General features: G+C 32.6%; 8 protein-coding genes and 1 long non-coding RNA gene across 10 annotated transcripts in view; 5 read left to right on the forward strand and 4 right to left on the reverse strand.

The window, feature by feature from the left end:
* Positions 1-9,424: 9,424 nt before the first annotated feature.
* On the reverse strand, positions 9,425-16,191 carry LOC128158733 (complex I assembly factor TIMMDC1, mitochondrial-like). The gene is made up of 8 exons (XM_052821682.1): positions 16,017-16,191; positions 14,341-14,601; positions 13,758-13,935; positions 12,586-12,674; positions 11,639-11,706; positions 11,328-11,406; positions 10,911-11,010; positions 9,425-9,705 (listed from the first exon to the last, which is right to left on the reverse strand). Exons 2-8 carry the CDS (start codon positions 14,589-14,591, stop codon positions 9,643-9,645), a joined length of 828 nt encoding a protein of 275 aa, XP_052677642.1. The 5' UTR covers positions 14,592-14,601; positions 16,017-16,191; the 3' UTR covers positions 9,425-9,642.
* A 1,420-nt stretch (positions 16,192-17,611) lies between these two features.
* LOC128158738 (uncharacterized) lies at positions 17,612-21,345 on the forward strand. 2 transcript variants are annotated; one of them, XM_052821688.1, is made up of 4 exons: positions 17,612-17,686; positions 19,026-19,090; positions 19,352-19,570; positions 20,893-21,345. In XM_052821688.1, the coding sequence occupies exons 1-4, from the start codon at positions 17,682-17,684 to the stop codon at positions 21,075-21,077; spliced, it is 474 nt and encodes a 157-aa protein (XP_052677648.1). In that variant the 5' UTR covers positions 17,612-17,681; the 3' UTR covers positions 21,078-21,345. The 2 variants fall into 2 exon arrangements, with proteins under 2 accessions (XP_052677648.1, XP_052677647.1); XM_052821687.1 differs by lacking the exon at positions 17,612-17,686 and having other exon boundaries at positions 18,951-19,090.
* Positions 21,346-24,619: 3,274 nt separating this feature from the next.
* On the forward strand, positions 24,620-27,599 carry LOC128158737 (uncharacterized). The gene is made up of 3 exons (XM_052821686.1): positions 24,620-24,792; positions 26,509-26,736; positions 26,843-27,599. The coding sequence occupies exons 1-3, from the start codon at positions 24,705-24,707 to the stop codon at positions 27,076-27,078; spliced, it is 552 nt and encodes a 183-aa protein (XP_052677646.1). The 5' UTR covers positions 24,620-24,704; the 3' UTR covers positions 27,079-27,599.
* Positions 27,600-27,732: 133 nt separating this feature from the next.
* On the reverse strand, positions 27,733-30,501 carry LOC128158731 (uncharacterized). The gene is made up of 3 exons (XM_052821679.1): positions 30,221-30,501; positions 29,881-30,003; positions 27,733-29,619 (listed from the first exon to the last, which is right to left on the reverse strand). The coding sequence occupies exons 1-3, from the start codon at positions 30,247-30,249 to the stop codon at positions 28,860-28,862; spliced, it is 912 nt and encodes a 303-aa protein (XP_052677639.1). The 5' UTR covers positions 30,250-30,501; the 3' UTR covers positions 27,733-28,859.
* Positions 30,502-33,202: 2,701 nt separating this feature from the next.
* On the reverse strand, positions 33,203-36,334 carry LOC128158735 (fibrinogen C domain-containing protein 1-A-like). The gene is made up of 5 exons (XM_052821684.1): positions 36,189-36,334; positions 35,676-35,812; positions 35,423-35,519; positions 34,987-35,151; positions 33,203-33,527 (listed from the first exon to the last, which is right to left on the reverse strand). Exons 1-5 carry the CDS (start codon positions 36,280-36,282, stop codon positions 33,286-33,288), a joined length of 735 nt encoding a protein of 244 aa, XP_052677644.1. The 5' UTR covers positions 36,283-36,334; the 3' UTR covers positions 33,203-33,285.
* A 2,247-nt stretch (positions 36,335-38,581) lies between these two features.
* Positions 38,582-42,039, reverse strand: LOC128158736 (fibrinogen C domain-containing protein 1-B-like). Its single transcript, XM_052821685.1, has 5 exons — positions 41,904-42,039; positions 40,865-41,001; positions 40,138-40,234; positions 39,430-39,594; positions 38,582-38,963 (listed from the first exon to the last, which is right to left on the reverse strand). Exons 1-5 carry the CDS (start codon positions 41,995-41,997, stop codon positions 38,725-38,727), a joined length of 732 nt encoding a protein of 243 aa, XP_052677645.1. The 5' UTR covers positions 41,998-42,039; the 3' UTR covers positions 38,582-38,724.
* LOC128158739 (uncharacterized) lies at positions 41,226-42,217 on the forward strand. The gene is made up of 3 exons (XR_008240037.1): positions 41,226-41,483; positions 41,756-41,971; positions 42,075-42,217. It is a non-coding gene; the product is annotated as an uncharacterized LOC128158739 (long non-coding RNA).
* Positions 42,218-53,810: 11,593 nt separating this feature from the next.
* LOC128158734 (uncharacterized) lies at positions 53,811-57,330 on the forward strand. Its single transcript, XM_052821683.1, has 2 exons — positions 53,811-54,161; positions 56,591-57,330. The coding sequence occupies exons 1-2, from the start codon at positions 53,888-53,890 to the stop codon at positions 57,061-57,063; spliced, it is 747 nt and encodes a 248-aa protein (XP_052677643.1). The 5' UTR covers positions 53,811-53,887; the 3' UTR covers positions 57,064-57,330.
* Positions 57,331-68,874: 11,544 nt separating this feature from the next.
* The window catches only part of LOC128158726 (tripartite motif-containing protein 2-like), a 7,240-nt gene continuing 4,025 nt past the window's right edge, over positions 68,875-72,089 (forward strand). The window contains exon 1 of the mRNA XM_052821673.1: positions 68,875-69,008. The gene's annotated coding sequence lies outside the window, so the exon portion shown is untranslated. The remainder of the gene's footprint in view (positions 69,009-72,089) is intronic.

The raw sequence follows: 72,089 nt of genomic DNA on the forward strand, positions 1-72,089 counted from the left end.
ATGATATTCAATAAAAACGCATATATATTCATTATTTTTTTAAACGCATCCAAAAAAAAAATGACAATGATTAAAGTGATTCAGACTTTTGTTGAAGTTTAATTCCCTTTTACAAGTTTACACCTACGTTTTATGTGCAATAGAAACCTGTGTCAGTGTATTGATGTGGAGCTTCCAATATTGTTTGGAATCTAAATTGAAATATTTTTTTCATGTGCATAACCATCATTTAAATGCATGATGAAACCATGAAAAATGTATTATCAGCTACATATGGAAGTTGTAAATACATTTTGTACTCTATATATATATATATTTATAGTTATATGTCCTGTATACTTTTTTTTCTATTGCGCACCTCCTCATTTTTAACAAAAAACACGTAACTTTTGTGCCAATTACCGAACAGACACGGAACTCTCGAGAACAATTGAGACTGGGTGTCACTAATTTTTTTTTAATTCACTTCTCAATTTTAGAAACTTATAACAAGTACAGAAGTAATAAACTTTTAAAACGTTTTTAAGGACAAATTTAAAGAAGGAAAATAAGTGAATTAAAGTCAACATAAGAGCATGCGTTGAAAAGCGTATTGTTAATTAAACAAATTCACGTTCTCTTATAATTTCGATTTTGTATATCACATAACAGGGGAAATCAGAAATTACAAATGATTTTGTGATTAAAAAAACAACATACAGTTCTAAACACTTTAGGTATACTTGTATACTAGCTATTTATGTTTGTTGTTCAACATCCTTATCGAGAACATTCTACTTTTATTGCGCAAGACGTCTAATGCTTCAACATTGTTACCATTTTGCCTTACTCTCAGCAACACATGATTTATTCTTGAAGCTATAAGTATGAATTTAAGATTTGCATGTAAACCGTCAGCACATTTTCTTAGAATTGTGACAATCTATGGACGGCAATCAAAGAATCGCAATATCGCTGGACTTTTTCGATAACATACGAACTAATTTTTTTTACCGAAATCTCTCTGAACAATGATTTTAGATATACACGTGTATGGAATTGCTGCGAATGAATGTATAAACTTATATATATACAAGTTCTTGATATGGTGTACTTAATATATTTAGATATCACTACAGCAAATCCAACATCCAAAAAAATAAAAAAATAAATACAAAATAAACCAACGGAAGGCAACTGTTGTATTATCCTCAAATATAGATCAAATGATTTTCTACTTTAAAAAAAAAGCAATCAGACCACCCATTATATAACTACACAGCAAAAATCATTCTAAAGTACAACTAAAAAAAGGGCAATCATAAAATAGCAAATGGTAATCAAAACCCATCAAATACGCAACCAAAATTAAGCAATTAGAAGGAACTAAACAACTCCTTGCAATCAAAACAACTACATTGAAACAATAAACAATACACACAACTAACAACACATCCTGACAACCTACTCAGTCTGACGTTTGGATGACAAAACCGACAACACAACCGGCCGGGTAATCGATCAAACAATAAAAATGTAACACAACTAAACAGGACCCCCGGACAACCCATTAACCATGAACCACAGCATCGACAACACAACCGGCCGGGTAATCGATCAACCCATAAAAACGTAACACAACCAAACAGGACCACCGGACAACCCATTAACCATGAACCACAACATCGACAACACAACCGGCCGGGTAATCGATCAACCCATAAAAACGTAACACAATCAAACAGGACCACCGGACAACCCATTAACCATGAACCACAAAATCGACAACATAACACATGCAGGTTATCAATATACTGGTGCTTCCTACAAACCTATCCAATGAACAACACAACCACCGATACAACAGAAAACCCGTTCAATCTGTATTACAGAATCACAACATGTCAATAACGCTACCACAAAACTAGATAACTAACTATAATTTTAAAACCAATATCAAACAAACAAAACTAAGATCAACAAAATCGACCAGTTGGACAACCGACTGCAAGTTCACTCAAAACACTACAAATCAGCAATGCAACCAGACAACCATTCATACCAGCAACCCCGCAACAAGATAACCATCGCGGCACACGACATATTTGGCTATGAACAATGATACAGAATCGTGCGCTGAGAGCATCTCTGTACGAGAAATATTTAATTTCTTCGGTGGACAGCTGTTCCATCATTGACTAAACCTTGGAGTAGGTTTGGGTACTTTTGCCTGTCGGTGACTCAGGGGGTATACTTTGATTTGCAATATGTGTACAAGGACGGACCGTGCAATATAACTGCTTCAAACCAAGGTGTTAAATACTCGAAAGAGAAGTGGAAAGGAAAAGCAAATAGAAAAAACACGGCTTTCTCTGCACAGGAAATTAAAATCGGCCATTAAACAGGAGCAGAATGTCAATTGGCTCTTTTATTTCTTTTTATTCTTTCAATTCTGTGGATTTTGAAAGGCTGTATGATTCTTATATTAGAAAAACTTAACACCCTTTTGGCATAATCCACAATCATAAATTGCGTCTGATATGAGTATGACTAAAAGCATTAAGATATATGCATTTGAAACTGGATTTGCACTGAAACAACACCTTAAAAATATAAAAAAAAAAAAACAAAAAAAACTTGAATTATGAAGAATATAAATCAAACAATCTAATATCTGAACAACTTTCTTTCCAAATATGAACACACAGAACTTTGCCAGTTCATAATAAATCTCCGACAATAGCTTTTAGTCTAATGAAATACTGAAAAACATTGTTAACACATGCGAAATTATGACATTATCACTCGTTTATTTCAAATTTCACTCAGTTTTTGTGAGTGTCATATTTAAGAAGCCGTATTTTTATTGTATTTTCCCTTTTGTTTGTAGGGAAAGTAAGACATCTAAAAATATTTATCCAAAAACTGGAATGCAGGTTACTTTGTATTTTGTGAAATAGAAGATGTTAATTATTCGACTGCATTACTTTATTTGCAAATTACCATTTTTAAGCACTGGGCCAAGTGTTGTGTTTCTTAGCAAATGACATAGGAAGAAGATTTATGGAGTGGTGCAGGGGATGATATTTAGTACATCTTTATTCTGATGTAACCGAAGATTCGGCAGAACATCGGCCATTGACAAGATACAAACAAGCAGTCAGAAGTGATTTATACTCAGACAGTCCATAAATTTAATTTCATACTACAAGTGGTAGATTTTCTTTCATTTTCACTTCAACAACCAATTACCGAATGATATAACTTATTTCACAGTTCGCCATAAGGTCGGACTACCTTAACTAGAAGTTCATCAAATGTTGAAAGTATTGTGATATCAACCCAGGTGCACGGAACTCTTTAATAACCGTATCCTCGTTGAGATGTTAAATATTTCACACACATTGATTTAAGGCGCACCCCTACCAAGGATTAAATAACCTGCCCAAATTCATCTCTCCCTCGTGGATTTAGTAACGAGGGTGTTGTGCTTTGCATCATCAAAATAGCTAGACACAACTTAAATGCACGTACATTTATGTGCAATTTTAAATAAATATTTCATATTAATGTTGAAAAATAATTAAGACATGATCCTCTATCAGTTTGACTAAATTATAAATTAAGTTCTATGCACTAATTGGTTCTATCAAGTTCCTATAATACTTTTTTGCGATGACACTGTAGAAACCGAGATTTTATTTCCGCGATGTTTTAACTTAATTTCCTCTTTGGCGGCAAACATGAAAGTCTCCCAGTATGTTTTAGCATGTATATATATAAGTATTCAGGATAATAACCGGGAAATTCAACTTAAAACACTTCCTTTATGCGATCAGTACCAAACATATACTGATATGAAAGTTCTTTTACATACCAAAATATACCGTTTTATTGTTAATATATTTTCAGCACGAAAATGTTGTGGATACATCGACTGGTTTACACGCGCGTCAGTTTATTTATCTTGGTGGGGTGTTGGTTATAGGGTATATAAATAGGTGTTTAATTTTATCTAGTTAATTGTGAGATATCGAATTAACAACAATTTACACTATCATAATTAAAATTGATTTTAATTTTCCCCTAAACGTTATGACAAGAGGGACGATACACCAGAAAACAAGCGCCAAACCACTAGGCTATTTTTTTTTTTTACCAAATCATTACTGAATTAATCATATCATACAGCATACAACTATTTTTCACATAAACGGATTGCTTACAAAAAAATATGACACAAAGCGACTTCATCTTGGGAATTAATTGATCCCAGTTTTAATTGGCTCACAGAAAACAGGCCTGGTCGCCCATCTTCTCAAAGGTCTTTGTGTCTTTCTTATGGTTAAACCTCTCCAATTAAAAATTTCCCTAGATCTCTGTATTTATCAACCACTTAACGAAGAGCTAGCTCGATCGGGTTTTGTAATATTACGCACATACTCATACCGTCTTCTTCGGCGATACCTATAGTCAACTTTCAAAAGCTTTGAATCGCAGACGTTCGAAAAACGATTTTTTTTTTGAAATTGATGAACAGAGAAACAAATTTAAAGTAAATATTGAGAAAATCGACAGCTAGTTGTGAATCACTTGCACTCTTTATACTCGGCATAAAGGCGTTTTCAGAGAGCAATTTTCACTTTAACTTGCACCTAATGGTACTAAACATTTGGTTTTGACGCTGGCGCTTTGAGTCAGTCACAAATATTGGTCAAATATTTCCCCGCCATTTCATCAATCACAGAAACGCTTGAGTCCGCGACATTTCAAAAAATTCTTAATCTAATGAATACTTGTTATACTATGTCATCTAGAAAATTCTACTGGATAAATAAAAACCCGATTAATTGAAAAAGTTTTGACCCGTCGGAAGGAGAATCTGTTTTTAAAAAGGTCATTCCGAATTCCGGTCGTGATGGGAGACATTAAGGAGCCCCATCGCGAGGGTCGGCGCGGTGCATGATGGGATGCGGGCCCAGACAAAACCGATCAGGACCCACTTACAATAACAAACGGTGCCTTCCTCTTCTGTGTATGTTAGAACACCTTGATTCAATTCTTGTGCAACTTAAAAATAATCAATTATACACTGGTGTTAATAATTGAAAATCTAATAAAGAAAACCCCCGCACACACTGAAAATACACTCCATTTTACGATTCCCTTTAGAAAAATAGAAAGGTCCAATACATAAAGGTTATACACACCATGAAATATGAATTACATTTTTAGTTTATGTACAATTTTTATTATCTATATATGACTTTAATTCTTCCCTTATACTACTGTATTTGATCATTTACATGTTGATCAGATATGCATCCAATACCTTTCAATCTAATCTATAGGAAATTTGGCTCGAGTTTTATCAAGATCTGATGAGATTTGGGCTTGTGTCAGGCTTAGCTGTTCTATAAGTACTCGTATCAACAAATATCCCCATATACCGTGTTCTTGATCCGAATTTGCTCCAAAATCCGCCACTTAGCGTACTCAAACATTTCACGCGGCGAAAAACAACAGTCAACCGGATTAGAATCGAAAAATCTTAATTGAAAAGTTGTAAATGAGAGCTCTTGAATCTAAATACCCCTTGCTTTTACTGAAAACATATGGAAATATACAGCTTCTCATACCAGGTGCGTTTATGTAATGGATTAGCGATCGAACACCCGGAACAAAAGCCAAGGAACGGGGTACTCCCAGTACAAACAGACGGGCAGGTCGGTACAAAGGCGGGTTCTTTGTGCCCTACTGGGCGGTAAATACGGATGTATTTTGGTTCACTTTCAGCAAATCAATATATACCTACAAAGATTTGAGTATACATATATATACGTATATCTATGTCCTACTTACAGAGCCAGCCAGCACCTCGCTATTGTCCGTGCTGTAGATATGTGTGTCAAAATTGTTACTCAGAGGCAGGGATTTGTTTGACTAGGTTATTAATCATCGCAACAATCCTTTATATATCACGTTAAGTATATTTTGAATAAAGAAAAAAATCAAGGAGGTTTATGCATTTTTTCTTCAAAATATGTATATACTAGTATTTGATCACGTTGATTTATTATCTATTTCTGTTTTAAGTGCGGTCCACTACCTATAACATATTAAACTGAATTCAACAGTCGTATATTTCACTTAAATTATACTATGCAGGAAAGTGTATGTTTAGTAAATACATAAAGTAGTCAATATAATTATTGTCTCAATTTTCACGTATATAGCTGGTACACATAGAATATTTAAAGTAATATCATTATTTTCAAAATTAAACAATTTTGATTCTTTGCGGGAAAAAAATCTGCACGAATCTTTATTTTTCATTTGAATCTGTATACTCAGTAAAATGGCAAAATTAAAAAAAAAATGATTAAAATCTTACTTAAGTTTTTGATAATTTTTAAAAAGTGTTTTGTGTTGATTTGATTGAAGGAAATGTCTCCCGAATATAGCAAATATTTTCTTTAAATATTTTTACGACGGAGCAACCTTGTAAAAATGTATTAGTAACATAGCAACAGGTTTACAATGCACAGAAGATTAATGTAATCCAAAAGAAGGAAATTGTTTAAACACCTTTCTACTACATACATATTCAGGCAGGGGAACACTTGAAATATTTGAGCACGGACATGCTACTTGAAATGTGAGAAAGTGTCCAATTGAGTCCACACAAGAGGTTGTACCCGGTGTGAAGTGATCACGTGGCAGTTCCGATCCCGACATAATTGAAAGGGACAAGGGTCATCGTTTTAAAATTTTTCTCAAGCAGGTTCATTTTGAACAAAAATTGAAAAATCGGTTTATGAAATAAGATTTAAAAAAAGGATATTGAATGATATTTTTTTTTATATGAAAGAGCGATTGATTTAACAACTGTGAATTTTTCAATTAAAATTTGCAATATAAAAAGCAAGTTTCAATTAACTTTGATATCCTTTTTAAATAAATGAAAGAAGATGGGCTGGATTCAAGGAACAAACTTTTAATGTCCTTAAAACTGTTCGACTTTAAACACTTAAAAGTGTTGTTAAGTAGAAAACTAACAAATTAACTTATTGATACAGTAAGACCAAGGTTTTCTTTTTCTTTTTTATCTGTTTACAAGGCATATCAAATCTATAACTGACACCCCATTTTAATTACCTGCTATTTCTAGGATCAATATCAACGTAACACGGCATTTAATAAAAAATTAATCATCTACTTCAAAAATGATAAGAAGCTATCTATATGCTTTGAACAAAAAGTATGAAATGTTAATAAGAGGTAAACTTGAGAAACAAGAAAAGATTGGGGTAAATCAATCGCCGAGCGATCCAACATTGCTATCTGGCGGTCGTCCAGATAGAAGCCTATAGAAAAGACTTTAATCTCAATCCGTTCACGATTGGGCCAGAACATGGCGTCGTTTTCACACCTGGGTCGCACAATGTCAACAATTTGAGACTGAATTAATAAGACGTATTGTTCAAATGATTCAAACTTTTCAAAGATTTAACAGCTCCTAATTCAAATTCCCCGTATTGAAATCTCGTGTTGACACTAGGGATTCCTTTTGAGGATTGCAGAAAGAGATTTCTCTTTATTTCATTTTGCAGAGGGAAGATAAAAAAGGAAAGAAATTGAATTTGTTGAAAAAGCAATTAAACAGAATGTTGAGAATTTTTGGATGAGTCGCGTTGAGCAGATTACGGACACTGAAGCACTCCACCAAGACACTCTAACACGTGTTTAAGATGGGTCCAATTAGAGGCACACCAATTTCGTAATTTATCCATATGTACCTTTATATTATCAAGGACAGCTGTAACCCCACGCTGAATTTCCTCAGTATAGGAATGCATGCATGATGTTACTTAATTTATGAATCATAAACTGACTTTATATGAAATAAAAACCTCATTACGAAAGGTGTGTGAATGCAATACAAGAATACAGTAACCAAAAGTTACAAGTTAAACACGCGATCTAGAGAGAATTCTTTCGTGGACTGTGCACAAAGTTTGGTAGTGCTATACGTGTTTGACTTAAATTAATGATTGAAGCTGAATAGTGTATTGAATTCACATGACGTTGCCGTTTTCTGACCAACTGTAAGATGTGGATTGTGTATTTAATCGATATCATTCACCACCACCCCGAGTATCATTGTATAGGCGCGTGTAATATATGACATGCGCTGATCCAGAATTTTGTACAGGGGTTCGAGGGATGAATATTATGTCAGGGGAAAGTCCGAGGCTTTTTTGGTAATTCTACTAGTTTTAGATTTTCCGAGGGAGGATCCCGGCCTCCCCATCTATATCCGCGCACGCTGTCATTTAAAGCGTTGTCTATATCATCGTTGAACCCAAAGAAAGACAACTCCTAAAGGAATGACAATACCTGTATATCTTTAAACATAAATAAAGAAGAAAAAAAAAGAACATATTTTGTAAATTAAGTAAATAAAATCAATCCTGAGTAAATTTTATTTTCCTTAAGTTTCTAATAAACGGTCTTTAGTATTTGGCACACAAGTTAAATCCCCCGCCTCCAAGACCCGCAGTTAATGATAAAAAAAATTAAAATACGTATGTCTTTTTTGTCTTTTATCGCGACAATGTTTTGTGCAAGTTTCATCCTAGATCTACTATAGTATTGTGTCCCGACGTCAAAGCGGGACGAGGATCTCGAAATAATATATTTTTTTTTACTATAGAACTGCTGAAACGCTCACAGTTGTGTAAAAAAGGGACTAGGACTTAAGTTTATTATTACATGTATTTCTTTCTTTTTTTTTTTTTACTAATAAAAGCAAAGGAACCAGTACATAATATGTACTTATTATACACGACCAAACATCAACGGCTGACTATTTTTTTTATTTGAACATATTTACTGTAATAAATTGATACAAATGGATTGGGCACAAGTTATAAAAACTTAATCTGCCCTCTCCCTAGTCTAAAATCGGCACAGAAAGACTGCCAGAGACTTTTCAAGTTGCATTTGACTCTTAGGTTGCAATAACGCAAGTTTAGTTCACAAAAATATGAAGAATGGAGAAAATATGTAACTGTTTGCTTCCAGAATTGATAACAAAATATGTATGAGAAATAAAGAAATCATGTTTTTCGATGTTTAAAATGTTAAGCCTATATAATGGCACAAGAAAACCATTATAATGACGTTGCGATAAGTCTATGGGTGCCCTAGGTCAATGGACATACGCAATGTTGACAACTTACCAGGAATAATATAATGATGCCATTTTCTGATCTAGAATATGCATCATAAATACCATTTTTGTAAATTTTCAAGATATGATTTGTTCTTCTTGTTGAGAAAGAAAAAAGAGGACAGAACAATGTCTTTCAGACCAGCCCTGATGGTACATGTAGTACACAGAGAATTTTTAGTTAGTCATATGAGAAAAAAAAGGACCCTATTTTTTCGATGGTCTTTCACCCTTTCTTTATTTACATTATATGTCATTCAAACACAATCACTCTGAAATTCATACTGTGTACAATATTTTCTACAGTCACATTAAACCATACTGTAGTATCACATGATTCTATTGGTACTTTGTTTAGACAATGTCTGTATCGACTGTAATACATCAATAATTTTAAAAGACATCCACTTTTATTCTCTCTTCAGTCATCAGGAATCTTTCTTTGTTTTACTGTCATCTTTACTGGCATTTTCTTTCTCCAAAAGCTCATACTAGAAATGAAATGCACATTTAATTGAGGCCTAGGTATTCACTGATCAAATAAGACGTCCCTATGATATTTCTTTTAAGATAATTGATTTAAAAGAACAAGTGGTTCATGAACTTAACAATCATGTAAGTATAAAACAGTCAAGTGAAAATTTATAGAAATGCATTTGCAAATACATACAATACTGTTATGTGCATTATTAATGGACAGTAAATTGTAAGGTTTACAATTCTGAGTAATATTCTGCAACTTGTACAATTTCTAAAACATTGAGGAAGGGGGAACTAGTATTGTGATAACTTATAAAGGAACTGTCAGAGATATTATCAGATTAGTCATATTGCATGAATAAAATTGTGTATGTTTATGAGGGTGACTGATGAGTATTTAAGATATTTGAAATTTTCAAAAAGGTGGGTGTGGGGCTATTGTTGAAGATTGATAAAACAGATATGCCAAATATTTGGAATGTACTTCACTATAGTATTCTTTACTAGGAAACTAGAACAGAATACACAGAATAAACATTTTTTCTAAGGACGTGTTTTGTGAAGGGTTTGTTCAAACATAAATATATTAGGTCCATCTTTTCCAATTCAGACCAAATGGGTCATGAGTTTTCAAATTTGGTAAAGATTTCCTTGGTTATTCTAACATTTCCATTAGTTTGCCTCCTAGATTTCATCTTTTATTGAAATTAAAATTAGTTTAAAACTATAACAGATGACCCACAAACAAAATATAACAATTACCAAGAACAGTTATTCAGATGACAAAAAAAATAAGAATTCCAAAACTCTTACAGTGTCATATACAATGAAAGAAATACAGAGCAAGCCCACATACCCCATGCTCCCTCATTACTTGACAACTAAAAACGTAATGAATGGCAGGGTATGCATTAAACACACAAAATAATTCAACAAAGGGGCATAACTCCCCCCCCAAAAATCATCCCATCTTAACTTCAACCAAATGCCAGTTCTTTTCTAAATTGAAAGAGCCAAAATTCCTTGAAAAATAATGGAACTGGATTATTTCAAAAAATTCTGTGCAGTGGTTTAAGGGGAGTTTCCTTTCAAAAAACAGGACTGATGGACTGACTGATGATTGGGTCAAAAACATTATACCTCCTCAACAAATTGCCCAGGGTATAATTACAACAGATGTAGCTACAATTGAGAAGTGTCTGATGGATTTTCTCACCCCAATTTCCAGCCTCCTTCTGACATCCTCCCAATGGAAAATATCCTGTGTCATCCCATATTGTTTTAAAAATAAATAAAATGCTCCTCCATACACCAGCCTAGAACAAAGTTATGAAATCGATCAAAATTGATTATTGTATAAGTTCATCACTGTACATGTAACTTGAAATGAAAAACACACATTAAGACTGGAAGTTTTGATAAAACCTTTAAATTTCTATTAGAAAAATAGTATCATTCTTTTTTCTTAAAAATAGCAATGATATAATATCAATATAATTACTTTAAAGGTGTTTCTTTTTTTTAAAGAAAAAATAAGATGTAAAAAAAAACCTTTTTGTAACATTACTGGTGGTGAAAAGTTTCTTTTCAGAGAGAATAGGAAGCTTGATCAAAGATCGGGTAATCAGCTTACCCAATAAACCCGGCTACAGTTCCCCCTGCAATCATGGCCCTGGTACCATCTACAAACTTGTTCAGGGCACCTGCTACCGCTGCAAATAGATGCGTTATAAAACAGCCTCAAGATTATGATACTAGAAAATGAGGATTAAGATAAGCTAAAATGAATTTCAATGTATAGATAATTCAATAATGGATCCATAATATATTTTAAAACTTTTTACAGAAAAATCTCTGTCAATTGAGTCATTGTTTTGTTTTTATAACATTTTGTTGACAATTTCACTCTAATATATATATTCTTAACAAAGACACAAGACTTACCTCCCCCTGCTGCGTAATACAGTGGACTGGATTTATTGTGGTACGTTGCTAAACTCTGGTTTACCAACCTACAACAAAATTAATTCCTCGTGTCATAAAGTAACTGTGTATATAAGTATTGTTCATCAGCTTATTCAGTGCATCCAACTGAAATTAAACTCAGCATCCAAAATGCTGGAAGTATCTGACGAATTGATCCATAAATATATTCCTTTTCTCGGAATGATTTGAGACACGTTATATTTCATGAACACGTCAATGTGATGAAAATAAAATCTTTGATCTGCTTTGACAAATTTGATATCTGGTGACATTGAATTTGTCGGAGCGAATTGAAGATCTGACAATGTAGCTGCATTGAATTTGTCGGAGCAGATCAAAGATCGGATTTTAATCAGATTGATGTACATGTTCAATTTTTAGGAAAAACACATTTACATAAGATAAATTTAAATACAGCGTTTTGCATATGCATCAGCCATCTAATATTATTTTAAACAACCTTACATTCTGCACTTAGATATTGACTATTAATACATTTTCACAAGCAACATGTTGAAACAGAAAGCAAATTAAATATCCAAATATAATCCAATCTTTTTTTGATCAATCAAGTTGCATATTACAATTAAATGATAATCATTTCTATCAAAATCATTTGTTTTCCCTCGGACTGAAATGAATATACTGGGTTGATCAATCAGCTTCGCCTCGCCATCTTTGAGATTGATCAACCTTATATATTTCTGTAGTCAGTCTGTAACAAACTTCATAAGTAATAACATTATATAGCCAATTAAACATGAATATATAATATAAACAAACAATCTTTATATATGTCTAATTTAATTAGCTTTTAATTTGATTTCAATTAAGCTGAACATATGAATGATAAAATTTTTCCTTCTAATGAAATTAATGTAACATTGATTTCATTAAATACTTACAGAATACATGTAAAAAATCCACCAAATTTGAATCCAGCTTTAAATGCTGTTCTAAATAAGTCTAATAGGAGAATGTCATATTTATACATCTGAAAAATGAAAAATGTAATGTAATTAAGGTTCATGTATATATGCAATTTCAAAAAAATATTTTTTAAGTATAGTGATACATCTACCTTCATGCATAGGTTAATACATGTAAAAGCATATAGAAACCATCAGATAAAACACTATTTAATCCCAACAAAGTTCAACTTTCTAAATATATATATTGGTATTTTTTCTGCTTTTACATTAATTTGATCATGTAACAACCAAGTCCATATTGAGTAGAACTTTTTAACACTGCTATCTAATACTTATTCACTTACCTAAGAGAAAGACAAATCATTCAGAATCATTAACATAATTGTGTTTTTATGAATAGAATATTAAGGTAACTCCATACTCGTAAAATTCTCTGAGGAAAGTTGAAAAACTGAACTGATTTCAACTTAATAGACTTAAATGTCATTAATTGTTAGAAAAAATATACATGTCATCACACTTTTTGAGATGCCAGATAAACATAAACTAAAGCATATTTTAGCATCAGAAAACTGTATTTTTTTTGTTAAAAGTAAAATCTTGTAGGCAGAAATTTGTTTTTCTTGTTTAATTTTAATGTTAACTTTATCAGAAAACTAAAATTACAAAAATATTTTAAAATTAATCGTTGGAATAAGAAAAACTATAGGATTTAAACATACAACTACGAGAAAAGTCAGAAAAAGAGTTATTTCCCCTTTGCATGGATAAGATGTATAAAAATTTGGAAATTTAGGATAAAATAAAGTGCGAAAATATCTTGAACCTACCAATACTTCTAATTACATCTATGTGATTATATTCACATAAAATAAATAAAACTACCTTGCACAATTTTTAAAGAATTCAAAGTTTTACAAAAAAGTGTGACATCACAGAACACTGGATCTACTTTAAATGCAACGTTGAAAGAAAAGTGCATGCAGTTATCATTATAACTTCATTAAAAAGTTCACGCAAAATTGAACATTCTTGGTATTCTATAGGTTCATTAAAGAAAACATATTTGCAAATGTAAATATGTTTATGTATTAAGTACATGGATAAGCACATTGATAGATGTTTGGATATAGGTGATCACTTACTCTTGCCATTCTCAGATTCTTCCTTTGAAATTTCACTAGTCCTCTTTCTGGACTTTTCAAGAAGTCAAATTTAGCACTGGGGTATCTTAGACCCGCTATTATCATACCAGAGAAGAGTGTCACAGGTGCTGTCAAGCTGAGCACATTGTGCAAGTCTGCACTTATCACTGACATTGGTCTAAATAAGAATAAAATTGAAACAAATTACATATATGCAAAAATATACATGTAATATACACATTGCTATTTTCACATCATTGTTGTTTTTCTATATCTTTTTATTCATTTTTTTTCACAAATAAACCATTGATAGCATATGCTCTTAATGTGTACTTTGATTGGTCCATAAATTTGTTAATATAGAGGGAAATCTTAAATAAGCGTATATTCAATAAGCTAAATCCTAAATTATGGAATTTGTTAAAATTGACATCTGTTCAGTACACATCCTCAAAAATATATTTCAAATGTTAGACAAAGCATTCCACTGTAGAAAATCATGGCAAAACATCAGTCATTTTTCATTCAAAACCAAACAAATCCTAAAATAAGAACGTATGTACATGTTTATAGTATTACATACTGATATGAATACATGTGTTTTAGCCTGCCTAATCCAGTTTCTTTAGCTATAAATCTATCGACTTCCTCCTTAGATATTGGGGAATCTTGGCCTTTAGATATTGGCAAAAAAAGTGATAGGGTATCTGTATCATTTTCTTGTGGGGTTTTATTCCAAAATCCTCGAATGCTTGAAAATAAACCATTTTTTTCCACTGGTGCCTCATTGGAAGTGGTGGTGTTTTCCATTGTCTGCTTATCATCCGATGACATAACCTATAATCTACAAGGAAATCAAATACTGGTACTTGGTCTGTACAGTACTCACCAGAAAGCATGAAACTTCATACTGGGCACTTTTTTGTTGCCCTTATCCCCAGTCAACATTTGCTATCAAAAGCTTAGCTCTATGTATCAGGGTTGGTATAATAAATTGCATAATTTGAACTGCAGTAGATTGTGAAACAGGCTTTATTTATATTGTCTGCAAAATTAAATATCATCAACCTAATCTTTATACATATAAGTAATATAAAAAGTAGTGGAATAAATACAACAATCTTTTTCATTTCAAAATGTAATATCATGTGGATCTATTTTTGTGAAAAGGTGAAGCTAGCTGCAGAACTGTAGCTCTCCGGGAAAAAAAATATTGACAGACCGGAGAGCTACAGGGCCACCCATTGAAAAAATTGTATATTTATTGCGCAGAAAAAAGTGCGCTAGTTTTCGACTAATTTACCTTATTTATACGCAAATTCTGTGAAAACAATTAGTACCATTAAATTCTTCATGCAATATACTACTGATATCATCTCTTTATTTGCCACAGACTTTCTCCCAAACACGCTACCGACCTCGGAAAATCAAGTATGTTGAATTTACATCGAGATCGAGAGTCGCCATTTTTACATGTAAACAAAGTGCACCACATGAATTTACGGGACTGGTGATGGTGTTTAAAAGACTATCCGAGGCAAGTGAAGAGACGATATCAATAGTAAATTGCATGAAGAATTTAATGGTACTAATTGTTTTCACAGAATTTGCGTATAAATAAAGTAAATTAGTTGAAAACTAGCGCATGTTTTTCTGCGCAATAAATATACAATTTTTTCAATGGGTGGCCCTGTAGCTCTCCGGTCTGTCAATATTTTTTTCCCCGGAGAGCTACAGTTCTGCAGCTAAGGTGAAGCGAGCTATAATGGCCAGTGTGGAAGAAAAAAAAACAAGCTAAAGCTAAACATTTAAGAATTTTTTTTTTACTGTATTCAAAATTCTTTAACTCTCGCATAGTCCTATGGAATTCATGGTTCTGTAAAGTTTGTCAAATTACTTGTTTTGAGAATTGCATAAGCTTTAGTTAGAACCAATTACAACGCCTTTGTATATTATCAGAGACATAAATATTATGTTATTTATGTCTCTGATTTTATTGAGAAATGTAAACAAAGAAATTGTTTTATGTATAACATCACAGTGAACTTACGTGTGTAATATTTCCAGTGTTACATGTACAGGTTAACCAAGCATGTGTATTTAAGTTTTTGAGAATTTAAGAGAAGGCATTGGGGGTGGGGACACAATTGCGTATAGTGGAATCTAATTGACAAGGGGTGTTATCTGCAGTTCTTGCAGCGCTCGCACCAACAGTTACACCGAAAAACATATAACAAATATGCGTGTTCATGATCCTACCTGATTTAAGCCGTGCAATTATCATTCATACTGAGAGTGAAAGTTTATTACACTGCACCGTATGAGAAAATTGGTATTTCATTTCATTGGGTTTTAATTTCGTTATCACTGTATTACCCTAATGGGATTTAAAATCACATGTGAAAGTTTCGTTATTTGCAAGGACAAGACTCAATGTTGAATATACTTTTACCATTATAATCAAAAGTAAGCCAACAAAAAACGTTTAAGAAACTAAGATTCTCAAATTATAATTTTCGATCCAAATCACAAACATAACCCGGAATAATAATAAAAAAAAATCCAACTATCTATCAAGTAAAGTAATAAACAAAAGAGTCACACTTAAATATTTACATTATTATCATAGTCCAAAGTTAAACAGTCCTTTATTTTTCTTCCTTAAGGAAACAAAAGCGAAATTTTCTTTTATACATACTAAAATTTAGTTTGTACAGGGACGTATATACTAACGTTAGTATATACGTCCCTGGTTTGTACATGTACCGTTGATTTCTATGCCATAGGCGTCGGAACCGGGGGGGGGGGGGCTTAGTCCTCCACTTGTTTTTGCAAAGTTAGACCTAACCATTAGGCACATAGCATCATAGAGGGTTCAGCCCCCCCCCCCCCCCCACCTTCTCGCAGCAAAGATAATTGTTCCTAAATATATCTCGAAAGAGTGGGAAGTTGTAGTCATAGGTATACTAGCCTCCCCCCCCCCCCCCCCACGGATTAGGATTTTCATGATTTTGGGAATTAGTTTTTTTTCTCAATATTTCTAGGATTAGTCTAGCCCCCCCCCCCCCACTTTCAATTTGCTTCCGACGCCAGTGTATGGTAAGATCTATCGGATAAACCCAATATTTTCAACAAAATTCAAGGGGCGAGGGGATTGTGGGGGGAGCTATTTGACATGAAAATAAAAGAAAATATTTTGTGTCGCCCATGATACCATGTTATCCGTAAAATCACGATGTTACTAAATTACTGAAGTTTTTATATTCTCCCTCCTTCTCAAGATATAACCAACAAACCGACCAAAATAAATTCCTCTCAATAAACGAAGGTATAGAAAAAAGGGAAAGAATACATATTAACTAGTAAACCACAGAAAAATAAATATAAACATGTAGAGATCGTCTTTTTGTCATACATGCATGTATCTTAAAGATTTATTCAAACACAATCCAAGGATTCAGGTTTTGACAAAGAGATCAATTTGGAAATCTGAACTTTTTTTAGGCCGTAAAGTTGATTTACTTCTGTTACAGTTGTTTACTATATTATATTTTCATAATGTTCAAATAGTTCAAGTCATTTATCAAAAGTTTAACACAATTCAAATCAGATTTTGAACAGCCATTCATTTCTAAGAATACCAGTATTGACGAAGTGTGCTTTTTGTTCCATCTTGTGCACAATTATGAAACAAACAAAATGTTCAACACTTCATCAATTCATCTGATGTATTACACATAACGACAAAACTGGCTAAAAAACAAACGGTTGGCGACGCTTCGTTCGCCCCGGGCCTCCAGACACAAGGCGGGGAGTGTGAGCACCGATGTAACAGCTGATGATCACGTGACAAGAACAGACTGGGGCATCATCTGCTCGATATGATTATGACAACAATATATTGAGTTTCCCCAAGGCTGACAGATGAGGTAGGTTTGGCACGCTGCAGTGTTAAAGAATTTCAAATTTGTCAAAGCATGCAGACATTTTTTTTTATTCCGTACACCGCTATAACAACTTTTTTTTCCAGATGTTGTATGCGTTTTAGCAATTTTCAATCTTGGCTCATCTAAATTATAATTAATATTGGATATATTGAAACTCTATTATTCACAAACAACAGTTTTACGTTAGTGACAACAAACAATAACAACAATGGCGTAAATAACAAGCAAACAAACAACAATGACGTCAACAATCTTAATATTGAGATTTTTTTTCTCGATTTACGATCTAAATGTATATGTACATGTATATATGTCTATGTAAACACACGCTAATAGTTTTATTTGAAAAAACGTTAATTTCAATATCTTAATCAATTTAAAATACTTTGAAGCAGTTTCATGTTAGTTTGAAGTATATGAGTAAAGTGTTATAAATGTAATGTGTCCAATAATTCATAGATGACCGATTAAGAAAAATAAGAAAGTAGAATGCTTTAACACTGTATCTGTTTCTTTGAATCTATAAACAATTATTTTAACCAGGTTGTTGCTTATGACCCTTTCATACACATGTATAGAATATTTTCATTAAAAAATATACTGTCAACTGTTTATTGGTAGGTACAAAGCTCTCCATACGGTTTAAATGTATCAGTAAATGACGAATCCCCCCCCCCCGCCCCCTTCATTGATAGAAAACAATAGGCCTAAAATGTATTTTCAAGCTATTCTTTGTTTACATACACGTATGTACCTAAAATCATAGAGATTTTACGGATTTTCATCAGAATAAATCTGATTTAAAGATCTTAGAATATAGCATGACATCTGGAAAGAACAATACATGTATATACAATCTAAGAAAAATTGATAGTGTGTCGTTCACGGTATCTTATTTGGATGAGGGGGTGTTGTGGGGGGATGGGGGGTGTAAATATCTTATATTGAGTGCGTGATTGGTCCACTGTCATTTTGCCTTTTTGGGGAAAAATACTCAATAAAGGTTTCGAGGAATACACCAGAAATTTGTCAGATTCAGTCGCTTCAACAATTAATGACAGGTTTAATGAGATGCCGTGACATGACATTAAGGTCATCAGTAACAGCAGGTTATACAAGCGGCGAGGAAACATTATATGCTTATGTTGCCCTCTCTAAAATATAAAAAAAAATTACTTGTAAAAATCTCATTTATCAAATTCAAAATTAAGTGCAAAAATTCAAACACTATATAAATGGAGAAAAAATGAACTCTGAGCAAATTTTGCCTTGCAGAGATCAAGATATTTATGATGAGTAACATGGCTGTCTTTGATTTCAGATTTATCTGTGTATTACTCTTCTGTTTAGGAGATTGTATAGCATTCGGCATTTCCAGTATATCAGGTACAATCATAATAATTAATATTCATATTTACATGTGAATACCATGAAAAAAATGTGAAATTGCAAGTACTGCGTAATTTTTTTTCTTGCATTCGTGTATTTTTCATGTTTAATGAACTATGAAAGGATTCCTACTAAAATGTTTTATTGACTGTATTGGAAATAAAGAATTTGAACAAATTTCTTTTTTAAACGGATATTACGACTTTGTAATAATCTAAACAGCTTGACAGCATGTATTTTAATATTTTCCCCTTACAGTGGATAAAATATGTGAGGGTAACCCCACACTGACTCTACCCCACGACGACGAGTGCCAGCTCTACTATGACTGTTCGGCTTTGGACCCACCCAGTTTCTCTCCTAATACAAAATACATCAGGGAGTGTAAATACCCACAGCTCTTCTCCACAAAGTCGCTCAAGTGCGAGGACTTTGACAGTGTTGTCTGCGGGCCTAGGACAGAGTTTAAACAAAAATGTAAGTTTTATCTTTTAAAATTTTTCTGGCAGGTAGCATCAGGGGGGCCAAGGGGGGGGGGGGGAGGCTGCCCCACCCACTTTTTCTCGCAGCAACTATTTTTCTTAAAGTTACATATATTAATGAAAATTGAATTATAATCATGGAGTCCCCCCCCCCCCCCCCCCCACTTTTTGGGGAGTATGTAAAAAATTAAAATTGAAATAAGGAAATTAAGAGTGAAATTGAAGTTATAGATATAATACTAAAAGAAAAACCATGCATTCCCAGAAAATACATAAACATCATTTGGTGTCAATTTTAGTAGCTGTCAATAAGTATGTGCATAAGTATAATGGTAAAATATATATGTATAATGTATAAACCAACAGGGCTTAGTGATCTGATTTAGGACTTAAGCATGGGTAAATGTGCAAAACAAAAGAAGATTTTGAAACAAAAATGTTTATTTTTATTATTTTAGGGGTCAAATTCAGCATTTGCCTTATTTGCCTAAATGTTGTTCCGACACTGATTAAATTTAGAAATCTTCGACGCAACCTTTAATGAAACACATGAACACATACACATTTGATCCCATTAATATGGGACGGTCTTTTGAGTTTTATTATGTTCTTTTTTAACATACATGTAGATTGATAATAATAGAGATAAATCTTTTTGCAAAAAATGAATTGAAGTTTAAATGCAATAAAAGCAGATTTCATTCAAATTATTGCTACTTGAATTACTATGTGCAATTCGAGTTATCGAACGTGACACGATATAATCTACAGTCTGGGTGGCTTCATCAATGTTTGTTGGACACCATTATTCGTGGATGTATATGTAGCTCGGTACTCGTTCAACAGAATTTAGATATTCATCTATATAAGGTCTATGGCATATTTTCTCACAAGGATCATTGTCCACGAATTTACATCTCCCCAAAACTGATAATTTTACGAAATCCACAAAAAATATTCCCACAAACATTGATGAAAGCTCAGTATGTAGAACAGCAATGCGGTAAAATTGTAAGATTCATCATATATGGAATATATAATGGAATGGTGTTGTACATTGTGTATATATGTACACGTTCGTTGAAAAGCATACTAGTATTTGATTTGATTTACATTGTACAATTTTCATCAGAAAAAGCATATCTTACTCAACCAATCATTGCATCCATCTACATTAATATTATTAATATAGCAACTTTTTGGGCCTGTCTAACAAGCAAGCGGAAAACAACCTCTAGGTGTGTTTTCAAGGTCTATCCGGAAAGGCCCGAGAAGTTGCGAGAGATCGCCTCCATTTGGATTTGTATAACATTACAGGCGACTACCGTGCGGAGCAGTGTAACGGGCCGAATTGTATTAATTGTCTAATGGAGAACCCGAGCTGTGAGGGGTACGGGGACGGCGAGAACCACCACAGCAGTAAGCCGGGTTCACCCTGGAGGATGGAGTGTTACAAGGGACGGCTGATCGGCACCTTCCTCGCCGACCTCAACCAAGACTGAGGCACTGGGGAAGGAAACCGTGGGGAGGGGGGAGTGCTTCATGATTATTCATGCATTGTCTTATTGTTTCAAAATTGTCTTATTTTATTATGCAAAGGATGATTAAAGACAGAAGATCTTACGTTTTTTCTTAGTTGATGTTTAGAATTGCACAATTGTTTGGGTTACGTGTTTCATCCATTTCTAAATAACAAAAAAATAAAGCATTTTAGCGCTTTTTTGACCGAATTACATGTAACATGCAACTCTCATATGCTTGGAAAATAAATCATCGTTGAAACCTTTACTTAAAAAATTTATTCTTTAAAATGGAATTCGATATAAGATCTTCTTATATATTTTTCACGTATACATGTAATCATATTTAAACAATAAAATGCTTTTTTAGCTCACCTGAGCTGAAAGCTGAAGTGAGCTTTTCTGATCACTTTTTGTCCGGCGTCCGTCTGTCCATCTGTCCGTCTGTCTGTAAACTTTTTACATTTTCGATTTCTTCTCCTGAACCACTTGGTCCATTTCAGCCAAACTTGGCACAAAGCATCATTGGGTAAAGGGGATTCAATTTTGTTAAAATAAGGGACACGCCCTATTTTAAGAAGAAATAATTAGGATTTATTGAAAATTTGGTGATATTTTTCAAAACTCTTCTTCTCAAAAACCATTTGGCCAGAAAAGCTGAAACTTTTGTGGAAGCATCCTCAGAGAGTGTAGATTCAAGTTTGTTCAAATCATGGTCCACTTTGGTAAGGTGGGGCCACAATGGGGGGTCGAAGTTTTACATAGGAGTATATATAGTTAATCTTTAAAAATCTTCTTCTCATATTTGGCCAGAAAAGCTGAAACTTTTGTGGAAGCATCCTCAGATTGTGTAGATTCAAGCTTGTTCAAAACATGGTCCACTTTGGTAAGGTGGGGCCACAATGGGGGGTCGAAGCTTTACATAGGAATATAAAAAGAAATTTTATTTTGAATCTTCTACTCAGAACACGACTGGCCAGAAAAGCTGTAACTTGTGTAAAGTATCATCAGGTACGGTAGATTCAAGTTTGGTCAAATTATTATCCCCGGGGGTAGGGTAGGGGCACAATTGGGACCCGTTAAATCTTTACAAAGGAATATATTGAGAAAAATCTTTTTCTATAAAAAAACATTTTCTTAGAAAAGGTGCAACATTAGTGAAAGCAAACTTAGACAGTGTAGATTCACATTTGTCAAAATCATATTTTTCAGGAGTAGGATGGAGCCACATGGGGTGGGTGGGATGGGGGTCCAATTTTACAGTTTAAATTCACCAAAATTCAAATGTTATAATATGGTTTAACTTATATGCAAGCATTTTGACATATTTTTGATTCTTTAAAATTGTTTAGACTTTGGCCTCTGGACAATTCTTGGGCTTCACAAGTTTGCTGTAGGTTTATATCCCATTTGATTTAGATCTTCTTGAGAATTGTAATGCTCAGTATGTGAAATGACTATACTGTGACAAAAAGGGATCAATGATAAACAGAATATCCAGGGAAAAAATTGATTTTTTTATATACAGGATCTGTTAGACTACATGCCCATATTTTTTTGGGGTATATTACTCCGGAAAGCTGATTTTATAATGATTATTGTTGCTCAGGTGAGCGATGTGGCACATGGGCCTCTTGTTTTGTGATTCATTCGAGATATGTAGGTAGTGACATTGCAGACAAAATACATAACCCGCGGTAGTTTCCCAGGTTTCCTGGAAAAAGAAGAAAAGACATACTGTATTTCATCTACAAACATGTCCAGGAGAATCTTCGCGAGCCCTGCATGTGTTTTGTTTATAGTATACGCATGCGTAAGAGTGTAGAAGGAGGAATCCCGTAACACGTTGCGCTGTATAAATTTATGGACCATGAATAATTATTAATTTTAATGAAATAATTCAATTGATTTCGTAAATTTCTAAAAGTCTATTAGTTCAGGTGATGAATTTCGCCTAGTTTGATTAGGTTTCTTAATCAGATTGGGCACTTGGCATCCACACAATCAACTACACATGTACTAGTAGTGTTCGCTGATCATCAGAAAAATAACATATATACCCAAATTCTTATTATGATTAAATTCAACTTTTGGGAATTAAGTTTTGCAATTCAGCCAACGAACGTACTGCGAAAACCCCCCATAATATCACGCGATTAATTAAGGCAATGACGGAAATTGAATACTTTACATTTAAAGTAGTTTTCCATTTGGCGTGGAATCAATAGATGACCTAAACCAAGCAATCAACCACTGATCTACCGCTTTAATCTTTGAAGGGATTAGTAAATCTGAGGATTAATTGTGGATTATAATGAGGATTTACATTTACTACGTACATTATTAGATCTTCATTCCCCCCTATAAATATAAAAATGTAAAAGAACATACAGAAAAATAACAAAACGAAAAAAAACCAACAAAAAAACCCTACATGTGCATAGTTTCATGTTTTTGTAATGTTACTTTCGTAAAAAGTACTTTTCCACTTTGACCTTTATAAAACCTGCTATTTTCCCTTAGATATACTGGTTTGCAGTGACTATTTTCACTTAGATATACAGTTTGCGGTGAACTTAATTATCATTAGGCATAAAGAAAATTCTATATATCTTAACTGGCTTAAAAACTTGATTATAAATGTTGATGTATTTCAATAACTTTATACAGAGCTATGCCAATTAAAGGGATCAATATAGCCTATTAATGGTCACGATCTCAAGCACAAAATAGACAACTATAAGGGGGTTGTTTTAAATCATAGACAACCAGGGACTAGTTCTTGGTGATATATTTGTTTGCAACTCTTTTCTAGCATTTCTTACAAATTTGCTAGATTTTCTCCGCATGTAACACTTGGTTTATCAGTATATGTGAAAATCTTACGCAATTTGTTAGGCCTATAATATTGCAAATTCTCACTTTAGTAAATGTGAGATAATAAGACTATCTGTAAGACAACTGCAATATACTGTCAAATATTCTGCTGAAAAATCATTCCCAAAAATAACCAATCTGTACATGAATGAAGAGAGTAATCATGATTGAACGAGATGCATTAGACCACAGATGTCTAAAATATAGAAAACAAAAGCATCAGAAATAACCACCAGGGGTTAATAACCTTACTCACCTAACGAATTTAAAATCGATAAAATTGTATTTTTTGGAATATGTTGTGTTTTTGTAATATATGTTTTGATATTACATCAATAAAGAATACAAGAAAATGATGAATAAAAAAAAAATATTGAACGTTTTTTCAACATACACTTTCATGCTATAAAAATTGCTCAAATGTGTCATGGATTGTTGAATTGTCAAATCTTGCTAAGAAGCAGGCATTAATCAAAATAAAGATTATCTTAATTAGCTATCTATCAATCACCTCAAATACTTTCCTAAAGTACAATGCAAGAGTCTCCAAAACAATTGATGACTTCCGGGAAACAGATGGCGATATTTCCGGCAATTCATCAACATTTTTTTCCTAATTTCTTTAAAGGCAGGAATTTTGTCTTTTTTCTTCATCCACCGATTTCTTTTCCCGGAACGTTAGACCGTTTTACGTCCAATCCTTCCATCTGTTTTAAAACATTGTTAACCGCCATGGAAATCCCTAGAATTTACCATCTTTTAGGTCTCGCTGTGACGTCATTGTTGAGTTTTACCTCGAGTGTTGAGCAGACTGCCTTTGGTGAGTGCTACGTTACTATGTAGGACAATCAGAAACGACAACCCTCAGATAATGGCCCGCCATCACCAACATTTTCAAATCACTCACGTCAGTCCTCAACTAAAATCCTTCAAAGCACGAATTCGAGGTAAAACTCAGAATTGAGGCTGAGTAATTGACTTGAGGAAAGTTGGTGACGGTGGGGACAGAAACGACAACCCTCGGGTAAATGATTGACCAAAATATTGAATGTTAAAGTCAAGTTACAAGCGAGATACAGAGGTAAGAATTGGTTGTTAGGTAACAAAGCTCGAGTCTTATAGTTGTTTACAAAAATGTACTGTAGAGAATTACCATTTCTTGGGCAAAATGACATGTAAAAACAATTTAAACTTACTCAATATCTTCATAAATACCAGTATCAACAAAAGAAAGATACATTTAATTGCAACTTACACCAATACAACACATATGTAAAAAATGATAATATTCAAGCTTTGTTTACAAAACAAGGAGTAAAGAACTCTGTATTTTGCTTAAAACTTGATTTTTGACTTTAAAAAATTGACATAGCATTTAAAACTTCTCTATTTATCAGTATAAACATTGAAAATGGAAAAATAAAATTAGAAAATTTTAATTCAGTAATTCATTAAGTCCTTTTAAGAAAAACAAAATATCAAAGATACTAAAATCCACCGTGTAGTCAAGAAATATTTCCTAAAAGCCTGTTCTTTTGGAAAAAAATTGTTTATAATTTATTAATGATTGAGATGTTTGATATGTTACGTAAATTTCTTTTTCATGTGTAATTAAAATTTTGTAGTAATAATTATAAAGTCGTTGAAATTCTTTGATTCAATAATGACATTTAACCACTCAAGGGCATTGATTAAAAGTTTTCTTTTTGAAATTATTGAGTTTACTGAGGTATCAATAATGTTAAAGAACGATCTGTGAAATGTTACACTACTCTCCAACAGGATTCGATACAATTTAAATAACCACCCATGGACCAGTTCAATTATGGCCAATCTCATCAATTCTTATAATTTCTTCACTGGAGGAACCTTGGCTAACTAAAAAAAGTTGAGTAGGACAAACAGGGATTTCATGAATTCTGTCTATGAAATTCAGAAGAACAGCATTCAGTTATAAAATAAGTTTAATTCTTAAAGATTCTAGTATTTATTGGTGTATTTTGTTTCTATAGCGATTGGCAGCGACTATTAACTGATTAATAAATATAATAACCGATCAATTTTCATGGGTTTAATGAAAAAAAAAATTCAGAAATTCGTGGCCAATGATCCATCAGTGCACTGTTTATCAGAAATTGGTCTTCGGTGAACATTTCATTTCGTGCATCAACTAAACAATAGTGACGATCATACGAAATCTACGAAAATTGTTATTTCAACGAATATTGATAAAACCACAGTATACGCACAATTCACGGTACATAAAATGATTTCATCATTAACTTAACTGCATGTAGAAGGCAAAGAACCTAATTCCAATATACATTTAGTATATAAGGTTACTGTGATATGGAACCACATCTGTATGCATAATTCAAACTTTGACTTCATCGATTTGGCAAAGGGATGGTTGCAAGCTACATTTACCTACATGTACAATTAATCGACCAATCTTCAAATCCCGAGCACGATGGCCGACATAAAATGTACGCAAAATAGATTAAAAAAATAATTCTTCTTTTTTTTTTTTTTTTAGACCTCCACGTTCAGAAACTTTGCCAACACAACTCTTCCCTCGTTCTCCCCCACCCCCACGAATGTCAACTGTATTACGACTGTTCCACCAAGTACAACACCCTCCCTCCGAACTTCGTGCAGCACATGAGGGAGTGTCCTTTTCCGGACCTCTTTTCTCTACAGACGTTGAGTTGTGAAGACTACAAAAACGTGAAATGTGACGAGAGAGTTGAGTACACGACCGCATGTAAGTATTGAAGATCAAATGGAACCGATCTTTTTTTACAGCTGTCTTTATTTCTATATGTATATGACGTTTTTCCCTTGTTTGTTTTTTCCTCTTTCATTTATAGGTGGATACCGTGCGAATCAAGTGAATGTATATCACGTGATGTGCACAATCCAAGATGTTAAGGGTCTGAATGGCGGACAAGGAGTTGTTGCTCCGGGAATTATGGGATTGTCTGAAAATACAAATCAGGATAGGCAAAGCACTGGATTTGTGAACCCAAAGAAATTAACGGGCTCTAGGATATCACTTGATGAACTGAAGAAAGATTTATGTAGCAATAAAATGCAATTGATTTGATTAGAATTTAAATTCTAAAGAGGAGTTTACGGTCGACCTGATGAAACTCGAAACCTTGCATTAAATTGAAATGTCGATCGATATCTGTGTGTGACTGTTGATCTATGAACGCCAAGTGGCGTATCTCTAAACCAATTAACTGCTACTTAGTGATGGAAATATGCAAATTTTTATGCGTAAATCTGTACATTTGATGCACTCTTTATCTTTTTTATTGCGATTCCTTATCATATATACATATGTAAATATATATGTACCGAGGTTAAAATCATTACAGCAAGTAATCAAAACCATTTATCGGCGAGCTTTAGTTCATTTGGTTATTTTTTTAAAAGCGTTATATACAGTGCGTTCATCTTTTAAAAAGAATTTGTCCTTTAACATTTTTTATTTCAATTATAAACTTTAACAAATGCCGTTGGAGATAAAAATTTGTGTCATGTAAAGGCTAATGTGGTCCATATTTCTTTCATAGAGGAAGGAACATTGATGTTTATGTGACGAAACATTACAGAGGCGACCTTTTTGACGTTTTACAAAGTTCTCTGCGCTGATCATCTTTTATTCTCGTTGAATATATTCTGCTCAAACCATGGATATCTTTTAATATCAAGAGTAGAATACTCATCTTAAAAAAAGAGAAAAAACTTAAGAGAGGATTTCGGTGAAATTTAATGACAGAAAATGACATATCAATGATAATCAAACAGCTTTAAAAAAGTTACATGGTAAACAAGTTGGATTTGATATATTGGTCTTTAAAAGATTTTTTAAAATTCCGTATCCTGCTAAGCACTAATAACACTATTTAAGAGGTAAATATAATTAAATGCCTAAATCTTCATCGAAGGATTAAAATGTGCAAGTTTATTCGCGACCTGAACGGTCACATATTAAAAATTCGATAAGGATTCAGTTATTATTAATTTCTCTAAAGCACTCAAACGAGTCTTGATTGTGAGGGTTTATTCCACTTAAGATTATTTTATTACGTGCAAATGCATTGTCCATGAGCGAGATTTTCTTGCCTTAGGGTCTCTGACAAGTGACATATGCTATTTTTATAGACATCACGCAGTAAAGATTCCGATACTAAGCCAGAGGGATCAAACCTTAATGGCCTAAGGTCAGACTTTGTTGTCGAAAACAAAACGTGAACGGCGATGTTGTACAGATATTTTTTTTTTTTTTTAGATCTACAGCAATATTTGTACAATATCTAGTCAAGAACAAAGTTAAACCATATGATCCCTCTTTTATGAGATTACCATTTCAAGGAAAAAGGAGATACATTTTTGAAAGCGAAAGGTCTCCTTTAATTTATCTATCAATGCAATCTTAATTTTTTCAAAAAGTTAAGCCTTAAAAACACTTTGAGGTCAATTTTGACGCTTATCTTTGATGTAAGTTTTGTATTGAGGATAATCCTTCAGTATATTTTTTCTAACCATCCTTTTAAAATTCTTATCATGAAGACGTTTATTTCTATCATGATTAAAGAAATCAATTCCAAAATATTAATACGGGAAGATCCCTTTAAAAAAAACTGACAGTAATGTGTCAAAAAGTAGTATACTATATCAGGAATTACGCTATATAATGGATATCCATGAATTGATTTTTCTTCTTCATCAGTGATAACCTTTTTTTTTGCTTTTAATAAAATAAAGAGACAAAGGAAGAAATTGAATCAACGAGTGCCGTTATTGTAGCTTAATAAGGTTATGCAGGGGTCAATGGAACAATAAAAATAAGCTTGTTTAATTAATGGTTGTCCGTCATCACCACGCCCAAACGGTGTTGGAAGATACGCGAGGGGTGGCGAGGGGGAAATCCACTTTTCTTGGAGATCTCCGGAAGTCTTTTCTGGGTGTTTGTGATAGGTTTGTTTTCTCTTTTAGAATGTATTTATCCGAACTCTGGATTAACCGGTCATTAGTCTGAGCTTGAACTTGAAATCTCACCGGTAATGTCAAGAAACTGTGATTTTTGGCTTTTCCGTTTTTCAGTAAGTTTGACCTTGATACAACAAAACTATTCCGTTCTGTTGATTGGATTTTACATTTGGCAAAAAGAGGCAACCTGCCGTATTTTTTTGATTCACCCTGAGATTGGAGAGAGGTAATCTTCATCGGAAAGCGAACATCTTTGCTCGGTTTCTTATTTTCTTGCGTACTCAGTTCCGGATGTTCTAATGGCGTCATCAACTGTGGATCTACAATCACAAGGGGCTTCGACTCGTTTTTATCCTCGGAAACATTGACCGCTTCCGCTACGTCTTTCCGCGAAACTTGCCGACCACTCACGGGAATTCCACCGAAAAGTTTTTCTGAATTTTTCTTCTGCTGTTCCACTGCGTTGGTGTACATAAATCTAACGGAGGGGAAAGCTTGTATATGTAGAGAGCTACTGACCGCAATGTCAGCTAGTTTTTCAGATGAGGATTTTTCTCGCGAGATTTGCTTGCCGCGGTTTCCTGAGGGTGGGGGAGGTAGCGGGGTTGTTGGATTCACGGGTTGCTCTGAACCTTCCTCGTCATCACTTTGAAAGAAAGAGAAACATTTCTACATTATGAGAAGATATAGAAAAGAAATATTATATGAAACAGTGCCAACATTTAATCAAGGTCTTATAATACGGTATACATTTATATGGTGTTAACTGCATGAAATAAATTCAAATACTAACTGTTAGTAATTTAAAAAGTTTCAATAAAGAATTGAATTCTGGATGGATCTTTGGACCTTTACTTTTACTACTGATGAACATTTACACATGGGTCGTGATATATAAGTCTTTTACCTGTTGATTTGTGCTACAACAATACGGCATATTGACCCCTCCTCCAAATGTTTCTGTACATCCTTACGCCAGTTTTCGACGTAACGCCTTTTGAATGGCGTCAACGTTATATCCATCACGAATCTACGTCAAAATCAAACAAAACAACTGAATACACATAAAAAACGATACTCTTCCTAATTTTGATGAAACAATTTAAACCTTACCGATTAAAGTTTTGTGATAACCATTTGTATATTACTAATCATTTATATAATACTAATGAATCACACATAGAAAGAAAATTGATATTTCTGTGGTGTTATTAATTGTGTAATTCACCTACAATTAAAACTCTCACCTTTTATAAATTGTAATAATCCATTTCATAAATTTTACCCAAAGACCAAAATAAAACGGATGCACATATTTTCCTCGAAATAAATTCCAAGAAAATCGAAATGGATGTTATAGAGAGTGAACTTCAACGGCGGTCAAAGCGCCGACTTGAGTCTTCAGACCGGCGGCTACTACACAGAAACGTTCAGCTGCGAATTAGCCTAATCCTTCTTTATGTCCAGAGACCTGCTTGTTATGTTCACGACTGTTTTAATAAACCCTGGGTGTAAGCCTGTCAATGTTAATGAATTTTAAAAAGTGGCGTTTAATCTACTGCAATTCAATATCCGCCCCAAGACGTCATTTAAACCTATTAAAGGCGATTGAATTTGGAGCTCTGTATTTTAATTAACACGGCGTGTTGTGCAGGACGTCTGTTGAAGCATAAACGCACCGACTTACAGAGGATACAAGTGTATTAAATGCTGAAATGACATGGACATGCATACCAATGGTCAAACATTGTTATATTGTTTGATGTTTTTATTCTTTCAAACCATTTCAGTGGTACATAATAAAAGTACATATATAAAATTCAATGTCAGGTAAAGATGAGTAGATATAACAGAATTAAAGTCATTTAAAGATGTGCCTATGTATTTTTGTTTTTAGAAAAAGACTACTTAAGTCAAGAAAGATTTTTTTTAATCTGTTGATCACACATGAATCGAACTTTTTTATAATGATATTTTCAACGTCCAAATATCATAAAAATCAAACTTATACCTAAAGCTATAGAACTGTGATATTTATTTACCAAAATAACAAGTGCTTATGATACCTAAAAATTGGACCTTCACCGGCCTTACTAAAAATTCTTTAACTTTTCTATATATGGTAAATAAATTCATATATATTTACCTATAAATATATCTACAAAAATAATTACAGTAACACCAGTGATGAGGTTTATCTAACATTTCATTCTTCACATAAAATCTCTAAAATTCACGCGGTTCCGGGCCCCTTTTCCCCCGGACCCCCACTAGGACTTTGCCCAAAACCCACTTCAGACATTTACAGACAAACAAAACAGGACCCTTAACCCCCCCCCCCCCACCCCACCCTTATTTTTGGGAATTAATTTTTAATCAACTCTTATATGCAGTTACTCTGGCAACGGAAGTGAAACAGTTTCTGGACTTTTCATGCATGGAAAACCATCAAGGCTGACAAGACTTGGTACTGGAAAAATGTCGACAATATCAATGTCATATATTCAGAAGGATTGTTTTTAAAGAAAACTTATTTATAAATACCTTGAAAATGGTCAGAGTTTTTGAAAATGATATGAATAATTTAGATATTATTCGAAGTTGTATGTATTTATTCCTACGCCAGAGTTCAATAACAATGTTCGTTGTCAATGATTACCTAAGCGCCATTTCTACAGCCTAGACGTTTGTTAAAAACTGCTTAGGTAAAATTTTCCAGAAATATTTCAATTACTGATACATAATGCACAGAAGAGTTTGAGAGCGTTAATTCTATCTTTAGATATTACACAACATGATTGACATTGGGTTTTCCGTCTATAGCTCGGAATTCTTGTTTGAAAAGCCCAAGAATTAAATGTGCGTTATTATTCAAATACAGTTAAAAAACTACTTGCCCTGCGAAATTACACATTGTTGATTTTAAAATAAACAATAATCAATAAAATCAGCTCCTGTCAGTACTTCAAATCTTTGATTCGCAAAACCCACTGATCACTCCCTCTTATTATCGGCCACTAGAATACGGTCGGAAATGACATGAAAGTAAGTAGTGCCTGTGCATTTCCGCGGAGCTATTATGAACGCAACGCAGCTCTGCTCAAAGAGAGCGTATGGTTGAACGAGACCAACAATGAATATATTTTTAAAAATAACAACGAAATAAAATGCATTACTAAATAAATGGTACTTTGTTTCTTTGCATTTTATTCATTAAAGAACACAATAGCCTGATGTAGATGTTTTCGCATCTCTTTTTTTTAAACACCCCTCTATCCTCTTCATGGATTAGGGTTTTTGAGGTTTTTTTGCAAGAAACCCCCAGGCGACCTGCCACTGAATTTTTTTTTCGCACAACCGTTTGAATATATTTCTGGATCTCTGTACTCAAAAAGTACTCAAAAGTACTCAAAAAAATTGCATCATGTTTGACAGCGAGTTCGTAACTTTTAACATGTCAGGTCGCAATGTTGCAATTTTTAGATATTCAGAAGGGGTTCACCTATTTTTTAACCTAAACCTAGTTATGGCATTGAACCCCAGTCTGCATATCATATACATGTCCTAGTCAATTAGGACCCATGTAGATAAGATGAGTTCGTTAGATGAGCATATTGTGGAAAAGTGTAAAGAGTGACCTTAATTTAATATTTATAACTTTATTTTAAAAATTAAAGAGATGCACATGGTAAAATATGCCATGATATCAGATCTTTGGATACCAAAATCCAAAAGACGCAGGGGACAAGGAGGAAAAATCTGGATAAAGATAAACATGTAAAGCCTTCCTTGTAGCACCAGACAGTAGGGCCAGAGATCATTTGTGGTCGCCTTTATGTCTCCTTAAGACAATACAAAATTGTCAAGATAGTGACACCTTATATATGTAGAGCAGGCAACTTGGATCGTTATATCTATGATTTTTTTGGCAGATTTAAATGTTTGTATAAGTGATCTTTTAATTTGAGTTCTGTCTGAATTAGCACGATCATGCCCTATTAAAACTATTGCAGTTCATCCAAAGAGAAAAACATGTACGTGTCGACGCATTGCATGTCGGAAAAGACTCATCTGACAACTTCTTGCCCAAATAGTAATAAACATCTGACAATACCAGTGGTTTTGATAAGACATATTTTAAATTCTCTGAGCGCCCTTTTTCCAATTAAAGATATTGTGATTATCACGAGATATTTATTCCGAAAATATGATGTCTTCGTAACCCGTAATCATTTTAAAAAAATCTTTATTGAATGAAATGGTTGTAAAACAATATAAATTCAAAGTAAAAAATAAGCAAGCATATTCTAGATTAAAGTCTTCTTATTTTCATTTCCGTGGTCTTCAAGGAGTAATGGTATCCATGCCAATCATTCCAGTTGATACCGTCTGCGTATGACTGATGGGTTCCAGTTAGATACAGTCCATTCAAATTAGAACTATGGCAATTATTATACCACCAACCTCCTTTGTATAAGTTGGCACATCCATGCGAATCATCATGATCTTTTGTGTAAAACTGGTATCCGCTGTGGCGTTTTAAAAGTGAATCACCTTAAAAGATATCAATTTACAATATGATAGTTTCAACCGTTTCTAGATTGATTCCATCAATAAATAGAAAAGACTATATATGATATGAGCCTAAAATTTCCCCCTAAAATGAACATCGTCATTTTACTGTAATTCTTTGTTTTCTTTGTACAGATATGTATGTGATGTTTTAACATAATGTTCATTTTGATTCAACTGCCCACAATTTAGAAATATGACATCGTAAAGACAACCTTTTCCCGCCATTTTTGCATTTTAAGCATAAAACCACAGGGGCCAAGCCCGTTTTAACATTAATTTCAATGTAACCATAAATAAAGAAAGGGGTCGAATTCTGACCCAGTGAAAAACTACCAGCTCGCTTCAAAAGCCTGATAAATCAATTAATTTTTACAACACTTGCAATATGCGTGTATTTTTCAGAAAAATAATGTCTAAGATACACTCATGCCGAGTCATTTCAAGTTGATGGGTCTTAAAATAGCGAAGATATACGTCATTATTCTCTCGAATTCGCCAGTTTATTTTTACTCGGACATTTACCGGTCCAGGGCTCAAGATGGGATTTTGCCTCTGACAACAGCAGTATTACAACAAGTCGAGAAACATTCGCACTAATCTTTTAAAATCTCACATGAAATGCACGCTACTTACATCCTTAAATTCCGATAAAATTCCGTAAATACTCTCCAAACTTAACTTTTATCAACTTCTGACCAGACCGGCCATTGTGATAGAAAATGTTAAACTCAATTTCATTGGTTAATATTCCTGATGGTCCAATCAGAATCAGTATTTCTCGAAGACGTCAAAATGGCTGGCCCTGTCAGAAGTTAATGTGGCTGCAGAATATAAGTTCAACTATTTATGGTTACATTGAAATTAATGTTAAAACGGGCTTGGCCCCTGTGCATAAAACAGCTTGTTTTCAAGCAGTTTTTCTTTCCGAAAACATAGAGCGCATGCTTGAACAAACAAAATATTTTAATCAGAGCCAAGGCTAATAAGTGACAATTTTTTTTCCTTGTTCAAGCATGCGCTCTATATTTCCTTTTCATAAAAAGATAAGAAAAATGTCAATTTTTGACTGATTTTGATTGAATTATAGAAATAGTGTCACTTCTGACGTCATATACTGCCAGTGAGTGCAAATAAATCAAATAAATAGGTGAAAAATATATTTTACATCAACTCATCTAAGATATAACATAACACGTTATGGTACCCTTATCATATATAGTTCTTTCTTTATGTAGTGCCTGAAATGTAGATAATAAACGATGCATTTAACAGACTGTATATAACAAAAATCATCAAGATAAGATAACCTTATCTTTAAAAAAAATGCCTGACCGATTTCAAGATTCAATTGATCAGTTGTATTTTTTTCTATGAAATGCTTAGCTTTTGAGCTTAAAATCCAATTCATTTACTCCTTTTTATGACACTTCTAGCCTACCTGCTGTACCCTCGTAGTCCTCTAAATGGAGACGGTATCCACTCGCTTCGTCCCCGATATAGAACCTTTTATACAGCGCGTACCTTCTTTCACTGTTAAAGTCGGCCATATCTATTCTCAGTTCATAAAAACCTTGCTGAACAATTTCATATATCCTGTGGTTACCTAAAAAAAAATTGAGAATAGTTTCTTAACATATTACATTTATCTCGTGATTGTTAAATTCTACATCTCTGTATTACATTCTATATTTCATTTTGTCAAATTGACATCTTTAATTGTGTAGTCTATTTTATATATCAGTCTGATTATCCAGCATTATCAATATCATTTACGCAAAACTGAAGTTAATTTCTTCAATGTTATCCTTTAAATTATGCATTCTAAAAACCTTTTGGTAAATCACTTTCAGTTACAATAAGATAAGTTACTCTACCAAGCCAATACTCATCGGTCTTGTTTCCAAATCCGTATTTGTAGTCTTTCCAATTTCTAAAAAAGTCAATTATTCCATCAAATCTTCTCTGTATAACCTACAGGTAAAACAAGGTTGCTTTTATTCAAACATGGTTTGTTTTAGAAATTAGGTTAACCATCTCTTTGTCAGTGGTTACGATTATCTAATAGTTTATCAAAATTAGCGTGTGGAATTATTTTTACCACTATGATGTATAGTCATAAAAACGAACCGTCCATCCTCCCCCGTCGGTGTGTTGGTCACAGAAGACGTCCAGTTCTCCCGACCCCTGGGGATAGATTTGATACACTTTACTCTCAGTAAACCCTTCCCAAAGGATGTCCTGACAGTCTCTTGGAAATCTTTCGACTTTTGAAGAAATGAAACATAAAGTAAACGAAATTTTTGTCTGATTTTATATACATGTAAACTTAAAATGTTTTGCTCTTATGATGTCTGTATTTATTGATGTAACCAATTACCCCATATCTATCTAATTCGACAAAGACAAAATTCACTCCATAAATCTTAAACTCTTCTTTGTCTTATGTAGTAATTTCGCAATCAAACCACTTTTAATTTTTCATTATATACATGTTACTTCATATACACAAAATTTATAACACTTACAGGCACTATTGCAGTTATATATCGAGATAAACAAAATATCAACTACATGTACACGTTCTAAGATATAGAAAGAGAAATGTAATGAAACAAAACTAGTTTGTGATTAAACTGTTACCTCCCGGTCCTGGCTCATGCCCAGGGGAATTACCCTCGAATAAGAATCCCATGATTGGGACAATGAAAGAGGCGCAAAATACAATTCCGTTCATGTTTTTGTTCAGTGATTTACAAAGTAGCTGGTGGTTATCTTTATATACAATTTACAAGGAAATAAAGTTCTATGTCTTATCTTCCACCAATTGTAAGTCATTGTATGGACAATTTGACCGAGTTATGTAGATACACTAACGTGAACTTAATCACGTTTGTAGCATTCATTCAGTTAAACTGCACATCGGTGAATGCTCTTAATCTTCAAAGATGATTTTAATTTAATTACAATGTTTTTATATTTCCTCAATCTGAAGTTGTATTCTATTATCATGATTCTTTTTTAATGTAATGTAATTACCTTTAATCATTATAATTTTCTTGAAAACCTTTCAACTAATAAAACAAACGTTATGTGTGAAGGAATCGAACGATAAAGTTTGGTATAATTTAGACATACACCATAAAACAATAATCAGGACTCAAAAAACATGAATGAAAAACAATAGTTACCGTTTTGAAAGATGAGTTTATAGCAATTTTTTAATATTTATAACCATAATTTATAAGCAAACAAAGTGATAACTTTGCAGTTATAACTCAAAAAATGTTAAGCAACATATTTTTCGATAAAAAAGTAACACAAATGTCACCAACATTTAATTGATTTAATTATGACCTCCCGGTCATGGTTCATGCCCAGGAGAATTCCCCTCGAATTAAAAACCCATGGCAGGGAAGAGAAAGGTAGTGCAAAATACAGCAGCGTTCATCTTCTTGTTCATTTATGAAGTTAACAGGTTATGTTATTACATACAATCTCGTTTTAAATCTTATCTCTAAGAGTTGTAGGTCACTGCTGTTTTGACTAAGGCTGTACGGATTTAAGGACCAGTCTATAGAAAATATATTTATGAAATGTTCTAGTTAAGTTTTGCCATATGTTGTAAAATTAACATTTTGATAAGTCTTTGTCAATGAACATATTATAGGTCGAAATTCAGCCGTCCCGCCACTCTGTCAAATGTATGTTAAGGTACTTCACTACACCTAGACTTATACTTTTTAAGACACTACGTTACAAGATGGCGATTTGAATGTTTTGTTAAACTGTTTGTATCAATCAATTTAGATGTATATCGACATAGCTCAGTGGTTAATTAAAGTATCAGGCTTGTGAATCGCAGATCATGAGGTCGAATCCGCCTGTGGCTTTTGTTCATGTTTACTTAAAGGAATTTTTAAAAACATCATTTTTATCCAAAATTGCACATTTTTTTCGCCTATTTGACATACAGTAAAACTCGGTTATGGCGAAGTCCTAGGGACCAATGGGATTACTTCGTTATATCCGTAATTCGTTGTATATGCTTCTTAACCACCATGCTCTGTATCATTATCAAGTAATTTTCTGCTGATTTGAGTAACTATTTGAAAGTGTAGTGAGGTATGTATTTTAACTGGAAGGTCCAGGAAGATGACTGAATGAGAACAGTTTTGCCAGTCAGTCACATTATTTTTGCCTTTTAGGGACCTTTCACAGTTGACTGATTTTCAAGAGAGTAATTCATCTTGTGATACTTTGATTTTTAGAGCTAAGTTTGCATTATGATATCCTGTTGATTGTTTAATTCACTTACCGATCGCCATTTCATAAAATCAATATGATATATATTGCTTGTTGGTATTCCTGTTTTGTCAACTTGTTTTTCGGTAGCTTGCATCGCCTTAGAAAGTGTTCACACGTAAAGCATGCAACTGCATATCAAATTAACTGAGAGAGAAAAACTCTATATGCAGGTGATAAAGGTATATTGTTAAATAAGTAAGGAATGTTGACTATAGAAAAATTAAAATCATCACATTTATCATGAAGAATTGTAGGTATAGGTTACCATCAATGTTCCTTACTGGTAAAACATACAAGCATGAAACAGATGACGCAGACTCTGTGGTATATCTGTTCTTATTTTGAACTACATCCAATAATAAAAGAATCGTTTTAGAAAACAATTCCAAGATTTTGTTGGGAAAACTTGTCAATATTACATAAATTTCATATTTCACAAATTGTACATGTTTGAAAACTCAAACTGAACCTTTATTTGCAGCACAACCTAGCATTGTCTTTATATTTTCATCCGTGTTTCAAATTGATTTTATTATAATTCTGAAGAGAATTCAAAGTGCATATAAATCAAAAGATTCACACGGAGAGCTGTCACAGAATTGGACCTGTAGTAATAATTTATGTTACATGATTTTTATTCATTGAGGTGTTTCCTTTCTGAGGATGTTACAGAAATCCTTAACTTAAAAAGTTGACCAACTGTCCAGAACAAGTCTGAAGATTTATTAAAAGTTTCATCAATTTCATGCTTGTTAAATTAGTCATGCATAATTTCACGAAGTTATTAACACATGTCTGTAGACTGCAGCGAGATTTATTTATAATAATAATATACACATAAATAAAGTTAGGAATAAATCGAACAAATATTTCACAGTCTTCTAATCTTCATTTCCGTGGCCTTCAAGGAGTAATAGTACCCATGCCATGCCTTCCAGTTGATGCCGTCCGCGAATGACTGATGGCTTCCATTAAGATATTGTCCATTTAGGTTGGAGTCGTGGCAGGTCTTATACCACCAACCTCCTTTAAACGTTGCAGCACAAGACATTGAATTATCACGGTCTTTTGTGCGAAACTGGGATCCATGATGACTGGTTAATGAATCCCCTGTTTTAAAAATGCTGTACAAATCTGATTGTGTTTTTGTTCCAAAGTTTACGTTGAAATGCTTAAATCAATTTGCATACAAGATACAATGTAGTATATCGCTTCAATGCACTATGGTGTCTTCCAGTAAGTCGAGAACACCACTTTAGTTAAATGCTTCCTGAGTATTGATGATATGCCAATATAACTTTATCATCTTAGTCATCAAATTTTATTGAAAAAAGGAAAAATTCCAATTCTTCTTCACTTAATATGAAGTCATTGACACAAAGGGGACGTTTGATATCATATATTACCTCCAGTTTACTTTAAAAAAAATTGTTAGTTGGCTTGTTGATATTCGAATTACTTATAGGTACATGTAAATGGAATGTTTCGTACATGGTATCAACACGAGAACAAGTATTGCTATTATAAATGGATATTTGATTGATAAATGGACAAGCTGGAAAGTTAAAATACCTACCTGCCGTCCCCTCGTAGTCTTCTACATGTAATTGGTAACCAGTTGTTTCACCCCCAATATAAAATCGTTTGTACACAGCATATCTGCTTTCACTATTAAAGTCAGCCATGTCTATTCGCAATTCATAAAAGCCCTGTTGCACTATTTCGTAGATTATGTGATTTCCTGATCCAAAATAAAATAGTTTTCTATAACAGTAGAGAATGCTAATTACAACCAGTAAGCTTGACATTTCAAATAAAGAACGAACAAAGAGAAATAAAAAATATATGTATGAATTTTCTATGAAAATCAATTAAAGAAATTTTTAATAAGAACATTTCACACCTTTAGACTGTAAATTAGAATCTAAAATCACTATCCTATCATTATTTAAGGAGGCTGGGGGGTCAAAATGTAATATGATATAAAACCATCAGATTTATTTGAAAATTTTATATGCGATTTCTGAAGCTATCAACTACTATTTGATAAGGAAAAAATGCATTTATTTTGATATAAAATTTAATCTCTTCTCATTATCTTTATATGGAGCTCTTCTTTTAAAGGAGATCAATATTGTTTAAAATGGCAGCCACCCCCAGCCCCCTTGAACCACAACAAAGATTTACCATAACTCGACAAAAAGACAACATGATTAAAATAAATTGTTAACCTTTGAGATACAATCGAATCATTTTGAATGGAAATGTAAACAAACTACAATACCTAGCCAATATTCGCCAGACTTGTTCCCAAAACCATATTTGTAGTCTTTCCATGTTCTAAAGAAGTCGATTACTCCATCATATCTCCTCTGTATGACCTTGTGAAAAAAATGTATAATGGTAATTTAAGGCTTCATGATCAAGCAGATGTGTATCAGAAACAACATTATTACGTGTTTTGTTTGTCAAAATGTAGTTTGTTAAAACAATTGTTAATTATCTACTATAATGTAGTAGTATCTCTTTTAAAGCGATTGTTTACGCGAGGAATTATTGCTACTTTTAAACCAATTAATCGCACCATGTCACATATAAACACGGATATCATTGATAGTATTTAATATTCTATGTAGGAATCAAAAGACGGTAGCCACCCACAATCACCTATTTTCTCCATACTTTCAAGTTTCCAGTTAACAGTTTCATTGACTTTGAATTGTTAGAATGCTTAACCCAATTTAATTGTTGCTATATATGTTATCCCGTTGTCATGTAAATAAAGGGTAAAAATGGCAGAGTGGTGGCATTTCCGAGCTTATTTGAGAGCCTTTAATGAGTTATTTGGACCTCTTTAGGGAAGAATAGGATATAAAATAAAATTATTAGTTTTTAATCTACAGAAACAATAGAGAAACGCATATTTTTGAAATGTTACATGTAGCACAACTAAACATAGATATTTGAAATTGATATGTTGATCTCATCAAAAGATAACAATTATAACATACCGTCCACCCTCCCCCGTCCGTGTGTTGGTCACAGAAGACGTCCAGTTCTCCCGACCCCTGGGGATAGATTTTATATACTTTGCTTTCTGAGCATCCTTCCCGAAGAATATCCTGACAGTCTCTTGGGAATCTTTCAACTAATAAAACAAACGTCATGTGTGCTTGCAATCCAAACAATAAACTTTTAATAAACATAATTTTGACATAAATATACAAAACAATAATCAGGACTCTAATCTGAATTGAAAAAAAAAATATTTATAACGCATTTTTTTCTTCAAAAATCAATATTTACCGTTTTAAAAAGTGAGTATTTAACAAATATTCCTAGCCATATTTTATAAGCAAATGTGATAGTAGAGTAATATGTCTATGTGTATTTATTCGTTTTGTATTTTCTATTTTTCGTTTTGTTCAATAGAATCTTAAAATTATATCAGCCAAAGTTTAACTGCGCAAGTAAATTGAGTTCTTCCTATCTGTAATTTCATTGGTTCATAATATTAACCAATTATTTTGAAGCTAGGTGTATAAATAAGTTACCAATAATTCTAATTAAGTTAGAGCAGTATACAGTTTCAAGAAAATACCATCCGGTTGATATCTGTGGCATCTTATGGTATGTAAATTTCATATTAACTTATGTTTTACTTATCAGTGTAAATGTTTAGTCTCTGGTTTTATTTTAATTGCATTGTCAATACTAAAGTGTATTTTTGTAATTAAAGTTATAATACTTGGATTGTGTCTGTAAAGTTCAAAGGTTAGCTTTCTTTACAGTACGCACTGTAATTGATTTTTTATGAAACGTATAATGTATTTGTGGTAACTTATAGCTAATGTATTTTCTTTCATTTTGACAGTTTTCTCATATTATGTATTATTTTGTAGGTCAATGCCTCTATATTCAAAATAAAAAGTCATCAGATACACAGTACACCATCTTCATTTTGCTTGACTGCTCGGTTACACAAAGAAAGAAGTACTTTTTAGAAATGCATTTGCAGATATAGCTAAAAGCCATTGATCTAATTGATACCCCCCGGTCCTGGTTCATGCCCAGGAGAATTCCCATCGAATAAAAATCCCATGGCAGGGACAAGAAAGGTAGTGCAAAATACAACAGCGTTCATCTTCTTATTCAACGATTTATGAAGTTAACAGGTTATGTTATTAGATACAATCTCATACAATATCTTATCTCTCAAAGTTGTAGGTCACTGCTGTTTTGACTAAGGCCGGACTGATCTAAGGACCAGTGTATAGAAAATATACTCATGTGTAATGTTCAGTTTTGCCATATGTTGTAAAATTAACATTTTGGTTTAAAATTTTTATCAATTAAAATCTCTTTGATCGAACCTCAGCCGTTCTGCTGTTTAGTTAACAGAATGTTAACTGGAAGGTCCAGAAAGATTACTGAACGACAAGGTTATGCCATTAAGCCGCATTATAATCGTCATGTAGGAACCTTTATTTGACTGATTGTTAAAGATTCATTCATCATATGATTTTTAGAAGGGGTCACGTGACCCCGTCTATTGGTTTACTGTCAGCCGAAGTCTCAATCTGGAAGGCATGCGTAGAACACATGAATTGAGTCTATGCGTAAGAAAATAGTGCAGAAAGTTTTCATGCATTTCAGTAAATATGCATTATAAAAACACGCATTAAATCTTTTTAAGTCCTCTGTGTATAAACAAAATTCTATTTAGAAAATAAACAAATAGTTTTATTGATCAAAATATTCTTCCTCGGGTTCAAATGTGGAATGAGTTACGTAACTGCATGAATGCACAGCGCCGTTGACGATTCAGTTGGTGTATGAGCTCATTAATCAATAGAAGAGGTTGATGGTGGAATCGAAATTAAAGTTCCCAAACAATGTGCCATTTTTGAAAAGTTGTGATTTTTATTTTGACAATCTTTTACCTTAATACTACCAAACTTCATGCGCAAGCCGAAGTTAAAATTGGGACGGGTTATACACAGATGTTTCACAAACTAAATAGGTGTTTCATTAGCTTCCAGTATACATGCTGTATGACTGCTGTTCGTATCTAAAGGAATTTTGTACAAAGAAAATAAAAACAAGTCTGAGTTTGCCTTCTCGTTCGTTGGCTCTTTAGTTTAATAAACTGAATTTAAATTTTAAACAATGCATTGTAAGCATAATCTATAATAGATTATACATTTTGGAAGACTTATACATCATATAATATATACAATCTTATCGATTGAAGAACCAACTTAAATGTTAATGTATATGTTTTCCGGCTGAGTTGGAATCAGGCTTGGGGTGAATTACATTGTAAAATAATGCATTACATTACCATTACTTCATGAATTATAGCATTAAATTACCATTACCATTACCTAATTTTCTTGAAGTAATGCATTACATTACCATTACATAAGTAAAGTAATGCATTAACATTACTTTGTGAAAAGTCAATAAGTATTAAAAAAGTAATTTAAAAACTAAATAAAGAGTTTTTGTAAATATTTCATAAATAAAACATGCTTAAATTATTTACAGGTTCATGTTCATGTTCACTATCAGGTTCAAATTTAATGACTTATACAAGATTGCAGTTGCACTTGTAGTTCTCAAAGTAAGGTTGGTCCCGTAACATTTACACGCTAATGGCGGAGTTGACAATCTCTGTTATTTATGTCTCTGATTTTCGGAGTATGATTTTTAATGAAAGGAACTGTTGTATCGTAATTCTTTGTTTAGGTGATGCACGAGTTTACACAAAAAAGTATAAGTGGCGAACGGATTATTTTTTCCTATTAATTTTGCATGAATCGCAAATGAAGAAATTCGTGTCAGATAAGTCGGTCATAAAATCAAAATGGCGACCGTGACAAATCTTTTTATTGTCAAAGTTCTTGGAATCTTATTGTAAAAAAAATATTTTCTAACGTCAGGTGCCTGTGTTTGTTATCGGTAAACAAATGTTCACTCTGTTTGTTAATTCAGCAGTTTTAGAGTTTTCGGGGTTTTCATAAAACTTTTTTTACGGATACTGTCTGACTTGTGGGTTTTCCCTTGGATCACAAAATTGAATAAATCTAATGATTAAAATTATCTACTTTGATATAGTTGTTTGATTTCCTCGGTTAGTAGTAATTTTTAAATTTTTTCCTTGGGGTCTTATTTTTCATAAGATACCGTTGTATCAATTTTCTACAATTATGAAGGCCGGGATTGAGTAAAATTTAGGCAAAGTATCAGACAATTGCAAAAAAGCCGAATTAACATAGATTGTAAAAACTAATTCAAACTCATAAATTTTGGAAGCATATTCGAGGAAATCCAGGACAATTGCAAGACCCCGTCTTTCAGTACTCTCAGTACTTTGATTAGAGCTACGTTTGCATTATGATTTCCTGTTGATAGTTTAATTCACTGAAATGATATGATGTTGTCTAATCGCCGATCACCATTTAACATACTTGCAATCCATTTGATATAATTATATTGCTTGTATGAGCTATTGTTCAGCGAGGGATTCTTTTTATATCACATTAATCAATAGTTTAACGATTTCATCCAATAGGAAATGGATTTTTTTATACTTAGTTAAATCCGAACCCGATTCTTTCTTTGCCTAAATTTCAGAATGGAAGTTGAGTACCTATACTATCATGTGAAATGTAAAGGAAGTAGTGTAAAATATAAATTATCCTAAAACAGGACATTGCATGGACAGATTTGGGACTAAACAAAGTTCAATGCGTGAACAGAAATTGATTTGAAATATTTATTTGTTACAAAATTACCTATTATTATTATTATTATTATTCATACAACAAAACATTAAACTGAGATCAAAGTTTATAGGGCCTGTTTCGTTAATTTAAAAGGATTTGACACAATTTGAGCTCAAAATGATAAAATCTTATTTTTCAATTCTTTTATCTTTAGAATGGCAAACTGAAGCATTTTTAATTCTTTGTCATAGTTTACATGTCATTAGTCGCGTTTAGCAGATGAAACAACAATTTCTAATCTGCGTATCTCGGTTGTTACTTGACCTCAAGCTTTTAATTTTGGTAAAGCAATACAAATATTTAAATTAACTGTTTGAGAAAACGAAACATTATATTTGTTTATAGCTTAAATTGCGTCTTAGTCTCTTTAAATGAAAATATTGCTTCAATTTATGTTAAGGTGAATAACTCTTATTCAATATTGACGTTACTAATACGAGAATGCACTCTGTCCATAATATTTAAAATATCACAGGTGTGGCATCAAAGTAAACGACAACTGAATAATGACCGGTTTTAAAAAGTAGTTTAGTATCTTATTAATTATTATAGATACATATAATAAAACATCCTGAACACAGAACCGTGTCTTTATTATTTACTCGGTCCCAAATGGCGTCGCCGGTATCTACATTCAATGGTGATTCTTGTGTGAGGAAGAATGTCTACAAAATCCAGTGAGCAGTCATCGCTGAAAACAACTCACCTGTGAAAAGTCCGGAACATACCGTTACCTCTTTAGATAGAAATACCTTTAAACGCCGAACCATGACGACAAAGAAGTTAAGACAACAAATAAAAACTCTACAAAAAGAACTCGATAGACGCATAGATGAGGACAACGAAGAATACAAATCCAAAACTACTTATCTAATACCAGTCCATAATGTGCAGAATTTCAGCGAAAATGAAGATAAAGACGATATTCATGTCGACGACTGGATAGAAGAAGTTGAACATGTCATCAAAAGTCACCGTATGAATAGAGAAGAAAGTACCGACTTCATATATTCAAATCTGACTGGATTGGCAAAAGAAGAAATCAAATATCGGCCATATGAAGAAAGAAGCTATCCAACAAAAGTGTTCCGTATTTTAAGTGAAACGTTTGGAGACAAAAAAGGAATAACAGTCCTACAGAGAAATTTCTTTGAGCGAAAACAGATGGAGGGGGAGTCTTTACGTGAATACAGTTACGCTCTGATGAACCTCATCAAGAAAATTACGACGAAAAACACAGATAGTATTCCAAACCCTGATTTGACCCTGTGTGAACAATTTGCGCAAAATGTGAATGATATCTCATTACGTAGAGAATTAAAACGACTTATTCGTCAACAGCCGGATATACATTTTCTGGACTTTCGGGACGAAGCAATATTGTTTTCAGAGGATGAAGAAAAGAACCGCTCAAAGTGCTCAACAGACAGACATACTACAGAAAAACAGGCCACAGAATCTTCACAGAAGTCAGAGAAAACTACTCACGGAATTGACAAATACTTAGAAGTCATACAACGGCAGGAACAAAACATCGACAATCTTACAAAGTTACTTGAACGACAAACTGTATCCAAATCCAAAGAACAATACCGATTACCTTATCCACAATTAAACCGCCGCCGTTGCTATACATGTAAAAGCGAAAATCATATCCAAAGAAACTGTCCACGAAATCTCACTTCGGCAAATTACCAACAATCGGGAAAATAGATCCTGCTGATGAGCAGAGTCCGACATCAGCAGGAAATAAAGAGGACTCCACCTGTGTCAATCATATTATTGGTCAAAGCCCTACAGTTAAAATTAAGATGTTTGGTGTAGAAATTAACTGTTTATTAGACACTGGGTCTATGGTGACTACAATAACGGAAAGTTTTTATAGAAACAACATCGAAACACTCTGTAAGAATATAAAGAATGATGTGAAATTGAATTTAAAAGCAGCAAATGGAATTTCAATCCCTTATATCGGATACATGTTGAATGTATGGGAAACGTTATAGAAGATCGCAGTATCCTGATAATTAAAGATGCAGACGATGGAATGACTCGGAAACGTAAACACAATATCCCGGGCATTTTAGGAATGAATATTATTGGACAGTGCAAAGATATTTTTATTCAAAAACATGGAAATTATTATCACGAGAAAGTGTCTGAAATATCCTGCAATTCGAAAATTAAGTCAGCATTCCGAGTGTGTGATCAAGAGAACAGAACTGTGTATGGTTTTGCTAAAGTGTCTGCGCGACATCCCGTTAGAGTCCCCGCAAGATATGTGATTGTGATCAAACGCTACTGGGCCGCCAATACCTGGAAATTACTCAGCCGTAGCAGAACCATTGTCGCATAGCGAGCACCTGAGTGACAGCGTTGTTATAGTCCGGACATTCGTTCAAGTGATCAAGGGCCATTTCTATTTGCGGCTAGCGAACATAACTGATTCTGATGTCTGGATTTCACCTCGAACACGCATTGCTATATTATCAAAAGGGGAAGAAGTTATCAATGAAATTAGTGACCCTGTGCAATTTTCCAATTGTGGCACAGTACAGGAAATATTCAGTGTCATGTGCCAGAATCCACTACCGAACGTTCCTGTATTCATGTGAACTTGGACAAAGTTTACGCGACAGACCAAGAAAAACGAAACATAGAATTACTATTTCACAGTTATCATGACGTATTTTCAAAGTCGGATTTAGACACAGGATTTACAGATACGGTAAAACACAAAATAACGCTGACAGATGGAGTACCGGTCAATCTACCGTATCGACGCATTCCGCCGACGCAATTTGAGGAAGTTAAACAACATATTAGAGAGCTATTACATAGGGATATTATAAGAGAAAGTACGTATGCATCACCAATTGTTATCGTTCGCAAGAAGAATGGTGAATTACGTCTGTGCGTTGATTATCGGAAGTTAAACTCTAAGACAATCAAAGACGCATATCCTCTCCCCCGTGTTGAAGAATCATTTGATACACTGTGTGGTTCCCGTTATTTCTCGACCATGGATTTGACTTCAGGATATAACCAAGTTGCAGTAGAAGAGAACGACAAACACAAAACAGCATTTACTACACCATTTGGACTATACGAATTTAACACCATGCCGTTCGGTTTGTGTAACGCTCCCGCCACCTTTCAAAGACTTATGCAGCACTGTTTCCGCGATGAAGTTTTCCAGATACTCCTGGTATTCTTAGATGATATCATTGTGTTTTCACGGACTGTAGAAGAACAAATTCAGAGACTGGAAGTAGTATTTCAGAAACTTCGTCAGCATGGACTTAAATTAATACCATCTAAATGTGATTTTTTCAAAGAGGAAGTAAAATACCTATATATACATAGTATCAAAGCATGGAATTAACACAGATCCTCAAAAAGTGCAAGCTGTGAGTGACTGGGCAACACCGGCAACACCAAAACAGTTACGTTCATTTCTTGGATTGGCGTCATATTATAGACGTTTTATTCAATCTTTTGCGAAAGTTGCTGCGCCATTGTACAATTTAATCAGAAAGTTTCCGAATGCATCTAAGAAGCTGTTCTGTGAAAAGTGGAATAGTGAATGTGAAAAATCATTTGTGTTATTAAAAGAATTACTTACCAGTGCACCAATTCTAGGATATGCCGATTACACAAAACCATTTGTGCTTGAAGCCGATGCAAGTCTCAACGGTCTCGGAGCGGTACTCTCGCAACACCAAGATGGTCAATTACGTGTTATTGCATACGCCAGCAGATCAATTCGTCCCAACGAACAGAATGTACAGAATTACAGTTCGCGACGTCTGGAACTTTTAGCATTGTATTGGAGTATTACCGACAAATTCCGGGATTATTTAGTGAACTCTTCTTTTACCGTTTATACCGACAATAATCCGCTTGTGTATCTACTGTCTTCTAAATTGAGTGCATACGAACAACGCTGGGTGTCACAGTTGGCTCTCTTCAACTTTGAAATCAAATATCGCAGTGGAAAACACAATTGGAATGCAGATGCTCTTTCACGTAAGTCAGTGAGTGAAGAAGGAATACTTACCTCATCAACCAGTCTAGGAAATCTCTGGTCGTCTGAAATTCCAAAAGATGTTATGTGTGTGGAACAGAGATTGTGTCAAGAATCATCCGATGTGATATGTGTTGAAATGCAATGTTCTCTTTGTCAATACAGTCAAAGTGATCTGAAACGCCTACAGTCTCAGGACAAAGACATTCATCAGTTTTTAAAGTTCTGGAAACAGGGAGTATATCCAAAGAAAGAAGAAAGGAAAAACAGTGAAAAGGCTGTGAATATTCTTTTCAGGCAGTGGAATCGTTTAAGTATGGATAACGGAATACTTTACAGAACTGTGTGTGATCCGGTTAATGGAGAAACCAAACAGTACGTTTTACCATCTTCACTGAAACTGGAAATTCTTAAACAGTGTCATGACAACCTTGGTCACCAGGGAATCGAAAGATCATTCAGTGTTATTAAAGACCGGTGTTATTGGCCTAGAATGTTTAGTGAGATCAAAGAATATTGCAAGAACTGTGAACGTTGTTGTGTAGCCAAATCAGAAAACCAACAGATTAGAACCACTTACTAGCAAACCGACCTCTGCAAATTCTAGCCATTGATTTCACAGTATTAGAACCATCGAAGGGTAAGGAAAATGTACTTGTGATGACAGATGTTTTTTTACCAAATTCACACAAGCAGTGGCCACCCGTGATCAGAAAGCTTCTACTGTTGCGTTGTGTTTGATTCAACAGTGGTTTCATCACTATGGTGTACCGGATAGAATTCATAGCGATCAGGGAAGAAACTTCGAGTCGGATATTATTAAACAACTCTGCAAAATATACGACATACAAAAGTCAAGAACAACAGCTTACCATCCCGAAGGCAATGGACAGACAGAACGTTTTAACCGTACACTTCACGATTTACTCAGAACTCTACCACCACAGAAGAAGAAACTCTGGCCAGATTATTTATCCGATGTTACTTTTGCGTACAACGTGTCTGCAAATTCCAGTACTGGTTACAGTCCTTTCTATTTATTTTTCGGTCGTAAACCTAAAATTCCAGTCGATTTTATTGTGTCGTCAACAGTGTCGGATTCTGTCTCGGATAATGATGTGAATTACGATGAATTCATTCAAGAGCACAGAAATGATGCTAGTGAATTATTCCAGCATGCTAAAAGAAACCTGGAAAGAATTGCATCACAGATGAAAGATAGCTTCGACGCAAAAATGGTGGATCCTCCGATTGGTGTGGGTGACGAAGTTTTCATAAGAAACAGAGGTTTTACAGGAAGACACAAACTTCAAGACCTTTGGAGTACAACAAGATATCGTGTTCAAACAGTCAAAGACAGTGTGTATACAGTTGTTTCAGACACTGGACAGCAATGTAATAGACGTGATATCAAACGCGTACCGCCGAAATATGTATGCAGTGACAATTACACCGAACGTGACGTTAAGCCATCCTTACCTCTTCGTCGGAGTTTGCGATTACGCGATAAACAGAAGAGTATGTGGGATTAAGAATCATAGACTGTGAATGTGATACATATATTGAACATTTGATTTATATATAATATTATATTGATTAGTTTGTGTAAATTTTGATTTTTATCGAGACGATAAAATTCAAAGCAGGGGAGTATGTGGGCAGATTTAAAATTTACAATATCTAATTATTTACCAAGTTACGCTTGTTCTTGTGCGCAGGTGGATTGAGTTGGTGAACACTTTCTTTACTTTTCTATTGGCCGTTGTTCCCATTGGCTAGTATTATCGAATAAGATCATTTCTATTATTATAAATCCCGGTTACTTTTGATTTTGTTTCACTGTGGGTCCGGCGATTTTGTACACCAACACCTCGCACAATGTATTTATTGTATTAATTTATATAACATAACTTTTCTTAGTATCTACATAAAGTAAACTAAGATTATAATAAAGATTAAAGGTTTATTCAAACCGTAACGAATTACTGTGTATAAATTGTATATATATTTATATGTGTTTATATTTATTTACAGAATCACCTTTTTGTACATATAAAACATCCTGAACACAGAACCGTGTCTTTATTATTTACTCGGTCACACTAATGACGCCAAAGCTAACAGAAAAAACGTCATCTATAGTATGCCATTTTGCGCAAAAAAAAAAAAAATTAGGCGCGGCTCATAACTACAGCAATACCGGAAACATCGCTATAATAATTAGATTTATTTTTATAAATAAAATAAATCGTATTATATTAAATACAGTACCATACAAATTACATATAGTATATTTGGATTTTTTTAATATAGGATACTTCAGGTTAACCTAAATGACATGCATATCAAGCTGTGATTAATTACTTTCATTGTTAACAATTTTTCAGATAGAACACGAATTACAGTGCAGGTATACCGAATGGAATATAGTGTGTAATTACATGTAGAGTACTATGGTGTTATTGGTATGTATTCAAACCCCTTAAAATATAACTCACATAGGTTTCATGTTTTATGTGTGTATTTCTAGAACATTAACCATCGTGTCTGACGTTATCGGCAATAAGCTGAATCTAAAAAAAATTGAAAATACTTATATATAAAATAAACATAGTTCTTTATTTGACGAATGACACGACAAGCGCATTCTTTTTATAACACCGTCGACATTGATGAGATTGGGCGAGTATTTAAGTGCAACGTAGCATGTTCTCCGTGAATTATTTACGGCTTCAATGAATCGATGGTAACATTTCTCTGACAGATCAAAACAATGTTAGATTTTATATAGGGGTTGATATCCGATATTCTCAAACAAGAAAAGTAAAATGTGTTTGTATTTATTGACAAATATTTTTTCGAACACGGTCCTATTTAAATATGCATTTGGATAATGTACTCCCAGTATCCCAAAACGGAAACCCTTTCATTGAATGGGACAAAACACTTAGCGATTATCATTACGTTACTGTTCTTTCTTTTGTTTACTGCTTCGACCAATAAGAAAAATGTTTTTTTTATTTCAATATCAGCAGAAAAGTTGCTATTGATAGATTTGAGGTTTGTTTGATCTACTTCTATAAATGTTGTTATTTTTTAAATATCACAAGCAAGACCAAGGTATACTTTTCTACGGATGAATTGTTAATTGATAATCTGAAACAGATGAGGTGTTATATATAGAACTGTACATAAGGTTGGCTTCCGGTTTTTTTAGTAATATGTCCATTATTGCTCATTCTTTACTCAGAACTATGTACATACTCTTATATTTTGAATTAGTATAGTCTTTTTTAACTTTACAATGCAAACTAAAGAACACTTATATGGACAATCATCCTCCTCCCCCAGATGCATGCACAACGTTTAGATGAATGATAAGTTAAAGACTTGTTTTTTACTTTAGTTCTTGTATTCACTCATTTTTCTTTTAAGTAAAAGATTGCCATGTAATGGAGCGTGAAACAAGTAAGGCTTAGTTTATAAAAGAGCTACCATAAATCTTTCAGATATGGTAACAAAATGTTTCACGTACTCTTGGACCATCAAATTCCAATCCAGTCCCAAAGAAAAGCGACATAATGTTTAATATAAAGTGTCAAGTCTTGACACTGATTAGATCGCGTCTTTAAAAGATTTATTCCGTCTTCTCAAAGTTTGCAATCGGCATTCTCTCAACAGTTTCTACTGAGTATAAAAACATAAGACGCTCGATTAGCTGGTATTAAATTTAAGACACATTTTATCTTCTTTCTTTGTTTTAACATAAAAATGCCAATTTCTGTATACTTACACGTAAATGCGATAAACTATAACATACATTTTATAGATTACACTGATTTGTTGATAGTAGTAAATGTATAAGTGATCTACTGTCAAACATTTACAATTTATTCATTGTCTTTTGCGTAAATTTGTTTAGTTTTTTAACAGCATTTTTAACAATTACTTAAAGAAAACCACGAAGAATTTATTGTAGGCTTAAGAGGTCTCACTACACATTGAAATTGTTTCTTAAATCAGCAGAAAATAACTTGATTATTATAGATAACACACCGGGTAATGCAAAAGAGGTTTATTAGTTAAAAAGGCGAACAAATATGTAATTTTGGATTAAAATTTAGTAAATACGAACAAAAACTAAAAGACCATTAGAACTCGTGATCTGCGGTTCCAAAATAGCTCGGCTATGATGACGTTCAAACAAACTGATTGATGGAAACAATCCACCAAAATATTTAAATCGCCATTCTGTGGCGTAGTGTCTTAAAAGTATCAGTTTTGATGTAGTGAGATACCTTTAAACGCAGGTACCTCGATGGAGTTCAATGAAGGCGTCTATTTATCTTACTTACTATTTGAAGATGTTAGAAAATGTTTTCCTTTCAATAACTTTAAAAAAAATATTTTATTTGATAACTTTTGTAGAAAAGCACCATAGTTTAGTACGCCTTGAAAAAAACAACTTATCCAGTAAATGACAAGAAAATTTTTTTGCTTGAAATGAGCTTAACTCACTGTTTAATATAGGTTCCAAATGGATGTGGAAAAAATAAAAAATAATTGGACTTAAAAATAGCTAAAGATATTTTTTTGGTATCAGAACACATTACCATATAAAAATAGAGCACTATGCGTGGTTATATCAAACCATGCAATCTAAACAACGACCTCCATTTTTGATCAATGTTTTTGATAAAACCGATCCGTCACAACAATACAGTTCAATACCTTTTTGAGATAAATGTTCTATTTCATTATATTTCGGAAACATTTGACAGGTTCATAGAGAAGAGTTTTCACAGTGGTTCTCTAATAATCGTTAATTGTAAAGAAAACAAATGTTGGTTTGGATGCAAAATTCAAAGCTGCATTTAAGCTTGAAATTTAGGAAAATCAAGATAAATGGAAGATCAATTTGGATGCAGGTAAAACTATAAAATGCAATTTGTTGGAAAGTTGTCCTATTGATTTTCACCAATCAACCACATTTAAGTTCGTTCCCGATAGATTACATTTTGGCCAATAAACGACTTTTTATTATGCTTTAAGTAGGCTATGAAATCAATTTCAAGAACACGGATAATGACTGTTTGCTTTAAAAACATCAATGAATGCCAAATGGATAAAATAACAGAACTTCTTCAAACTTTTGACTTATTGAATATTAAGAGGTACAGCTCGTTTAGTGGGTGGCCAGTGAATTAATCAGATTTATGTCACATTATAGAAAACTCATTATGAAAACCCTAACATTTATCCTGGTTTTGATGACCAAGAGCATTGGTTGTCTGAGATTCAAGCAGTACCCTTGTGAAGGGTTCTGTATTCCTGGCTCCATGGATTCGGTGGCCACCTTCACCTCCATGCAATGTGCGCGGCGGTGTCTGAAGAACAATGACTGTGGCTGGTTTCTGTACCAAGAAGAGCTCCATCAATGTATCATCGATGGTACATCTTGTTGTACGGGCTGGAAGGCATACTACTCAGGTCAGTAACTGTTATTGTTGTTTCCTGTTCTCATCTTTATTAATTTTGGTACGCTTACATCAGAACATGCATTTGTGGAATAAATCATGTATTACTTTTTTAAAATAGACATGTTTAACTTAAGATGTTAACCTACTTTTTTCAAAGTAAAACAGAAAGAAGTGTTACCTTTAGAAGAGAACTAAAAGATACCTCGCGAAAGCGCGGAAATTACCACTTTACACATTATTATCATATACCACTTATATGTTAAACCATATTTTTGCTCATTTGTATGTACTGCTCCGATTTCTCCTTGTCTTATTCTTTACAATTGTAACAAAAAACAAACTGCATTGTTGGATATTTAGAGGAGCGGGCAGGGATGAAAATAATCTAAACTAATATGGATAATAATACATTTACGTGGCCATAATCCTGTTTGTTGCAGCTGAATGAAAAAATAAACATTTTTTGTATTTATGTAAAATCAGAAAATGGGTATTTAGTGTATCTCTCTTTGAATTTGGTTCTTTTGGTCAATTTTCATTATAATTTGTATTACTCGCCCAAATAACAATTTTGAAAAACAATCAAATCGCGTTATTGGTTACCCCGTTCTGGAAAGTTCTCAAGCGAATGTGTTTCAAAACTAAAGTCGCCCACTAAAGAAACGAATTAACTCATTTTATTTATTCAACATTTGTCAAATCTTAACATTCTCTAAATATGCTCATAGTAAATATATTCACTCTTTACGTAATCATTCAATATTATTTCATTGCAAGTATATATTTTGATGCAAACTATCTCTGACTTGGATCCGCCAAAGCTTTTCCACCACCTTACTCTCATTTTTGGCATTTAGGGCTTGATTATCGAAAATGAACGTAGGTTTTTGATTAATTTCACAATAATAACTTAAAAGTTTAAACTCAATTATACCTTACGGACATCATCACGCAATTGTTGAAATACCAAAGGTGTAAGCAAATACTCTGGTGCAGGCATTTTTTAGTTTATTTGCAAAATGCCTTAAATAAGTATAGATTAGCAGATAAATGTCAAATTGCATTGACTATATACAGATCATTTTGGTCAGTAATAGATAATTTAGAAATTAAATGCTTCTTATACAAAATCGTCAGAAAAGAGGGTACTACTTTTCATGCATTTTTAAAATACAAATAATTAAGGAACAACCCCCAAAAATACATAATTTTGGCTCCTTCAACTAATGGGATTTTTTTTAAATTAAAAAGCGATCGTTCACGATAGTTAATTTTTCGTTTGTTGGTTTTCTAACGATACAATAAGATAGTATCCACACACCAATTAAATTGTTTGCCCTCACAACAAATATTAAGTTTTCTCATAAGTTAACGAAAGTTACGAGTAAACCAATGGAGATAATGCAGAATGTACTTGAATTTATTTACATACGAGTTCATGTTTTCGTAATCCTATTCCCCACGTAAGATTTAATTGTGCGAAGTATATATGTTATCTTATTTCAGAGAATTTAGATTTTACACATTCTATATTTCCATAATTCATCGTACACAAAAGATTTAATTCTTTTTTATTCTGCTTTCAAAGCGTTTAATTTATATTCAAATTCTAATGAAAATTTACACAATATAACAGAGAAGATAGCGTGATCTATGGTATTTTTATTTCAAAGAATAATAAGAGCATGATTGTTTAATTTTTACAATTGTCGAGCAGTTTGTAGGCTTGATTGCTTTCAGTCAACGTGTCCATCTTGCTTATATGATTTTAATTATGTTTCAAAATACGATGGATGTTCGATACTGATTACAGAACCTTTCAAAACTAACTCGACCGATCAAAGGATTTATTGACATAACAAATACTAATATTTTATCCACAAAAGAGGGAATATTTTAAGATGATTAGCGATGACATGGTACCTGTATGTATTGTTTGTGTTTAAAAATTATCAAGTTGGATTCAATTGTTGCATGTTTATGCATTTATAATTCTCTTCTTCATTCGGTCGTACAAAAGATAATTCATGTTGTAGCAAGTCCAATAGGTATTTTATAGATACGATATACCTCTTTAGAGTTCAAATAAAACGAATGAATAGAATAGTTCGAATCATAGATTTTCAGGAAAGCAAACAATTCTCAATATTTTTCTATAACAACTTTTTAAGTCATACTTTTGCGTTGTTTTTAAAACTACTCGTCGTTATTTATAAAATAAAGTCTGGCATTACGTAAAACAAATTACAAAACCAAAATATTCACACAATCATGCAGGAGAAAAAAACGCAAACCAATTTTTCTGATGCACTCACGATTACGCACTATACACGAAGGATCTCCCACGGTAAATAGATTATTCGAGACAATTGCCTTGTCAACAATAACGTTGTTACCACTGTATGAAAATTATAAGAAATATTGAAATGTTATTTGTAGGAAAAAATGCACCGCAATTCAATAACACTCAAGTGATTCACCCTTCTACACCTGCTAACTCATTGAGCCCTTATTACAGTCTAACGAGCTACGGAATCACAGGGACAAATCGTCACCACTTGATAGTGGATATCAAAGGCTGTAGGGATGCCCACATTGGCTTATCAAAGACAGAAATGGACTTAATGAATATGCGACCTACTTACGAAATTGTGATAGGAGGATCAGGCAATACATTGACCTACATAAGGCAGAACAACCTTTCGAAGGCACAAGGAGCTGGTGTCATAGATTGTAATAAATATTCAACATTCTGGGTCACATGGGATAATGATGTCATCAGCTTCGGACTTGGACATGAGTTGAACAAAAGTACGAGTTTCTCTTGGAGTGACCCAAATTCACCTTTGGATATTAAATTTGTTGGAGTTGGAACGTATCAAACTAATATCGATTATCTAATCTACGTTTGATATCTTCAAAACACGTATTTTATTCTGATGATTGCTTTTGGTGGCAGTGGCCATTCTTAACCAATATAAATCTTCTTTAAGGTGGCATGGGACACCTCTATACTGTGACGTATATCCGATCATTATAAACAATAAAATCAAGTATAATTTTACAAATATTTTCTTTCCCGAAATTGTTATCTAACAGTATAGCACAATGGGTTAAAGTGTTAACGACGAATCTGTAAGTCATGAGTTCGAATCTCACTGGTGTTTAAATTATTTGTACCTTTCCAAAAACTTTTAAAGCATTTTTTGGGTCAAATATTATGAAATTTGAAAGTTCTAAAACGGTTTATGTATTTTGATTATTGTGTACTTTTATCTAGATAGTATCAACATGCGTCTCATACCACTTTAATGGAGAGTTCTGAAGAAAGATATTGGAGATAGTTAAATTTTTAAGCTAAAATATTTAAATTCTTTCTTTTTAAAAACAGTTTATGGTCATAACAGTCATACATGCAACATCGGTACACGTAATCTGGTAGATATTTTTTGATCATCTAGTCTACTTGAGAAAATTCACGCTATGTTAGGCTGCACGAAAATTATTGAAAACTAATTCATTATCAACAAAAAATCTGCCATAAAGCAACCAACCATGTTGACAGTGGCAGTAATTCGATTGTGAATAATTGAAGTTTATATATATATATATATATATGAGCACAATCAGAATTCCCAATGACGTAGTCATTATCTAAAATATTCTCAGTTTTCTATGCACATCACGGAAACATGTTAACAATTTCAAAGTATGAGCGTACGAGAATATTCCTTTAAACATGGTAAACTTTAATAATTAAATAAGAATTATAAAATGTTTGAAGTTAAGTAAAACAATAAATGCGTTGATTAATATCATGACTAAACAAAATCACACTTTACGCCAAATACTAGGATACCTTTGAAGATAATGACAGTTGGAACTGAGATTTGTCCATGAGTTTTAAAATGTTCTCGGGGAGAATTCCTTCTGAAAAAATGCAAAAGTATAAACAAGAAAGAATTAATTTGATAACACAACACAATCATTGTAAGATTGTAAGTTTTCTTCTAAGTCTTAATGTGCATCTCATTGGCATTTTTCGAATTGTCTTTGATTTTACCATTGCGAATCAAGGTTAAAAATATACTTTAATCATAACAAGAGACATAGAATTGATAAAGATCTGGTGTTCTTGATGTTGTAGTAGTAATGATACAGCGTGTATTTAACTACAGCTCTAAGTGTTTAAACTTTGAATTACAAAACACAAAAAACCAAGTAGAGACATGTTCTAGTCAGAGAGATAACAAAAAAACTTGATACGATTGAAAAGAAACTTTATTGACATTTATTCAAGATGATATTGTTGATAATATTGATAATACAAATATTGGTAATATTTGACTGTTCAGGACGTTGTTCGAGGAAGGAAGAAAAAATAAACACTAAGATAAATCTTGAAATCATAAGAAGTTGAAATTATGAAAGTTTTAATTTGCATTGATAGCCGCAATATAATCCTTTTTGAAATTAAGACAAGGTATGCGTTTTATGGTCAAAATATTCACTAAATGTGGACAGAAAATACATATTTTCACCACAAAAATTAATTCCATTATACATTATATGTTTGTTTTATTTCCAATAAAATGTCACCAAAAAAAGTAAGCAACGGCATCAATCAAATTTAATGGCACTATCTAGTTTTTGTTGCAGAGTCGAGATAATTATCTCTTATTTAACACTGAGTTTAAAATCGATGTGGACAATCAAGTGACACATTCTCTCTTTCAAAATCATAAAATCATCTATTTTCATATCGAAAGAGAAGAATCCAAAAAGACTGTTTAATAGAACTACTGATGCATTCCTGCTAGAATCTACATTTTCCAACCCAAATTTCACAATTGATCCTACAATTTAAAGTAATTTTATTGGTTTTTTTCCGTGCTTTAAAAATGTGTTTAGATTATCAATCTGATTCATACAAGTCCCTTATTATAGATGAAGCTGAGAAAAGTTCCATTGTGACAAACATGATTTAAATTCATTACTAATTAGTTTTTTTATAAGTATAACGAACTAATGATATTTTCTTAGATCACTTACATGTACTTTTCCACCATAAAATATAGTCTCAGCAAAATTTAAAACTCTTTAAAACGCCATATTTATTCTCAGACTAGTGACATCATTATTTTTTTTTAATATGTTCTTTCATTTGATTAATTATTGTCTAAAAACCAACAAGGTTATTTTATAAAAAAAATTAAATGAAAATTAACTTGAAAGAAGGCATATAACCTAAGAAAAAATGTTTGGAGAATATGACTGTTTTGTTATGGATGTCGTATTGTTGTTGTTTGACATTGATTTTGTTGAAAGAGAGGTAAAAGTTGGTGTGTTTTTCGTTTCTTTTCGTTTCTTTTATCATTCTTAAAAGAATTATTTATCACAATGAGCAGTTTTGAGGATTTTTGATTTAACCATTTCCTAAAACAATCTTTCTGAATCAGTCAGTTGGCGTTTTCAATTCTGTCCGTTATTAGCTTTTAATTCTGTCCCGGGGACAGTGATAATCTATTTTTAATGTCAATTTTCATGCCAGGATACCAAATTTGTATCTTTCTGTTAAAGTGGTAGCTTGTCAACTTAAATCTTTGAGTTATTTTTATGCCAAACAAATTTGTAAATGATGTCTTACACATGATACACATTAATTATTTTAGATATAGTATAAAGAAACCGTTTGTAGTGTTGTGTCTTTGTTATAATTGCTTATTGTTGCACAAATTTTGGATGATGTTGAAACTTAAATCATTTCCCATACTCATTAAAACTTTTTAAAACCTTGATATAACTCTGCTGACTTTGTCATTTATTTCGATTTATATTTACTATTCAAAAGATGTATGGTCACGATTTTGGTCAAATTCTATTCTTTTTTAAAATTTAATTATTTATAATGCTTTAAAAAACGCATTTCTAATTATCAGGCAGTCGTAGAGTTATGAGCAGGATAAAGAGCTTTATTTTGTTTACAAAGATTTAATTTATCAGTAGAAAATCTCTCTTTTAATTCATTTTAAGCATGGATAAACAATTCTAAACTTTTAACACAATTATTTTAGGTCTAAAACTGGTGGAATTTTTACTTCAACATTCAAAATGTAAACAAAAGCTTTGTTTACAGAGCAATGATTTGTAAGCTCTGTAACTCGCTTAAAACTCAACAACTTTGGCTGCCTATTAAAAAAGCCTGACTGAAGCATTGTAAACATTAAAATTGGAAAAATACTTTTTGACAAAAATCGTGACCATGCCTCTTTAAACAGACTAACAACTGGGATAAATTTCAACCAATAAAACTTCACTGTTAAATCTTTTGTATTTGTATGTATGAAAAATGAAATAAAACACTCTGCTGACTTTGCCATTTATTTCGATTTAGACTTATTATTCAAAAGATGTATGAACACGATTTTGGTCAAATTCTATTTTTTTTTAATTTAATTATTTATTATGTTTTAGAAACGCATTTCTATTTATCAGATAAAATTTGAGAGGCAGTCGGAAAGTTATGAGCAGGATAAAGGGCTTTATTTTTGTTTACAAAGATTCAATCTATCAGTAGAAAATCTATCTTTTAAGAGATAAAAAGAGTTATTAACATTTGTGTTTTTTACGTTAAGATCTATGATTGTATACTTCAACATATTCATCTACCAGGAAGCAAAATAAGTAGCCCCACCCACTAACCTACTACTAATGTCTGAACTGAAGAATTGGAACAGGGTCAAAGGTTAAGTCTCTGTTAACGCTTCCTGCCGTTTAAAACCACAGGTATACGTTATTACACTGTGTGTTGAGGTAAAGTTACACTTGGATTGGTTTACGTTTATTGAAAGAATGTGTCAAACTAATTAACTCCGGAAGGAAGCGTTTTGCTTCTTGATTGACACGGTTCTCTGAGATATGCACGTAAACTTCTCCCACAATGATAGAGGACATTGTTATTACTTACTATAAAATCAAAAGTCATGTCCATTCCGCTAAAACATTGCATTACGGAACCAAATTAAAAGGTAGGTGTCATTCTGTTACATGAAATAGCACCGTCTGTGATACAAAAACCTGTTGATATAACATTCAATTTTATTGATATTTTAGATAGATGGCTAGAATCATATACATAAAACTGGGTTCCAATCTTAATGGGATCTGATAAAATCTCCGCATACGTTAAATGTATTGACAGTATTATTACCATACATAAAGATTAACTTTGTTATTATCTCAGATGCAGAGATTCCAAGTCATTATCGCTATGGTTATTCTATTGATGTTATCATGTGCTAGCAGTGACAAATACATAGGCGGTTGCTACAGAAAAAGGATGGGATGTTTCAATGAGCCGTGTAAAAGAAGATGTAGACTGTTGTACGGTTTCGACGGGTATTGTAAAAGAACCGAACTATGCCCAAAACGACGGTACAGGTGTAAATGTACCTATAGAACACCTGACCACGACACAGATGACTGAGAAATAAATGAATATTCTATCTCTAAAAAACGATTGGCTGGACACAGTTAATAATCGAAGGAAATGAACTCAAAGGATTTGTAGGGTCTTTGAATTTTTTTTTTTCAAATCAGGACGTATTATTATTCCTTTAAGTTACATGCTTTGCATGGGTACGATCAGATTTCTATGTGGGCGATTTGTTTAACAAAAAAATCCCATGCTGCAATTGATATTGATACAAAATACTTACCGTATTTGATTTCGGGAGCTTCGAGTCTTACCATTGAGCTACTAATCTAACAGACATTCAAATCTCCATGCTGTGATAAATGGTCATAAAAAGGCAACTAAGTAAGCCACACGGTGGTTATGGTTTACATAGGTTTCTTATTTTATGAAAAAAGTGTTCTGTTTATAAGTTTTTAAAAAAAATTGTTATTGCTTTATATATATGTTTATATTATTACTTTATAGTTTATTTAAATGTTTTATTTTATGGTGTATATGGATAATATGTTTGTAAAGAAAATTTGTGTATGAATATTGATAAACATGTATGTGATATAAAATATTTGTAATTAAATTTTCCTATTTAAGAAAATTTTATGTTTTATAAGTATATATTATTTTGATTTTTTTTAAATTTCCTAAATTTTCGCTTATAACCTTTAAGATAAATGAAAGGGAAACGAAAACAGAGATTTTATCATTATAGCAAAATGTGTTTAAAGCGTTTAAGAATAGTTGTGAATAACAAATGATAGCTTATACATGTATATAGAACAGAAATAAGGTAAATGTGATGTGGAAAACCTTCTTTAGAGCGTATTTATGGAATGAACGATAACTCGTGGCTGTGTGGCTGATTTTGATTCATTTTAAATGACTGTGTAGTTAATATATTATATAACATACTAAAAATTAAATGTGTTTAATGTTTTATTTACATTAAAAAAATAATGCTTTTTTCACATGTGACGAAATGATGTTACATGGAAGAACAAGGGCCACATTGCTCACCCAAGCAATAACGGCCAACATAAACAAAAAAGTTCTAGTAAATGAACGATACCTACAGGTTTATGAAATTCAAAAATAAATTCCTTCAATGATGCTTCATAACAATAGCTTTCTTTGAAAGGGTGTGCCAGGTCTTAATGTTTCTGTAAATATAATGAAAAATCATATCTTTAACTGTTAATGTCTTTGCAACTTAAAAGATATAAGTAACAAATCTCGGAGTTTACAGGCATCAGGATTACTTTTTTCTAAGATTCAAAATAGAATGTCAAGAAATTGTTTTATTTTCTTCATAACTCTTTTAAAGCCGGTAAGTACGGGAAACAGATTAATCAAGTCACTTATGATGTCATAATAATGATTCTAAAACCAAAAGACACTCTAGAATCATTTACTAGATCTTGACCTTAATGCAAGAAAAGGTTGCCGTTGTGAGATTTAAAAAAATAATTTGAATAAAATTTAGTATAAGGTTACTTAATTTACTTCTAACTTGCTGAAATACATTAATATGTGTAAAAATATGCACCAATTTAAAAATCTTTGTGAATCAATAAGGCCGATATTTTTGATAAGTGTATTTCTAGTGCATTGAATAGTATATTTGTGTTTTAAAAATAAATACACTATTAAATACACTAGAAATACAATATTATTTAAAATATTGATTGTTTTGATTCAAGAGGATTTTACAATCCGAATATCTTTTCACATATCTACATGTAAGAGAATTGTTTTCAGCTAGTTGGAGGAAAACTATGGAAGAAGGAACGCTTTAAAAATATATATCTAGAGTTCAACTCCTTTGACTTGAAGTGAAAAAGTCAAAAAACAAACTTGAAACGTCCACGTATTAGCCATTAGCTTGCTTTCACAATAGTTTCACGAGTTCAAGATGGATAAATGAATAAATGAATATGAACGTTTCGTTTTATCTTTTTGTATTTTTCCTGAATTTAGTGGGCTGTAGTAAAATAGAGTTATTTATTAAAACAGTTGTTTAGAAGAATCGGTCATTTCCACGCTACTTATTTAATTGTTTTGCAATAAACATTTTTTTAGTAAATGAAAAAAAATTACAATAACAAACTGTCAACCATCTTATTCAAAGCAGAGTAACATGAACGGATCAGATGCCTAGGAGGAGTAAGCATCCCCTTTTGACCGCTCGCTTCCGCCTTGTCACAACTTGGCATGTCCCTCCTCTTTCTTTTTTTTTTTATTTGGATGTGATCTTTGCGATCACCATCGATGAGCTGCGTGTAAATTATCTCACGTTTAGTCGAAACCTTTTTCTTTTTCAGGCTTATTTCATGTTAGAGAATCAGTCTACATGACAGACTTCAGAGTGAGAGGGTGTTTATTTAAAACTAAATTCGTTAGACTGAAATGCTTCAAACAAACAATATCAAAAATATTTTAATATCGAGATGCTAATTATGTAACATAGGATTTTTAGTTTTAGAATGATTTTAAAATAATAAATTATTAAATTATAATTATGTATTTAATTTAGCATACGGCTCAAGGGAGCTTAACCCTTTTATTTTAGCTGTACATGTTTTTCGGGGAAATAGTAAACGACCTCTGTATATATCAAAGAAATAGCACAAATAGCATGATAGCTTCGACAAATTTGAGGGTTATTTTAATATTTACTTGTTTTTGAGCTTTTTTTTCTCGTTTGTTTCGATGGTTTAATCTATCATATTATCATTGGGTAAAATAAAAAGGTTTATGAGACATTTTAAGTGTAAAGTCATGTGCCAGCTGGTATTGATTATGACCTTTTACTCGTATTTAATACTTTTAATTGACTTGGAATGCAATGCGAACTTCATTCAAATGCATTACATATATCATATTGTCAAATCACCGTTTTATCTTCGATTGCAAGCACCTTGCGGTTAACACCTGCTACAAAGATTAGACTACACGGCCTTGTTCATCACCGTTATTGGGACAATGTTCTAGATTTGTTTAAATTAAAAATACCCAACTATTCGTTGGCAGCATTTGAATTCACCAAATTCTCTATGATCCCACCTAAATTCTAAAGTCGGATTCTTTCACATGGAATAGGTTCTAAAAGGAAAACAGGTTTATGTCAGTTACGAATAAATGTGAGATAATGTTCGTGCATTTCATTGATTGAGATCGTATTGACTGTTTTTGCAATTACGTTGCTTGATATAATTCAGAAGTTTAAAACAAATTCGTTATGAAAAACTAATAGGGAGATGGTCAAGATGTTGGCCAAAATTTATTTTCCCGTGTATAATGTTAACAGTGTTTTTCTAATCTTAGGGCATTTCTAATATTCAACCAATACTTGAGTGTCAGTTATCATGATTTAAGCGGACTGCAGAGCTTACAATTCTCTGTTAGGTAAACGTAGCTTACGCCATGTTCTTGTTTACATTTTGAATATTGACTTGAACGTTACAGTACTAGTGATAAGCGCTAGGAAGGTTTTGTTTATGCTGAAAACAAATTAGAAGATATTAAGAATCACCTTTAAAAACTTGTTCTTGAACCAATGTAAACAAAAACTGGGCACGAGCCTTGTTTACATGACAAAGAACTGTAAGCCCTGTGCCTTGCTTGTAACTCTTCTACTGACACTCTTTTGGTTGATCATTAAAAATGAATTTCTAAAGCATTTTTTATAAATAATTAACTTTGTTTTATGACCGTGCATAAACAACAAAAACCAAAACGAGATTTACACCCCCCCCCCAAAAAAAATGTTCTCATTTTAAAGCGCAGGTCAAAGATGGCATGCTAAATCACACAAATACGTTTAAAATATTTTGTCTCACTGATTATTTAAACCGAGGTATATTGTGTAAGTTTTGTTTAAAAAAGTATACGAAACCTATTTTGAACTTTTATGAAATAAAAAGTGGATTTGATGACTCTACCTTATTTTTCATAAAAAATTCAGAAAGGAATCAAGCGTTGGCAAATTACTTGGACACAGTAATGTCTAAAACTGTCAATTAAAAATACAAAGCCAAGGTATACCGTACAAAATTGCAAACCAATTTCTGTCTAAATAATATTTCATTACTTAAAATATATTAAAAGCATGGTCTTTGATGTAAGAGAATTTTATAACGTAAAATTTGTAAATAAAGTAAATAATAACCCCAATATTTCCCTAGATTTTTATGATATTATATAGATTGTTATCTTCATATTGTAGATTACTAAAAAAAAAAGTACATATAACACAGGAAAATTGAATTTGGAATAAACACAATGTATTACTCAGTGATCCTGTGGACAAAAACGTGTGCATTTTGTCATCAAATTGAACTAAAAAAAATCAAGATTAATATTTTGAAAACACATGAACGATTTTTACAACAATTTCACATCATGACAAATGTATTTTTTACAAACTTTTTTCATTCATTTTAGTTCGTTGGTAATTAGTTTGTTGCCCAATTAAAGTTCAAAAATAAAATTTTGATTGAGACAATGACGAGATTGTTGTATAACAAGTTACACTGTCTATCGTGCGTAAAATGTGTCACTCTAAATACAATCCAAATACATGCACATTTAACAGATAACGATTAACAAAGATTGTGTATTAAACCTAGTGAACCATACAAAGTTGCACTATACAGACACGATATGTAAATAGAAACTTCCATAAAGTATCCCGAATTTAGTGTGTATGTGTGCAATACATCTATTAGTCAAAACAAACATGCCCCTTAAATGTCCCAATTGAAACAGTTAAATAAAGGGGTTCAAGTTTGAAGTCATGGATTCATCAATAAACCGAAGACCGTTTATACACATTATAGAGCCCCCCCCCCCCTCCCCCGATATTTGGAAAAGAGGTTTCATGCATTTAGGATATAATAACTGCAAATTTGTTAAATATAGGCACGTTTCAAGCAATAAGAAGATATAAAATACATAGTGTTTTACATTCAGTCCATTTTACATACTAATTCATTTATATTTAAAAGAAACTGTGATATATTAAAGTTCTCGTATTTAGTATCATTCAATAGTGTATTTATTTAACAGATGAAAACATTTGCAGCAAACCTTTTCCATGCTTTTTTTTCTTCTAAAAGTGCACATTGTAATAAAAGTGTTTAAATGAAAGAAATGCAATCCTCTTAGATGTTGTTAACAAGCACTAACGATGGTCGGTGATAGGCACATTTTCTTTCATAAAAAGTGTCAAGAGCATTGACGGGTGCAAAGAAAGTTTTTTAAAAGCTGAGTAAATATTAGCAAGATTTTTTTTTACAAATGCCATGGCTGCATCTAGGGTTTTCAGATAACACAATCGTAAAAAAAATAGCACTGCCAAGGTAACTTTGATTCAAATCAAGGTTTTCAGACGGAGGTTGACGCTATCGTGTCTTCGGTTGTTAATATGTGGTTAGTATGTGCTTTCAATGTTGCATGCTATGATTCGGCAGTCAAAATTGTCGTTATAATATATTTTTCACTTTTGATGTTAAAGTTTGATTTGCGGGAATTTGCCAGGTTGGTTATAATTACTTTTCGGAAATTTGTAGATTTTAAACGGTTTAGAACAATTCTTTTTAAAGAATGCCATTAACTTCGTCAAAAGAACTACCGTGTATCCGGGGTTTGTTCGCGATGCTATTTTCGCTCTTTTGCAATCACTTATTTGCTGCAAAGTATTCAATATTCAGAAATTATATCCGGTATTGTCTGCTAAAAGAAATTTTTTAAATCGCAAAAATGACTGACGCAAATGAAAAAAGTTTTTTGTCCCAATTTAAAACAAATTGAGATACGCGAAAAAAAAAATAAATTAATAAAAAGTCTAAAAAAGACAATCTGATTAAAATAAGCTGTTCTGATACGCTACCGCTCTCGTTCGAGAACGGTAGCGTATCAGAACAGCTGATTTTAATCAGATTGTAAAAAAGATATATTTAAATTACACTATAAGTATTAAACAAATCATATTTCTACCTATCGAATATAAAAATATATTCTAAACTAGCACTCAGGTTTAGTCATTCGGCATATTTCTTGTAGTCCTATTGTGCATTGCTGCAACCATTATTGGAATAAAACCTTTATTGGAATAAATTATTTCAATAGCGGTTAGGGATGTATTTTATCATTAGATTTAAATTGCAGTCCTATTGAAATTATTTCAACGGTGGTTAGGGGTGTATTTTATAATACATCCACGATTGAAACAGGTATTTTAAATAGTAGTTGTGTTTCAAAAGTGGTTGCAAAAATGATTCTTATAATTAAATACATCCCTAACCACAACTGAAATAGTTATTTCAATATTGATTTTATTTCATAAATGTATGCAACAAACTGTGCATTAGTAAGTTGAATTTTTCTCTGTTCTTTTTATATTTACAAGTTCACAAAATAGAGTAGTTTTTATCAAAATACTGCACATTTGATCTGTGATTGCATCATCCATTACCTGTTGATCATTCCGTTAAATTGAGAATATGACCTTGATTGATCTTCTTTTGTTTTTCTTTAAAATGCCTAAAGAATAACCAACTTTTCTATTGTTTTTTATTAGTGAAGGGAACGCTTTACAAGATAATTATTTTCATCTTTTGTTTAACAATTACATTGTATTTACCCTGAAATGTGGAACATCTGATGAGTTTATAAGCACAATCATATTTGAATTGTTATCATCACTACAAAGTAATGCTTTTAAAGGGGAATCCTCGGTTACTATCATTGTTTTACCAATTATAAAGTTGATCTTTTCATCAGATTTCCTCATTTTCCTTTTGGTCTTTAAACCATAAGATAATCGAGGCATTGTGATCAAAACAGAGAAACATTTAAATTGATCACTGATTTTGGAATCTCTTCCAACTTTTCGAGGAAAAATTAGCAAATGGGGTTCGGTAAAAGAGAAGACAAAATAACCAGGAAATTAGTTGACATATATAGCAAAATTGATATAAAATAACATAGAAAAACTGGTAGATTTTTTAATTAAGACACAAATTCTTAACAAAAATTGATTTCATCAGAAATTGGTATGTGACAGCAATTGCATATTGATTCCTGTTATATTTTTTTTTCCAATTGAATGCTGGCACATTTGTTTGTTTGATTTGAAATTAAAATTTTTCACCAATGCTAGCAATAAAAAAAAATCATTTTCGGTTCCTATTCAAAAAATACCTTGAACAACAATGGATGACCTAAATTCATATAAATTATGTAACTCAAATTAAAGGTCTCGTTTTTCAGCTTTATTGAATAACGTGTTATCGCACGAATTCCAACAGACCAAAATCAATGCATACCTAGCTATCACCATGACGGAACGTATAAGATTTGATTTTATCAATGGCGTTACTTTGGGTAAGTTTTACAAATCATTAGAAGCTTTTTTGTGAAAAAAAACCCGGTATATATGGTTCAATCTCTTCTAATTCATGAAAATGTATTGCTCAGTTATTGCGGAAATGAGGATCCGTCTTGCAATATTCGTAATTCGTAATATCCATCAATAAATTCGTAATTTAAAGTTTTCTTTCCAAAAACTATCTAATAATTGCTCGTAAATTTTTTTAATACGGTATCACCTTATATGCATAAATTGCAAACAAGAATCACAAACTAGATTCGATCTCGTTGCGAGCAACGAGTGGGTCTTCCGTCCAATTTTTGAATAGATAAGATTAAACTTATCAATTCAAAGATAAAATCATAGATCTTAGCGAAAAAAAGAGAAAAAAATTTTGCGGCACTCGAGGCTTGAACCCGGGTCGCCTGGGCCATGTCCACGACTGTAACGACTGAGCTACTCGGACTCCGCTTCAGAACTTTGAAGCTTAATTTCTCGAGAATGCCTTGATCGATTTTAAAACTAATTACATATTCTTAATCAGTAAAAGGGTCACTATAAGCTGTGAAAATTTCAAAGAAAAATATTAAAAAATAAAAAAGTCGAAAAATTCAATTTTTCAAAATTCCTTCCGGTGACGACCGGAAGTGACGGCTGACATTCTCTTGACGAGGTGCACCAGAAAAACGATAGATCTATCATCTCTGAAAGTTTCAGCCCTATATCTTTACTCGTTTTTTAGAAACCTGAGAGACAAAATTGACTTTAAAAAATCGTAAAACGGCGATAATTTCCGACCGGAAGTAAATTTTGAAAAAATGTCACGGGGGTACAAACTTCAGATGGCGAGGCATCATCAGTGAAAATTTGAAGGAAATCGAATCAGCCATTTCCGAGAAATCGCCTGCACAAAATGTGTAAGGGAAAAAAGAATAATAACTAGAGCAAAGCTCGTTGCAAAGCAACGAGTGGGTCTTCCGTTAATGTCAGAAGTAAAGCTGGAAGTTCCTTTCATAAGCAGAGCTCTTAAACCAACAACAAGAGTAACGAAAATAAAAAAATGAAAAAATCGAATTATTCCTGGTACGACTTAACAAAATACGAATGATTTTAGGTACCTTAAACAAAAACATTTCCGATTTCAAGAACAAAAAAAATCCGAATGTGTTCAAGTACGACTTAACAAATATTTTTGGTACGAGTTAATTTTACTTTGAATATTACGCTATTTTTTAAACCAAGGAAGCGGAATCAAAATTTCCGGAAAAATCAATTTTTAAACCCCGATATCTCTGTTATGCATCGTCTGATTTTGAAACGGCTTTCAGTGTTATATTCAGCTTAATAAGCTCTACAAAACACATATTCGTTTTTGATTTGATCAGAAAATTCATTTTTTCGAAAAATTTATTTCACTTCCGGTTTCGACCGGAAGTGACAAACTAATTTTTTCTGTACATTTGCCATAAGTCAATACGCAGATTTACAATCACAGAAAATTTCAAGTCTTTATAAACAACCGTTTACGAGAAAAGTGCTGGACAACTCTAGCGTAGGAATACATACGACTTTAAAAAATATCTAAACTGTTTGTACAATTTAAAATCTTATAATTTTCATGGTATTAGTAAATAAGTTTTCTTGAAAAACAATGCTTCAGAATACATAGCATCGAATTTATCGATTTTTTTCAAGAACTAAGTGTTGTCAGCGGTATTGATTTGTGCTTAGGTCCAAACACTGTTTCACTTTCGCTTTGCCCTAGTAAGTGCATAGGAGAGTTGATTAAAATTAACTCCCAAAAATATCCTAACAGTATATCCTTTTAAATTTTTAAACATACGTGTACATAAAATTTCTTCAAAATAAGTTTCTTGATTCATAAGTTTCTTATAATTAATCTAAACGGGATTTGAAGTCAAGTCTTGATAGTTTTAATTCACTTCATTTTTATTCTAAACAAAGTTTGCTCTTGAGCGCCAATATACATTGTTCTCTGTTAATCTGTAACAGTATCTATAATCAGTGCATATGTAAGTGAGCTCATAAACAGCACCATGGCATTTCATTATTTATTCACGAACAAAAAACGCAACAGTAGCCTGTAACAATTTAGTAACAATGTAGTTCACGGAAAATCAGAAAATGTTTACATGCGAAGTTCGAAAATTGCAATGGTAAAACATTCGAGGGCGACACTAAATATATATGATATATGTAGTTTAAGATCAAGAAAAGGGTAATCAAACATTTCCGGGAAAATACACATGTACTAAATCTTTGTTAAAAATTATTGGGAAATAACTATGATTAATAGCACACTTGTCCACACATAAAATAAATTTCTGTGTACTACATACCGAACAGTTCGATTGGTTAAGGTTGCTGATTACTCAGGATGTTAGTTTGCAAATTCGGATTGTTTAATGGCATGTACAATTCTGTTCTTTTCTGACATTCGATACATTTACTATGTTAGATTAGCTTTAAACAAAAATAGACTTACAGCAAGTTAGAGACAATTCGAACTAACAATTACGGATTTTTTCCCACTATAATATTTTGGTAGTGATATGATAATAAAAGTTAAGATTTTATTAAATTTTGTTATAACAAATAAAAGGAAAGACACAATATCACACAATTTTGATTATTGTCATAATTTGCAACAAGTGTAAATATAAGAAATAAGGTATAATTTTTGGATGTATATCGGGATATAAATACGGGTTGGTACGTGATCAAATCTTCCATAAAGCATTTCGGGCTTTATGGGATTTGATCACGTGACCAACCCGTATTTATATCCCGATATACATCCAAAAATTATACATTATTTCTTAAATTTCGTACAATCGACAATGTTTTTTATTATCACCTGTTAGATTTTATTCATTCTGAGTAAACATCCTTAAGGGGGGAACAGGACGTTGCTGTGTAAAATTATTTGTTAATGATTTTTTTTTTTTTAATTTTTTTGTAACACATGTACATTAAAATGTCGACTATAAGATATATTATTTTAATGAATATCTTCTTGACTTCTTTTTTATGTACTTTCTTACCTTTCAAAGGAGATATTTTAATAGGAATTA

Source organism: Crassostrea angulata, chromosome 8 (genome assembly GCF_025612915.1).
Source record: "Crassostrea angulata isolate pt1a10 chromosome 8, ASM2561291v2, whole genome shotgun sequence".
Lineage (NCBI taxonomy): Eukaryota > Metazoa > Mollusca > Bivalvia > Ostreida > Ostreidae > Magallana > Magallana angulata.

Bases quoted from the DNA above. Each gene is read 5' to 3' on its own strand.
- LOC128158733 (XM_052821682.1), bottom strand. From the start codon at position 14,591: ATGTCATCGGATGATAAGCAGACAATGGAAAACACCACCACTTCCAAT. The intron at 11,707-12,585 runs GTAAGTATTTAA...ATTTTGTTGTAG, and splicing joins GGATTTTTTACATGTATTCT to GTTGGTAAACCAGAGTTTAG. The intron at 11,011-11,327 runs GTAAGCTGATTA...ACTTTGTTCTAG, and splicing joins ACTGTAGCCGGGTTTATTGG to GCTGGTGTATGGAGGAGCAT.
- LOC128158738 (XM_052821687.1), top strand. From the start codon at position 18,994: ATGATGAGTAACATGGCTGTCTTTGATTTCAGATTTATCTGTGTATTA. The intron at 19,091-19,351 runs GTACAATCATAA...TTCCCCTTACAG, and splicing joins CGGCATTTCCAGTATATCAG to TGGATAAAATATGTGAGGGT. The intron at 19,571-20,892 runs GTAAGTTTTATC...ATAACATTACAG, and splicing joins GACAGAGTTTAAACAAAAAT to GCGACTACCGTGCGGAGCAG.
- LOC128158737 (XM_052821686.1), top strand. From the start codon at position 24,705: ATGGAAATCCCTAGAATTTACCATCTTTTAGGTCTCGCTGTGACGTCA. The intron at 24,793-26,508 runs GTGAGTGCTACG...TTTTTTTTTTAG, and splicing joins TGTTGAGCAGACTGCCTTTG to ACCTCCACGTTCAGAAACTT. The intron at 26,737-26,842 runs GTAAGTATTGAA...TTTCATTTATAG, and splicing joins AGTTGAGTACACGACCGCAT to GTGGATACCGTGCGAATCAA.
- LOC128158731 (XM_052821679.1), bottom strand. From the start codon at position 30,249: ATGAAATGGATTATTACAATTTATAAAAG. The intron at 30,004-30,220 runs GTGAGAGTTTTA...ATTTTGACGTAG, and splicing joins ATTATTACAATTTATAAAAG to ATTCGTGATGGATATAACGT. The intron at 29,620-29,880 runs GTAAAAGACTTA...TTTCTTTCAAAG, and splicing joins GTTGTAGCACAAATCAACAG to TGATGACGAGGAAGGTTCAG.
- LOC128158735 (XM_052821684.1), bottom strand. From the start codon at position 36,282: ATGAACGGAATTGTATTTTGCGCCTCTTTCATTGTCCCAATCATGGGA. The intron at 35,520-35,675 runs GTTCGTTTTTAT...TTTTACCTGTAG, and splicing joins CCGACGGGGGAGGATGGACG to GTTATACAGAGAAGATTTGA. The intron at 35,152-35,422 runs GTAGAGTAACTT...ATTTTTTTTTAG, and splicing joins GACCGATGAGTATTGGCTTG to GTAACCACAGGATATATGAA.
- LOC128158736 (XM_052821685.1), bottom strand. From the start codon at position 41,997: ATGAACGCTGTTGTATTTTGCACTACCTTTCTTGTCCCTGCCATGGGA. The intron at 41,002-41,903 runs GTATCAATTAGA...TTGTTTTATTAG, and splicing joins GCATGAACCAGGACCGGGGG to TTGAAAGATTCCCAAGAGAC. The intron at 40,235-40,864 runs GTATGTTATAAT...TTTTTTCACAAG, and splicing joins CGGACGGGGGAGGGTGGACG to GTCATACAGAGGAGATATGA.
- LOC128158734 (XM_052821683.1), top strand. From the start codon at position 53,888: ATGTCACATTATAGAAAACTCATTATGAAAACCCTAACATTTATCCTG. The intron at 54,162-56,590 runs GTCAGTAACTGT...TGTTATTTGTAG, and splicing joins CTGGAAGGCATACTACTCAG to GAAAAAATGCACCGCAATTC.